This window comes from Chenopodium quinoa, unplaced genomic scaffold, assembly GCF_001683475.1.
Source record: "Chenopodium quinoa cultivar QQ74 unplaced genomic scaffold, ASM168347v1, whole genome shotgun sequence".
Lineage (NCBI taxonomy): Eukaryota > Viridiplantae > Streptophyta > Magnoliopsida > Caryophyllales > Amaranthaceae > Chenopodium > Chenopodium quinoa.
This window is the reverse complement of record NW_018744537.1, coordinates 166,905-238,053: the sequence shown is the minus strand read 5'-3', so window position 1 is coordinate 238,053 and position 71,149 is coordinate 166,905. Positions and strand designations below refer to the sequence as shown.

General features: G+C 36.1%; 5 protein-coding genes across 6 annotated transcripts; 4 read left to right on the top strand and 1 right to left on the bottom strand.

The window, feature by feature from the left end:
• Positions 1–12,990: 12,990 nt before the first annotated feature.
• LOC110698436 (phosphatidylinositol/phosphatidylcholine transfer protein SFH12-like) lies at positions 12,991–19,241 on the top strand. Of its 2 annotated transcripts, XM_021875859.1 has the most exons (15): positions 12,991–13,410; positions 14,232–14,315; positions 14,480–14,741; positions 14,873–14,972; positions 15,401–15,667; positions 15,828–15,905; positions 16,014–16,115; positions 16,216–16,265; positions 16,550–16,649; positions 16,766–16,861; positions 16,979–17,026; positions 17,458–17,587; positions 18,033–18,409; positions 18,769–18,843; positions 18,935–19,241. In XM_021875859.1, the coding sequence occupies exons 2-15, from the start codon at positions 14,249–14,251 to the stop codon at positions 18,944–18,946; spliced, it is 1,764 nt and encodes a 587-aa protein (XP_021731551.1). In that variant the 5' UTR covers positions 12,991–13,410; positions 14,232–14,248; the 3' UTR covers positions 18,947–19,241. The 2 variants fall into 2 exon arrangements, with proteins under 2 accessions (XP_021731551.1, XP_021731550.1); XM_021875858.1 differs by lacking the exon at positions 12,991–13,410 and having other exon boundaries at positions 13,531–14,315.
• A 973-nt stretch (positions 19,242–20,214) lies between these two features.
• Positions 20,215–26,800, bottom strand: LOC110698435 (phosphatidylinositol/phosphatidylcholine transfer protein SFH6-like). Its single transcript, XM_021875857.1, has 15 exons — positions 26,394–26,800; positions 26,183–26,269; positions 24,653–24,956; positions 24,468–24,567; positions 24,046–24,312; positions 23,874–23,951; positions 23,682–23,783; positions 23,537–23,586; positions 23,315–23,414; positions 23,060–23,158; positions 22,864–22,977; positions 22,588–22,720; positions 21,687–22,087; positions 20,630–20,704; positions 20,215–20,515 (listed from the first exon to the last, which is right to left on the bottom strand). Exons 2-15 carry the CDS (start codon positions 26,214–26,216, stop codon positions 20,495–20,497), a joined length of 1,878 nt encoding a protein of 625 aa, XP_021731549.1. The 5' UTR covers positions 26,217–26,269; positions 26,394–26,800; the 3' UTR covers positions 20,215–20,494.
• Positions 26,801–33,395: 6,595 nt separating this feature from the next.
• On the top strand, positions 33,396–41,135 carry LOC110698434 (chaperone protein dnaJ 10-like). Its single transcript, XM_021875856.1, has 10 exons — positions 33,396–33,765; positions 34,013–34,114; positions 36,311–36,370; positions 36,588–36,670; positions 36,881–37,049; positions 37,132–37,261; positions 38,913–39,071; positions 39,185–39,357; positions 39,922–40,002; positions 40,769–41,135. Exons 2-10 carry the CDS (start codon positions 34,028–34,030, stop codon positions 40,853–40,855), a joined length of 1,029 nt encoding a protein of 342 aa, XP_021731548.1. The 5' UTR covers positions 33,396–33,765; positions 34,013–34,027; the 3' UTR covers positions 40,856–41,135.
• Positions 41,136–45,526: 4,391 nt separating this feature from the next.
• Positions 45,527–47,247, top strand: LOC110698433 (protein CASPARIAN STRIP INTEGRITY FACTOR 1-like). Its single transcript, XM_021875855.1, has 3 exons — positions 45,527–45,800; positions 46,033–46,091; positions 46,801–47,247. Exons 1-3 carry the CDS (start codon positions 45,722–45,724, stop codon positions 46,942–46,944), a joined length of 282 nt encoding a protein of 93 aa, XP_021731547.1. The 5' UTR covers positions 45,527–45,721; the 3' UTR covers positions 46,945–47,247.
• Positions 47,248–55,060: 7,813 nt separating this feature from the next.
• Positions 55,061–59,720, top strand: LOC110698432. Its single transcript, XM_021875854.1, has 5 exons — positions 55,061–55,193; positions 56,419–56,859; positions 57,896–57,927; positions 58,033–59,024; positions 59,397–59,720. The coding sequence occupies exons 2-4, from the start codon at positions 56,535–56,537 to the stop codon at positions 58,993–58,995; spliced, it is 1,320 nt and encodes a 439-aa protein (XP_021731546.1). The 5' UTR covers positions 55,061–55,193; positions 56,419–56,534; the 3' UTR covers positions 58,996–59,024; positions 59,397–59,720.
• The last annotated feature ends 11,429 nt before the right edge of the window (positions 59,721–71,149 follow it).

Here is a 71,149-nt window from a genome sequence, read left to right as displayed (position 1 = left end):
TGAAGGCCACTGCTGGGATGGGCGAATCCAGTAGATCAGTTCCTGACCCAGCCAGGTCTAACCAACTGCTGATGATGCAGGTAATTTTCCTTGCCTTGATTTCTTTCTGAACTCAACCTTTCAGCTATTATTTTTTACTTTTTTAACTTGTGCCCCTGTTTTCAGTTCGTGCACAATCAGACTCTCACTGTAGAGCTGATAGATTCCCTACAAGATAGGGTGGACGCTGCTGTGCACGAAAGGAAGGTGGCTGAAGAGGAAGTTAAGCTTGCTAAGCTGAAGCAAGCAGCAGCTGAAGAGAAGCAGCAGGAGGTTGAGGAGTACGGTAAAAAAGCTGCCGAAGCTCTGAAAACCTTCTGCGATGCTATGGAGATGGAGGTTTTTCCCCCACTGATGGAAGGGGAAAAATTCCTCCAGGAGCATATGGGAGTGGACGTCTCCAAGTTCAAGGCTGCTATTGAGAGCCGAATTCAAGGAACTGCTGCACAAGCTGAAGTGCAGCAGCGTCTAGAGGCTCTTGAAGCCAGCCGAATGGCTGCTGAAGAGTTGCTCTTGGCCAAAGACGTCCAACTCTCAGAGGCTGCTGCTGCTGCTGAAGCTCAAAGAGCTAAGCTACAAGAGGCTGAGGATCAGCTCACTGCCAAGAAGGAAGAAATGGTCCAAGTTCAGGCCGTGGCTTCCCGGGTTCAGCAAGAGTTTACCGAGCTGAAAGGCTCCTCCTCCAAGCTCGTCGATGAGCTGAAGAGATCCGAGGAAGACTTGGAGGAGACGAAGAAGAAGTTGGCCGATGCTGAGGCTCTACTCAAAGTCCGTATCTATACCCAAGAAGAGTATGAAATGGGTTTTAGAAACGGGTTCAGAGTGTGCCGAAGGGTCTGCCTTCATGCTGAGCCGAAGCTGGACTGGTCCAAATGTGCTGAATGGGTCCAAGATCCCGAAGACCCTCACATGAAGTATGCCACTCCAATCGAAGCTGAAATCCTTAAGGCTGAGGAAGCCGAGGAAGAAGCTGAGAGGATGGAGTTGGAGGCTGAGCAGAGGGAAAGGGAGGCTCGGCAGAGTGCAAAGCCTGCTTCTTCTGCTGCTGGAGCTGAGACCACCATTGGGCCCAATGAAGCTGATCAGTCTGATCCTCAGGCTGAAGCATAGGAACTCGGGCAGTCGTCTTCAGAATCTTGCGGTTCATCATGTGCTCAACTTTAGACTCGCCGCTTTCTGAGTTTTTTGCCTTGTTTTTTGCTTCAGCTTGCCTTGTCGTACAGCAGTTTTACTTTTTGCTTATGTACGTATTTCGGCAGCTGTTATTTTCCGCTTGTGGGCGGCTGCCGACTATTTTTGTAATTCAACACTTTTATTTCAAAGAAGTTCACTTTCTCAGCTTTCTTGTGTATTTTTTTTCTTCGCTTTACCAGTCTTCGCACTTTATTGCTTTCTTTGAATGATCTTTCAAATATTTGCTAAGTGCAGAACTTCGGCTAGCGAGAATCATTTCTGCTGAGACTTCTTTTTGCCGTTTGTACTCGGATGTTTTCAACTTGTGAAAAAACTGACATAAGTATCAAACTTCGGCTGAGCTGAAGGGTATTAGATCAGTTGTGCCATTTCTCTATTTCCCTCTGCCCCCCCAGAAATCTGAAGATGAGGTCTTCTGAATTCTGGAATGGCTGATAATTTTTCTCGGCTAAGCCGAGGATCTTTGAACACCTTGCTTTATTTTCTACATCTGTTTTTAAAGTACTGATTTCCCACCTGAGAGTTTTCACTCTAGAGATGGTACTCTTGTGACACTTTCTTCAATTCATCCAAGGGAACAACTATCCGAAACACCATGCCGGGGCAGCAGTTTATCTGAAGTACGAGGCATCATCATGCAATACTTCAGAGTTGCAACTACCACCCGGAACTGATTCATCCGAAGTACAAGGCATCACTATGCAATACTTCGGGGCTTTATCAGTTCCTATTTTTTAGGCTATGTTTCGGATAAGTCTATGGCCTTTTTGCCCAAAGGAACAGATTCTCCGAAGTACAAGGCATCACTATGCAATACTTCGGGCTTGTATCCTTTTTTGGCAGGTTTTACGGCTTGCCGAGGTACAAGGCATCATTATGCAATACCCCGGACAGCGCCGAATGAAACCTTGAATTTTTGAAAAACCGTAGAAAGCATAAAGACTTAAAGAATACACGCAATCTGAATGAATACTGGCTCGATGGCCTTTTTGTAAACAAAATCAGTGTACTTACATAGATTGTACTATCCGAAGGATTTACACATAGTATTTTTTGAGCACATCGGCATTCCAATGGTTTTTCAGCTCGGTGCCATCCATTTGTTTGAGTCTGAAAGTACCGGGCTGAAGCTCTTGATAAATTTCATAAGGTCCCTCCCAAGATGCTGAGAGTTTGCCATGAATGCGACTTTTTTGAACAGCTGCAGCATTCCTCAGAACTAAATCCCCAACTCTGAGAGGTCGTTGATAGACTCTTCGGTTGTAGGACTTGCTCATTCTGAGCTTGTGTGCAGCCATCCTTTCTCGGGCTAGATCTCTAATCTCGTCAAGGAAGTCGAGGGACTCTTTCATGAGCTGCTCATTTTCCTCGGCTGAGAAGAGATTCACTCGTAGGCTTTCTGAGCCCACTTCCACTGGAAGCACTGCTTCGGATCCATACACCAGCTGAAAAGGTGAATGCCCCGTTGCCTCCTTCTCGGTTGTCCGGAGTGACCAGAGGGTTCCCGGAAGTTCCTCTACCCACTTGGACTTTTGATCCTCTACTCTTTTTCTGAGAGCGTTAAGGATCTGTTTATTTGCGGCTTCGGCTTGGCCATTACTCTGAGGGTGGCAAACCGCGGAGTAAGCCAATTTTATCCCGAATTGATCAGTGTATCGGCGCAAGGGCAGGTTGTCAAACTGTCTGCCGTGGTCGAACACAAAAACTTTTGGGATGCCGAACCGAGTTATTATGTTCTGCCAGATGAACTGTCTGACAGTTTGCTCAGATATGCTTGAAGCAGCTTCCGCTTCAATCCATTTGCTGAAATAGTCGATTCCGACTATCAGCCACTTTCTTTTGTATGGGGCCTCGGGAAAGGGTCCCAGAATATCCAACCCCCATTGTGCAAATGGAAGAGGATTAAGAATTGGCTGGAGATCTTGGCATGGCCGATGGATCACCGGTGCAAATTTTTGGCATTTCTCGCATTTTCTGACCATGTTCTTTGCATCCGAGATCATTGTAGGCCAAAAATACCCTGCCCTGAGAGCTTTGTGGGCTAAGGTTCTCCCTCCTATGTGGTTTCCGCAGATGCCGAGGTGAATCTCTCGGAGAATATAGTCGGCATCCGTTGGACCCACGCATTTCAACAATGGAGCGGAGAAGGATTTTCTGAGGAGTTGGCCGCCGAAGACGAGGAATCGTGAACTGATCCGCTTTATCTTGGAGGCCGAATTCCTATCCTCGGGGAGCTCGTCCCTGAGTTTATAAGCCAGGATGTCATCCATCCAGCTCGGCTCGAGTGCAGCGCAGCAGATTGATATTGCTTCGGCTACACTCTTTTCTCGGCGCACCTCCACATAGACAGAACGGCTTAACTCAGTCAGAGTTGAGCTTGCAAGTTTGGAGAGTGCGTCCGCTTGAGCATTTTGACCCCTTGGGATCAGCTCTACTTCGAAAGATCTCAGCTTCGCAATTGTCGATTTGATCCTTGTGAGGTAAGCTGCCATTGAAGGCTCTTTAGCCTCATACTCCCCCCGGATCTGATTGGCGACCAGCTGAGAATCTGTCTTGAGGTAGACATGCTCGGCTTCCAACGATATGCACAGGTCTAAGCCAGCAATGGCTGCTTCATATTCGGCCTCGTTGTTAGAGGCTTTGAATGAAAATTTTAGTGCATACTCGAAGGTTTTGCCTTCGGGAGAGGTAATGACGACCCCTGCCCCCGAACCGTTCACGGTGGAGGACCCATCCGTGAAGACGGTCCAGATTTTCCTCCTTGCATCCAGAGTTTCCTGATAGGAGCACTCGGCCAAGAAGTCTGCCAAGGCTTGCGCCTTGATGGCTGTTCTCGGCTGATAACCGATACTGAACTCGGTGAGCTCGAAAGCCCACTTTGCTAGTCTACCGGATTTTTCAACCTTGCCGAGGACTTTCTCTAACGGCTGATCAGTTAGAACCGCTATTTGATGAGAATCAAAATAGGGTCGCAACTTCCGAGCAGCCACCACCACTGCATAAGCCACTTTTTCTAACAATGGGTAGCGCGTCTCGGCATCCGTCAGGGTGTGGCTGACGAAATAGATCGGCTGTTGAACTTTTTCTTCTTCCCTTAGCAGCACCGCGCTTACCGTGGCTGGACTGACCGCCACGTATAAGTATAGGATGTCTCCTACGACTGGCCTTGCCAGTGTTGGGAGTTGAGCCAGGTGTTCACGGAGCTGCTGAAAGGCTGACTTTTGGTCGTCTCCCCATTCAATGCCTTTTGAATTTTGGAGCTTCAGCGCCTTGAAGAAAGGGAGCCCTTTGTCTGAGGCTCGTGAGATGAACCTGGACAAGGCAGCCATTCTCCCGGCTAGACGCTGAATATCCCTTTTTGTCTTCGGCTCGGGGAGGTCTAAAGCAGCTTGTACTTTGGCGGGGTTTGCATCAATCCCCCTCTTGCTGACCATGAAGCCGAGGAACTTGCCTGACTTCACGCCGAAGACACATTTCTTCGGATTCAGCTTCATTTTGTATTTTCTGAGGGTGGCGAAGGTTTCGGCTAGGTCCGTGACATGATCTTTTTCTTTTATGCTTTTGACGATTGAGTCGTCAACATAAACCTCCATGTTTCGGCCTTTTTGCTCGGCGAAAACCTGATCAACCAACCTCTGATATGTTGCCCCCGCATTTTTCAATCCGAAGGGCATCATTCTGTAATTGTACAACCCGGAACTTGTTATGAACGCTGTTTTAGCTCGGTCCTCGGGGTGCATGAAGATCTGATGGTATCCCGAGAATGCGTCCATGAAACTGAGCAGAGCATGCCCGCTTGTCGAGTCGACCAGTTGGTCGATCCTCGGCAGCGGATAGGAGTCCTTGGGACATGCCCTATTCAGGTCCGTGAAGTCAACGCACATCCTCCAGTTACCATTTGCCTTCTGAACCATTACAACATTGGCCAGCCACTCCGGATACTGACAGGGTTCAATGAACCCAGCATCTAGGAGCTTATCGACCTCAGCTGCGATGTTCTGGTTCTTTTCGGCGGAGTAGTTCCGCTTTTTCTGCTTAATGGGTCGACTGGAGGGGTCGACATTAAGCCTATGGGAGACGAAGTCCGGATCAATCCCGGGCATTTCTGCGGCTGAGAAGGCGAACACGTCTCCACTGGCCCGTAGGAGTTGGACGAGTGCCGCACGGGTGTTTGGCTCCAGTGACGACCCAATGCTAACACATCTGTTCGGATCTCCTACGGTCAGTTCTATTGACTCGGTCAGGTCATCCGTTTCCATGCTCTTAGAGTTGGATTCCTCGAATTCCGGCCTGCTATCAATATTAGCAGACTTTCCTGACCGCGGCTGGCCATCAGAGTCGTTCGGCTCTGAGGCGGAGTCAGCCTCTTGGCCCCCATCAGATTTCTCGTTGTCTGGGGCTTCATTAGCCGAAACGTCTGAGCCTCTCGGCTTTTTGGCGTTTCGGCCCCGGTGCTTTTCCTCCCCATCGCCACGGTCGCCTCGGCGAGACGTGGATGGCTTGAGGTGATTGCATCGGCGGGCTTCTTTTTGACTGCCCTTTATTTTCTCGGAGCGTCCCTCGTCTGAAACGTATATCATGATTTGATGATACGTGGAGACGACTCCTTGAATGCCGTGAATGAGGGGTCTCCCCATGATCACGTTGTATGCAGATGGAGCATCTACGACCAAAAATTCGGCCATGATATTCCTAGCTGCTCGGCCTTCGCCGATGGTGACAGGAAGTGTAATCTTCCCGTCAGGATACGATGAAGAGCCGTTGAATCCAGACACCGGGTAGGGTGCGGGGTCCAGGTGCTCGGCTCCCATCCTCAGCTGGTCGAACGCTCCTCGGAAGAGGATGTTCGCCCCGCTACCGCCGTCGACGAGGGTCCGCCAGACGTTGCGGTTGGCGATGCCCAGAATGATTACTAGTGGGTCATCGTGGGGGTATACCACCCCCTCACAGTCTTCGGCTGTGAACAGGATGTTCGGCGCCGGTGACTGGGACTGCCGAAGCTCAGCCTGATGAATCTGATGGGTTAGACCCCTCAGTTGGCGTTTGGCTGTGCCTCGCGAGATTCCCCCGGAAATAACTAGGATGTCGAGGGACTCCTTGCCCTGAGGTCCCTTATCCTTCTTCCGAGCGAAGTTGAGGTCCTGCCGAGAATCTTTTTCAGCTTTTTTCTCCTCGCGCCTGTCCGCGAGGTATTGGCTCAGGTACCCCTTGCGGACCAGATCCTCAATCTGGTCCTTCAGCTGGACGCAGTCCTCGGTGCGATGTCCGGGTGAGTCATGGAACTCGCACCACTGGTCCTTTCCCCTCGTCTGATGCCAGGGAGGCAACGGACGAGGTTTTTTGAATCTCCCCTCGTCCTTCGTCGTGCTGAAAATCTTAGCACGGGGAAGGGAGAGTGGAGTGTATGAATCGTACCTTCCCGTGTAGGGAAAGTGTCTTTCCTTCTTCGGCTCGGCAGCAGAGGACGGTTCTGAGGCCTTAGCCTTCCCTTTCCTCTGCGCCGAGACTTCGGGCTGCTGCCCTTTCGGCTTCTCAATTCTCGGACGAGACTGAGACCTGGATCTGTTCCACTCCTCGGCTCGGATGAACCTATCCGATGCTTCCAAGGCTTCCTCCAGGGTCTGCGGGGGATGCATGACCATGAAGTCCAGGAACTTTCCAGCTTGGAGGCCGTTCCGTAGCGCGAACACGGCCAGGCCTTGATCCAGGCTCGTGATTCCGGATGACTCGTTGCTGAAGCGAGTCAGATAGTCGCGGAGGCTCTCGTCCTCCGCCTGCTGCAGACTCATTAGCTCTGCAGTGGTCTTCTCTCGGCGGTTGGCCGTAGAGAATTTGCTCTTGAACTTGTTGGAGAGGTCGTTCCAACCGGTTATGGAGCCTTCCTTGAGCCCTTTGGTGATCCAGGATTGGGCAACACCTTTGAGGGTCGTAGGAAAGTATTTACACCAGGTAGCCTCAGACCTCGGGTTCAGATACATGTGCCCCTCGTAAGAGGCAACGTGATCCTTAGGATCTGAGGTACCATCGTAAGTAATATGTGCCGGGATTTTGACCGTTGGCACATGCTCTTCCAGAATCCACTTCTGGAAGGGCGAGTTCGATGGAACCATGACCGCCTTCCCCTTGTACCCAGCCTCAGGGACCTCGCTCCCTCCTCTCTCAGAGGTGGAAGTGGTTTTCGTCCCCGGCTGAGACAAGGTTGGGTGGGGTCCGGTATCCTCTGGGAAGGTGAGGCGGCTATGCACACTCACCTCCCTCGAACCCAAGCGTTCGTGAATGCTTCGGCGGGCGAATTCCGGGTCCTTGGAGGGCCCCATAGAATTCTGAGCTTCAGAGTGGTCAGAGGGTTGAGGGTTCCTCCTCCTCTCCTTACTGGAGTTTCGGGTGTCCCCTCGCCACCTCTGGCCGAGCTGTCTATGTGGTGGAACTTGTCCACCATCATCCTGACCGATCCTCCTTTTCAGGTTTCTCGGCTGGTGATCATCAGGCATCTGGATTGGAGCCCCTTGAGCTTTAAGGAACTCCATGCAGATGGCCACTGCTCTGGCCACTTCCTCGGTGGAGGGTCCGGAGGGAGGAGTCTCCTGCGGATGTGACCTGGATTGCACGCTATGGCGCGGCGGGGAGTTCCTCGCACCTGAGCCACTCGGTCTCGGGGATGGCCCCGGCTGCCGAGTGTGGTGCGAGGTGTTCTCCTCCTGGAGGCTAGGACCTCTTGAGGCTTCCCTTTCCGGAGAAATGGGGGCCTCCGATTCGGAAGAGGCTTGCTCCGGGGAGGGATAAACCGGCTGGCGTTCCCTCACCGTAATCCGGCCTCCTCCCTTCTTAGCCTTCTTGGAACTCTTTCCACTCTTAGTCATGGCGACTGCCGGAGTGTTTGATGACTGACGCGAAATTTAGTAGCGTTCCCCACAGACGGCGCCAAATTGTTTCGGATGAAAACAATCGAATCTCGGAAGATCCTTTTATCTTGAGGGAACTTGGTCTCGGTCCGAACGACGCCGGAGCCGAGGGTTTCCTGCACAACAAATACACGTAAACTAGCCTCGGGGGGGACGCCGAGGAAGGCCCCTCCGATGCTTAAGTCAGTATATTAGAGAGAGAAAGCTGTGCAAGAGTTTAGTTGCTTGAGGCTTATTGTCTTTGTCTTTGTCTTTTTCTTACTCTTCTTACCAAGAATTGACCAAATTGTTGGCTTTTATACCTTGGCTAATGAAGGAGGCGGATTGGGCCCGGAAATCAGTTGGGCTGGGCCAAGCTGATTGGGCCGTTGACTGACCTTGACATGGCTTTGAGGATGTTGATTTTTGACTTTAGCATATTTGGAGAGTTGAACCTTTGCCTTGGGCTTTTAATTGGATCATTCAGTGACCAGGCCCAATTGGACTAAATTGGACCCAAACACGGAGTATTAAATTTTGTTTTTTGGTTTTCTGTAAATAAATAATGACATATCTTACTATCTTAGTAATAGCTAGCTAGTAAGACTTTTAGTGCTAGGCCATGAGGTTGCATGATTGAATTAGTTATAAACCACATTTCTAATTAATTGAATGTAAGTTGATGACATAAAATAAGAAACATTGAACCATAGATAACACCACATGACATGTAAACTTTCATTTGACACTTTATAATGTGTGGTAATGTAATATCTAGGCCTATACAAAACTATCCAAAAATCCGATAATCCAATTCGCAACCGATCTGATTTTTTGGATATCCGATTCGAAAAAGCGGATATCGGATGCGGATTTGGATATTGATTTTCAAAATTTCGGATATCCGATATCCGAAATATAAAGGTTGAAATAGTGAAATATATATATTTAATTTTTAAATTGTTCATATAAAACTGACCTTGTATTATTAACTTATTATAATATTCTTAATATATTTGATGATAATATTTATTCCAAAAAGACTACTATTTTGTTAAAATATGTTGTACAATTTAGCGATAAAAAAGCGGTAAAATTAGTGAAATTTAGAAAATAATCATAACCAATTTTACTTAATATTGGATAATGGATATTCGAAGCATTCGATCCGAAAATTTTAGATATCCGAAATTTTCGGATCGAATTTGAATATCAATTTCTGATATCCGATCCGTGAACAGGCATGGTAATATCATCATACTCTTAGATTATATCATACTCACTTCACCAAAAAAAAAGAGATTATAACACTCTTACGTACTGAGCAGCATGCTGTCATGCAACAAATAACAGTGTGTATTAAGCATGTAATAGCAAAATAATGTACATGTATTCGACTTGCTCCATATTATGAATTGTGTTTTACGCTGTACATATTGGAATGTTAGTTACATGAACACTTACATGTACAAATGTATAATTAGGGTTTCCTAATGATTTTATTTTTCTTATTATTAAAAAAAAAATGTACAATTGGACTCACCAATATGCTAAAGTCAACTAAAACCTTATGAAAGGGTTATAAATTTATAATACATTCAATATTGTTCACCTCTTATGAAAGTTTTTTTGTTACAAGTTATTTTTCATTTTTGTGCATCAAATATTCTCTATTTTTTTTTAACTTTTCAACTGTTTATAATTCATGTTATAAGAAAATTAAATATATTAATAGTCAAACTTATGTATTGGCAAATGCGTCTGTCATTGCAAACGTTGACTTGTACAATTACATACACTTATTAAAAAAAAAAACAAAGGAAGTATATCCTATACGGCTATACCCCATCGATAGTTCTCAATTTAAACCTACTAGGGAAGAAATTCTTAAAATATATGTAGTATACATAATGAGTCGTGTTTATGTTTTATCAAATTCTTCTACGAACAGTTAGAGAAAGAGCACTTTCTTGTGCAACACAACAATAGTTGGCCTTCTAGCTATTTTGTAGACTTGGGCACTTGGTAAAAGGGGCCTTACTTATGTTATGTAACACATTAGGTTTAAGGAAAATTTGTTACAAAGATATTTTTAAGTAGGCTTTTTTGTTGTAAAGGTCCTTTTATAAAAAAAAGTTGGCACAAAAGGTCCTTTTATCGTATTTAAGTGGTGACGGGGGTCTTAGACTGGATTTCACCAGTTGTTTTTTTTTTGGCCAAAAAAATTCACGTGTCTTGCCCAAAAATCCATCTTTCCCCTTTTCCCTTATAAGACCCTAATTTCTTCATCATCAACCTCAACGCGAACCCTATTTTGTGAAAAAAAAATCATCAAACTCCAATTCTAGTCCCTCAAATTAAAATGGAAGGAAATTGATGACAAATCAAACTAAGTGAGAGGGAAAAGTGGGGAAAAGGGGAAAAAAGGATTTTAAGTAGTCATGTACTCATGTACAACACACGTGACTTTTTTTTTGGCTGGAAAAAAAGTCAATGGTCGGAACCCAGTCAAAGGACTTTCTCCACAACCTAAGTGTGATAAAACGACCTTTTATGCCACCTTTTTTATAAAAAGACCTTTATAATAAAAAAGACCTATTTAAAAAAACCTTTCTGACAAATTTTCCTATATTTAACTAGCAATGACTACATAAAGCACTTAAAATTCTTAACTAATATAGGTTCCAATCAATATTGCTGAATACCCCTTTTTTTTGTGTGTGCTAATATTACTCAGTAGTACCTGTATATTTAAGCTGTGATCATTGACTAAAAAGTTCAAAAAAAATTGATATAATGATATATGACGTGTAAGCTTGCTTCTTACTCTCAAAGTCACTCACCCACCATATACACCAATAATTGGTTTAAATTACAATCTTTAGCTAATATCTTTATGATTATATTAATATTAATTAATAACACTTTTTTTTTTTTTTGGCTGAAACATTTAGATTGTGCCAGTTATTTGCAGACAATTATGTAATTTTCTTTTTTTCCAAAAAATATTAAATGCAATTTTTCTTGCTTTACATTATGAGGACATATTTTGGGCTTTTGGCAATAAATTAATTACTTGAATATCTTACTCTATCGTAAACAAAAGGAGGGTAGGTGGGCAGGTTGGAGGCAATGAGTAGTTTTCTAAACTACTTAATTAAAAGCTTGATATATAAATATAGGTAATCCTTCACGGTAATTATAATTATATGAAACGGAGGAGTACTGGTATAGTTGTATATCATCATTATTACTTCCTCCATTTTCATATTAGTTGACACATTTCTTTAAGCATGTTTGTCATCGATTGATCGACACATGTTTGCAAACATTATTAATTCAATTAGTTACTAATAAGAAAAAAACATTTAAAAAGTGATGTGTAATAAGAAAAATATACATTATATTGAGAAAGTTTTAATATGATCCTACATGACTATAATTTCTTTTTTGTACCAATCACAAAATGTATTAACTAATATTAAACGGTGGAAGTATATATATAGAAAATTTGACCTTGCTTTTAAAATTATATATTAAAGCTATTAATGCTATATGATCAAATTTTCTATTAATGAGAAAATTTGTATATGCATTAATCATATGAAAGATTTTTTTTTTTTTTTAATATAGAATAAAATTATTACTCTATATTTATAAGAGATTGAGACAATATAACAACTGATTTCGAAATAGATTTAGGCCAAGCAATAGGCAGAAGTAGCTGAGTAGGCATCAACTATTTATGATTTAATGAATACTAGTAGTAGTAAAGATCTTACTTATAACATGCATTTCCTTTGTTTGACTTGGGCAGGCCATAATCAGTATAGTTTATGATTAGATGTAACGAGGCTGACCCAATACTTAGTGGAGGACCTCAAACATAATTGGAGAATTGGAACTATTCTTCTGAATTTCATCATCAAATTTAACTACCTTATAATAAATGACTAATTATATAATATGCTTGAATATTTTGTGTTACTATACAAACATTACATGTTGGCCTCAATTTGGCTCTTCCATGCTGTCGGTATCCTGGATTTCTTGTCGCGAATTAATTGCCCACTCTTCTAGTCAAATTGAGAAAGAATCAATTGGAGGTTTGGAAGTGAAATTTTGAAATTACCAACATTGATAATTTATGGATATATGTAGATTTGGTGGAATTTTTGTTTGGAATAAATGTACTTATCAAAGTTTTTGACTTTTCATCTGATAATAATGTCAATCAATTTCTATCTTTTGTCTAAGTTTTACCCACTTGTATTTTACATGGTTTCCAATAATCAATTTTGAGCATTAATATTGATAAATACAATATGATAATGCCTTTTCAAATACGAAATATGTTGGTATTTACCGATAGGGTGTAAACTAAATAGGGACACAAATGCGAAAACAAACATATTTTGGTGATCTTTTAAACTCGCATATTTATCATGCCAATGTTTATAAACGATGCTTTTACATAGACTGGTACTCCATATAATTTTGCATCCTTATCTTAATACCATGCGGTCCATGCCCATTACCTTATGCTTAAGATTATTAATGTTTGAAGGAATAATACTCCATGATTTTCGTATGGCAAAATCATAAGGGATAAAAGAGAATGGCTAGTACCTAGGTAGGTAGTTGGCCACGGTTGGTAAGATTGCGGGCACTTTAACGAGAAGAAGGCAAAGAAACTTCTTAAAAAGACAATTGACAAATATGATCATCATTCTCAACATCAAAAGTATTAACTAACTTTGATTTATTCAAAATCAAAAACTATTAAACCGTAGATATAAGGTCAGCTTGGAGAAACTTATTGCAACTCAAGTTCGGCCAAAGTACAAATATTTCGAGGGAAATGATACGTACAAAATACGTACATGCTCGAAATCAATACTAGCTTAGTTTTCCCATCTGTTAACATTGAAAATGATCATTAATATGGACGGAGTGCCTTGCATTTCTCACTTAGCCGTCTTAGTTCTCCCATCTTTTATTCTTTATTAATTTAATTACTTTTATGCCTTTCTCTTTTTCCTATCTCTTTAATGACTAAATTACAGAAAAGGAATTTACATAAATCTAAGACTATGTCAATGGTGTTATAAAAACATCTGTATCAAATACAATATCAAAAATTATTTTTATTAAAAAAAAAATATATGATTATGCTGTCTTACTATGAGAGTTGTCTCCTAGCCGTTGTGAAGAGCCTAGCAATTCTATAACTCCCTCCAAATTCTCTCTCTTCCCTTCATTTTTTTTTTTGCTGCTAAAAATATTTTGTTTCCAGGTAATAATTTCTTCTTCTTATCCTAATTACATAATTATCTATTTCAAAAAAAAAAAAAAAAAAAAAAAAAAGAAGAAGAAGCAACAATTTTTTGCATTTATTGTTGCTCAATTGAGATAATTCTGCATTAAGTTGGTATATTTCTTCTTGTTAGCTTATGAAATTGTAGATTTTTTTTTGGGGGTGTTATTGAGCTGATAATGATTTTTTCTACAATGTTAAAATCTCCTAAGGGCTTTTGGGTTTTTTTTTTTTTTTTTTTTTTTTTTTTTTTGGGTACGTGTATGGATATGGCGTTGATGTAGACGAGATTGAATGAATGTCATAGAGAGTCACGTAAAGTAGTGATGTAGACGAGATTTAATATTGAATGTCAAGTTGGTTATTTTGTTCAATGAATAACATTACTATTGTGTTGATTTGTTTGATAAATCCTTTTTATATTACTCCATGATTATGTAGTGTAAGTAATTGACCTCTATTATTGAATGTGTTTGATCCATTATAAAAAATTAACTAAGTTATATTTTGGGGTAACAAATTATGATACTGATATCTGAGAGCTGTTGATCTTGATGGTGATTTCACCTTGTGATTTTGTAAAGGTATACTTGAGGTCAGAGTAATCAAATGTGATGAACAAATATATCTTGAAGCTATTTCAAATGATTTGCGCTCTTATGTGTATCAATATCCTACATGATCTTTCACAAATATGTTATATAGATGGAACAAAATAACTGGAAAATCAATCTTATATGGTACTTGTATATATTGGCATCACAATGTGATATGAGTGTTTGATTGTCTATTCTTTGCAGAGTTTTTTCCGCGTTTTATGAGTGTAGAAGCAATGACCATGACCGAAACAATGTCTGGATCTGTTGCGCAGTCCCTTAAACCGGGTAAGTGTTTTTTTTTTTTTTTTTTTTTTTTTTTTTTTCTCTCTTGTTCTCAAGGTGCTTTATTCTGAGTTTCTGACAATTTATGCTTCTGATGAAAATGTAGGCCTTTTGATTGATATGCTATTAAGTTGATCTTATTCGGCTATTTTCGTTACCTTTCTCAGGACTTGAGAAACCTGACATTGATTTCTACGATGATGAGAAGAGAACGAAGCTTGGTTCCTTCAAGAAGGCGGCTTTTAATGTCTCAAGCATGTTTAGAAACTCGCTGACAAAGAAAGGTAGAAGGAACAGCAGGGTCATGTCTTTTGCTTTCGAAGATGAACATGATGCAGAGGAAATGAAGGCAGTAGATGCATTTCGTCAGGCCCTTAGTTTGGAAGAATTGCTGCCTTCAAAGCATGATGATTATCACATGCTGCTTAGGTAACATTTTCCATCTTTATTTTAACTTGATTTCAAAATTGTTCCTAGACATATTATTTCAATTTGTCTGAAATTAGTTTGAATTTTTCTTGGTTTTAATAGTTGATAACAAATAATGTATAATTTGACAGATTCTTGAAGGCCAGGAAGTTTGATATTGAGAAGTCAAAGCAAATGTGGTCTGACATGATCCAATGGAGAAAGGATTTTGGTGCTGACACAATCATGGAGGTATATACTGTATATTCTGAGGAATGATGTTCTTATAATATACAATATGTTTCTGTCAGTTGAATCAAACAGATCAGTTGGGTCATCCGGTTTAGAATCTTTAGATTGATCGATCTAATGTTTTGATTAGATTTTTTTTTTTTTTTTTTGTTTTTTAAATTTTAATAAGCCTTTGTGAATTTCATTCTTCAAATTTGATCGGATTTTGTTCAGGTCAGGTTCTCAGGTTAGATGCAATCTTATGCCTATTTTTAATGGGTTTGAAGAGAATTTTTTAACCTATCTTCAAGATTTTCTGTTTTAGACAAGTTTTCTTCGGTTGGGCTCAGATTGGGTCAGTTTTTGACATGTTTAGTACTCATCTAGTCTCAAGTGATGTAGTGATGTTTTCTAAGTGCCTTGCCATACCTTTCAATTTACCTGTATAGGATTTTGAGTTCAAGGAAGTTGAAGAAGTCAAGCAATACTATCCTCAAGGACACCATGGAGTTGACAAGGAAGGCCGGCCAGTTTACATTGAGAAGTTGGGTCAGGTTGATCCGAATAAGTTGATGCAAGTCACCTCCATGGACCGATATCTTAAATATCACGTCCAAGAGTTTGAGAGGACCTTTATTGATAAGTTTCCAGCTTGTTCGATTGCTGCAAAGAAACACATCGATCAGAGTACCACTATTCTGGATGTTCAAGGAGTGGTATGTATGAGATGAACAGTACCGTAACATAAATTTATAGTTGAAGTGTTATTTCTATTAAAACCCAAGTTAAAATTAAAAGAAATTATATTACTAGCCAGAGGGAGCAAAGCATTAAGACCAGGACCGAAAATTAATCTTTAGTATGTGTGATGTGCAGGGGCTTAAGAACTTCAACAAGGCAGCAAGGGAACTCATCCAGACCCTACAAAAGATAGATGGTGACAACTACCCTGAGGTACAAATTTTCTAGCTTCCATACACAAGTTTTACTAGTTTGCTTATGGTATGATTGGTTGCCAAACTGAGAAACAAGAAAATTTGACATATGTTTCGCTATGCTCAGACCTTGTGCAGGATGTACATCATCAATGCAGGATCTGGTTTCAGGCTGTTGTGGAGCACCGTTAAGTCATTTCTTGATCCTAAGACCACCCAGAAGATTCATGTAAGTACTCAATAAATATCTTAAATATTTCTTCCTGTTCTACTGTACTGTAATTTTTGATTGAGGATTTTAGGCCTAATATTAATTTATTTGTGCAAAGGTCCTGGGCAACAAGTACCAAAGCAAACTGCTTGAGATTATTGATGCCAGGTTACTATTCTTATCTGTTACTGTATTGATTTATACTCCCTCCGTTCCTACATAAAGCATAATAGGTCATATTTATTAGGAATTGTTATTAAGTATTTAACACTAAGTATTGCAAGTGTCAGACTCCAAAATTTTACTTCTCTAACATTAGTTAGAATGAAATAAGTTTACAAAATCCAGAAAGTGACTGTTTGATAGAACGAGAGATGGCTTAAACTACTCTGTATATAGTTGGAGTTGCATCATCTTTATACTAACGAAGCCTCATTTTCATATGATTACAGTGAACTGCCAGAATTTTTGGGCGGTACCTGCACCTGTGCAGAAAAAGGTGGCTGCTTGAAATCTGATAAAGGGCCATGGAATGATCCTGAGATAATGAAGGTTCGATTATAGCAGAAAATCTCTTTACATCATTTCTTCCAGTTGAACTTACATTATCTTTCTTTCACGTGTTAACTGGTTTTTTTTTTTTCTTCCTATTGTTCCGGCTTCTGCAGATGGTTCGTAATGGTGAGGCCAAATGCAACGTAAGGGGTCCCTTCCCAGTGATAGACGAGAAAACCATTGGTGAAGATGAGATGGCAAAACCAAAGGTAGTCTTCTGACTTCTGGGGAATGTACTTATCTCCAAACTGAAAATGTCTTGTAGGGGTATGTAGTCATGTACAGCATATTTACTAACTTCGCTTCTTTGTTTTCATAATGTGAAGGGATGCAACTCATGCGACTCAGATGCTTTCCAGTATTATGCATCCAAAGTAAGTGTCACTATGTCATTCATTGTAATACAGACTTCATAGTATTGTACTCCGTAAGTAGCTAACAGCAGCAAACAGATACTATGCAGAAATTTCTGCAGTGCAGTGATGACTGATAATGAATTATAACTATTTCTTGATGTTAATTCTTCTATATAGTCCGTACCATTCTTTAGACGATAATGAACAGGATCATACTTTCAAACTTACTCCCTCCTTGTATTAGTTGTCACATCCACATTGTCTCAACCTCTAATGATTAAGAGTATATAACACACAGAATGACCTTTACAGTAGTTGTAATTCCCCGTCATTTAATTCAAATGAGGGAATAATAGAAAATAAAAAAAGTATATACTATCACAACATTTAGAAAGGTGACAACTTTGTTTATAGAATCCTAATTTAGTTTTTGTGTCTATTATTTGCAGGAACCTATGTGCAAAGATGCACCTAGTCCCTTCCCATATGACAACTTCATCCCAATAGTAGACAAGGACATGGAAAAATCGTGGAGCAAACCTGTTGATATCAACATGAACAAGCTGGCCATGACCAAAGGTATCGGCATCTCTGCCCTCTTTTGACATGAAATTTTGCAAATGTGTCTCTACTTTAATTAATGGACTTGCACCCAAAGGGAAAGGATTTAAGCCAGGAGCGAAAAGAATTAATGCCTGGCCTTTTCTGAAATATAAACTAGTTGAACTAAAATGTGTACATGACTACTATGTCACGAGACCTACAAATGGTGTAATCTATATGCTTATCTAAGTAGTAAAATAAGTATATAAGTCTACTCACATTATAGAATTTATGTAGTTTCTATTTTGCAACTATGGATTTACTTCACTAGGTGTAGTGGATTTTTTTTGTTGTTGCTTTATTCTGCCTAACAGATGCTTTCTGTAATAGTTGTAGTAAATTAGTAACTGAAGCATGTTTATTTATAGGAGAGTTAAAAGGTTTGCATTCTGTTACTGATCTTTACTTCCTGAAACTGCAGGTTGTTTACCATCAAAGAACAGTTTTGATGGTTCTAATCAGAAATTCAGCAACCATTTAGTCACTGGTCTCATGTCCGTGATGATGGGCATTGTAACGATGATCAGATTGACTCGAAACATGCCCAAGAAGCTCACTGATGCAACCTTATATACTTACTGTGATGAGTCTGCTGTGAAGGACTCACATAAATTGCCTGGACATGCAATCTCTGAGGTTGAGTATTTTGCAATGATGAAGCGCATGGGTGAATTGGAAGGGAAGGTGATTTCCCTTAGTGCAAAACCAGCAATCATGCCTCCCGAAAAAGAGGAAATGCTCAACAATGCAATGAACCGTGTAGAAGTCCTCGAGCAGGAACTTTCCGCAACAAAGAAGGTATTTTATACATCTTAATCATTAAGTTTAAATCCTAGATAGTTTTCTGAGCTTAAGACTGAAATATTGACAAAAATTCACCTGCAGTTGTTTCTGAAAAATATCCTAGGCTAAGAACAAGAATTCATTCCTGTATAAATTGTCTAGCAACCTTAAGGCATCTAACAAGAGCAACATATCAAAAGTGTCCTTAATTCAAGCCAAGCTGGAGTTAATCATATATCTAGAATTAGTCACCTAATTAATCAGGCAAATAAACTGTTTCTGACAAGTATCATAAGTTTGATAAACTAATACATAGAATTTGGAGAGGTTTTTTATATGAAAAATCAAATTGTGACAAAAATGACCTGTTGCAGCTTCTTGAGGAATCAATGCAAAGACAGGGAGAGCTGTTAGCATTCCTCGAAAAGAAGAAAAAGAAGAAGAAGATGGTATGCATTTGTATTCATTTCATTTTTGTTATAACTTCCTTGCAGCACAATTTGGAGTTACTGATTTCTTCTCCTTATGTTGCACCTGCAGTTCCTTTTTTGAGCACATCAGTTCTTCTGGTCAGAGATAGTAGAAGTGAGTTGTCTGTAAACTGTCCGCTGCCTTGCTGTAATATTAAGAGTCGAAGAGTCTCTAACCTGGAGGCGATTGCGAGTTATATCCCCCGCTATCCCCCTCGATGTTTGCCTGTTGCTTTGTATATGACTAATATACTATCACCAAAGTTATCTATCTTATATTTTTTCTTTGATATTACTTCTGAAAAGTTTGTACATCGTAAAAATGACTTCAGCGGACACTTGTACTCAATGAGACTATGACCCCTTGTGTTTTGTGACTTTTGGTGGATAAGAAACTGGACTATGCAGTTCAGTTTCTCATCATGTTGGCTGTGCCACAATTTACAGGGAAACGATTACTTAATTAAGACAATACCTACTAAAATAGAAAGGGCTTGTCATTACGGACCAATTAGCGCAGAACCCTCAACCCTATAATCCCTCATCGGCCACTTATTGTACTCCCTAAATCAATCGGCCGCTAACTGTACTCCCTAAACTCAATTGGCCACAGCTGATAGCTCAAAGAGGATCATTGCCTCATATGTCCTTTCTCCAGTCATCTTGGATTTGTGTTTTTTTATTTTTTATTTCTCTATGCCAATGTATTGTTTTTCTTTTTGATGTGTTTTATTGTGAACGTCGTCGAAATTAAATAAAGGCCTGATGTTTTGGAACTTCTAACAGATACATGTAAGCAAATAATACTAATTTCTTGCAGCCTGAAACATATTACAAGATTAGCTACAACGCCTTATTTTCCAAAATTATTCAGTGATTCAGTCCGTCAAACAACTTGCATTATGTTACTAACAAAATTGTTCATTGGTTCTGTGGTGCATTACTGCATACACTTCTCCCCTCAGGTTTTCTGCACAACTGCCTGATAAAGTCAGTAACATTTGCTAATGAGCGTTTTCGAACATCTTTAATAGGGTAGCAATATGCAAACGCAACGCAAGTTTGGCTATCATGGCTGAAATTTTATCAAATTTTAAATTTCCATTCAACACTGTTGAAGCCTATTGTTCCAATCATTGAACTAAAAAAGCAAATATTTAGCTTCATATCAAGAATGTTCCCTATTAATTTATTTTTTTGGTGGCATCATTTGATTATTATAAAGGATAACCCAACTTTTATTTTAGCAGGGAGAATGCGTAAACCCAGATCAAACAATAAAAATCTTGAGGGTTTATGGATAATAACATGAAAACTAAAAAGTCATCTAACCGGAGAGACATAGCAACGATATTGGAGATTCGATGGATTGTATTTAAAACGAAATAAACACACGCAAGTTTTCAGAAAACATTATGTAATTCTTTTTCAACCCTCCGCTTAGTTGGAACTGGGGCTGTGAAGTCTACATACACATTTTCTGCATCTCTTTACATCGTTGCGGGCAGTAGCTCGTTTTGTCAAATATGAAGTAGATATAGTTTTACATATAGAAAAGGTAAGGTTAAGAAAATGTCTCAGCTCTTGTTATCATCAACGTTCCCGTTTCATCTTCTTTCAATGCTTCCGCTCACCAGCAAAACTTTTTCTTCTGCACCCAATGTAAAATAGAGGCGATAACAGTAAGAACACAGGCCTCGATTAATAGATACAGCAGTTTCAGTAAACTAGTCAAATGAATAATTATATATAGTCGGTGCTTTACCTGGTACTTGGCTGCTTCTTGACGATCAATATAAGCAAGCAGCTCCTCTTGCCTCATTAGAGCTTCATGTAGAGCCTGTAAATAAGGAGACTTAGAACCCTATATGTAAACCATGGAACTGCAGAACATTTTAAAGTTTGTAAAAGCACATGTGAATTTTCAAGTTACTCGAAGAGTCGCAGCGCATAAAAAATCAAGAAACCATATAGGCATATTCACTGTATTTCCTACTTTTTCACAACTACAGTATATGGACACCCTTTTCTTAATTGCAGGAAATTGCAGCTACTACAAGACTTGGGATAATTTTCAATTTCCAGCGAAATCCCATTTCAGTTAACAATATTGTCCGCACCTAGAAAATCAAATATTGTATCATTGATCCATTGCAGTGACAAACAGTTTGCAGGATAAGAGACGTCCATGGAAGAAATATCAAATACTACGTAAACTGGAAAATCTAGCCTAGATGGACTCCACTTATCACACGGTCCACACATTACAAATTGTACCATGTATGTCAGCTATAGTATCCAAGATTATTGACCGAGCAAGGAAAATTAGGTATGACTTTGCATTCACCAATATCATAATCCTTAATCAATAACAAAACTGGCACCAACACAAGGATCAAACAAATACAGTTTTATTTAAACAATTATGCATTTCACCTAATGTTAGGTATGACAACATAAGCTATAGCATTAAGAATGGCCATAACAGTGACTTGGCAAATAAAAAAAAACATCATGAGGCAGGTCAAATCTACAACTTGTACTCCATTGTGCTGCATGATTTTAAAGCAACTTGGCATTGATGAAAAAATTGACAAAAGGATATTGACAAACAATGTAAAATAGACACATTACACTGGGGAAAATTACGATGAAAGAACCATAATTTTTTTGCTCAAAAGGACAACACGGTCCAATCTTTAAGAAAACAGCATACATCATTCTCAATGCAATCATCAACAAGCAATGGATTTCATGTGCTATGCAAATCATATGTAACCCTTTACTGTCAGACGGCAGAATATCAAATTAAGCAGCCTTACCTTTTTAGTAGCAATTAACTCTGCCTCCAATGCATCCACGCGACATACAGCAGCATTCAACAATTCTTCCTTCTCATATGGCATTTCAGAAGGCTTTGATTGAAGTGTACCAACTTTTTCCTCAAGCTCACCCAGCCTCTTCAGTACATTGGACATCAGATCAGTTTCAGTGAATGCTGGAGGCGGAGAAGGGGGACGAGATTCCTGTGGAACTGTATCTAAGGTGACGTCTTTGATACTAAGCTCATCAATAGGAGATGCATCAGGTAACTTTTTAGTCACACGACCAGCCAATGAGCGGAAAATTGTGAGCAAAGTCATGAAGAAAGCCACAATAACCATCATCACACGATCTCGGATTCCTTTTGGAGTCTTCTTTGCATCCGCCAATGGAAGTGTCGCTGCATTGAACACAAGAATTGTTCTGTCAGGACTTAACTTTTACAAGAATATATTACAAGATAAACCAAATGCCAACATTTAATATCACATTATATTAGCTGATAACTTTTCCATGACCACGGCTTTTTCCACATACTTATACTAAAGAGTTTTTTAAAGATGTACTCTATTAGCAAACAATGCAAAACTCTGAAGCAGCAGGATGATCAAAAAACAGGATTTTATTATCATACCAAGCCTGAAGAGTCAAAAGTTTAACAGGTAATAAGTTACCGGCAGCTGTGGCAGGGGAAATTATGTGGATATCATGATGGTAATGCTTCAAAAGAGGAAGCTGATTGAAAACAACGAATTTAGTATGGGGCACCAACATAGTATGGCCAAAATGAACCTCAAAGCAGCAAATCAATCTACACATCAGAGTTACTGGGAAATTTACGCGCAGTGATAAACGTTACATAGATGAAATACAACTGCTATCTTGAGCAAATGTGCTGACCTTTAGAAGAAAAAGATCTCTGAATGGATGATTGCTTCTTCCAGCCAGCATCAACAGGCTTGTCCACCATGGGTACATATTCATCATAGCCCGAATAACTACCAGCATAGGCTGTCTTTCCAGTTACCTTGACCTATATGGTCACAACAGCAAAAGAAATGGATATTTTATCAAGTAAATTTAACAAGTCCATAACAAAGTATAAAAAGTGACTTCATCTGATACTAAAAGTGCAATTTAGACTATTACAAAGATTAGAATTTGTATAAAGTTTACCTCTTCACGAACAGGAGTCAACCTCAGATGTGAATAATTCACTGCTGCCTTAGGTGAAGCAATATCTTCAGCTTCAGATCCCGACTCAGCAGTAGATGTATCACTTCCTTTTAACTGTTTAAAAGTAAGTCATATATTGAAACCAAAAGCTCAAAAATTGGAAATTTCATTCATTTTAAGACATAAACAGCCATACCATTGGAAACTGAGGCTTAGCATAAGCAAGAACCTTTCCATCACTGCTCGACACTTTAAAAATTTGCCTTGCACGCCGTGGCTCCCCATTAAGAACCATCTGCAAAAGAGTGAAATTGCATGCCATAATTATTTCTAAAGAAAATAAATGAATGCAACCTCTCAAGGGATTCAATTGCAATCTAAGCCAGTTGAAACTGTTGTCATCTCAGCAAAAACAGATACAGAAAAGGAATTTATAAGAGAAAAAACACACCTTTAATATCTCAGGAGTTCTCCAAGGTCCCTTGTCAGAGAGCATACATCCCCCTTGCTCAGCACAAGTGCAAGTGCCTCCAAGAAAATCTGGTAACTCACTGCATATGGTAGTAACAAAGTTGAGAGAAAATTACAGCCAAATAACATATCATGTGCACCGCAGCGACAGAAGGTCTATATTATTCAATTAAAAATATGCTTCAAGATAAGACCACATTACCTGGCGTCAATTACTTCAAGTAATTTGCTCTGGAATTTGGTGCCAAGAACCTATGAAAACAAAATGTCATCAAACCAACCAATAAGGCCTCCTACCCAAAGAACGTATCGATATAAGTAGCTAAAAAGAATCTGTTTATTCATACATGAATCTTTGAGGTGGTTTTTGGATCTATGAAAGACTTCACAGTACTCCACAGAAGCCTAAATCCTGGACCAGCATTAACAATGAACATCTGGTAAAGGGTCTGCAAAAGTAAACCACTACAGTTATGGTCACTTCTAAATTTTTAATCTAGTAAATACATTATTCCCCTCGAAAAAACAATGGAACAAACCTCAGGATAATTGTCACCATCAATCTTCTGCAGACGTGTTACAAGTTCCCTAGCAGACTTTGTGAAATTTTTTAAACCCTGAATTCATTTAAACAAAAAAAACGTATAGCTTAGACACGTATATACAAATTGTAACATTTAAAGAAAAAGCATGTAAATACAGACAACATACCACGCCCTGAACATCTAAGATAGTAGTGCTTGAATCTATGTGTCGTTTTGCAGCAATGGTGCACGCCGGGAACTTAATTGAGAAGGCTTTCTCAAATTCACGGACATGATATTTTATGTAACGATCCATCGTAGTTACTTGCATAAGTTTGTTTGGATCAACTTTTCCTAATCTTTCAATGTAAATAGGTCTACCTTCTTTGTCCACGCCATGATAGCCATGGGGATAATACTTCAAGACTTCATCTATCTCTTTAAACTCAAATTCCTGGAAACATCAGATAAAATTGTCAAACATAACTGAAATAATCAGAAATTTATAATAGGGTGAGCAAATATGGCATGCTTACAGACAATATACCATCAGAAAGAATAATGGGTTAATATAAAAAATAATCATCAACGATAGCCAAGAGCTATTACCTGCACAATATTATCAACACCAAACTCTTTCCTCCACTGAATCATATCAGCCCACATACTTCTTGCTTTTTCAATGTCAAATTTCCTTGCTTTAAGGAACCTGCACAGAAAGATAAACATATTTTTACCTCTGCAAAGTTGATAAGCAAAATGACGATCAAGAAAACATAAGACAGATAGCTCACCTCAACATCATATGATAATCATCATGTTTATCAGGTAAAAGTTCTTCCAATACCAACGCTTGTCGAAATGCATCAACAGCCCGCAACTCTTCTACATCACGGATATCTTCTATAGAAACCGAACTGACACGTCCATCACTTTTTCTTCTGCTGCTCTTTTTCTTAAGAGAATGTTTTAATTTGGTTGATGCGTTTATTGCTTTCTTCTTCAAGGACCAATTTCTTGACCTCCTCTCATCCTCTGAATTCTCAAAATCAGATTTTCTTTCCCTTCTCTCATCACTTCCAGAGATTCCCTCAAAACCTGCAATAAATTAAATAATGTCAAGGGGAGGTATAAGAGTAATGCAAATAATCAACAAAGCAAACGAATGCATTTGGCCATATTTATTATAACTCCCATTCCTCTTTTTTTTTATTATTCCATATTTATTATTTTCGAGAGGATGCACCCCCCAATCCCCAATCATATTTGTACTCGAGTTCCGTTAGACAAACTTGTATTTGATGGATGATTGAATCTAGCTTTTTGTCGACAACTTAAGTATTTACTATTTAGCATTGAGCTAAATTAAAAGCAAATCATATGATTCATATCTCCTCTTCCCTTCCCTTATCATCTTTGTAATCCAGATGAGAGTTCCACGTCTCTCCCCCCCCCCCCCCCTCTCTTTTTTCTCCATCCTCCCCTTCCCTTCCTTACCCTTTCCTCCCCTTCCACTCTAAATCACTATCCAAACAAGCTAAAGAAGAAAAGTATTTAACAGTCATCAAGAAACGCTTTGATCACTGCCCTTGTAAAAGCTAAAAAGCTCCATAAGACCAAGGGATAAGGTAAGGAGTACGATAACAAAGACGTGGGGAGAAATCCTTAGCAAATCCTTAAAGTTTCACCCTATCACTCATCAGGTTTCCCATAACTAATTCGAGAACTCCCGGATTCTGCCTTCTTCACCTCAATATTATACCACAACTTCAAAATTACTGCCCAGCTACAGTAAAAAACAAATGCTATCAAATCCCAAGCCACCTGTTAAACTCAACAACATAACTTCCTAGACCCAAGTCATTTACATCAAACTTCACAGCTTCGGTTTATTTTAATCAACTGCTAACCTAAAATCTAACTCTGCAATTCAACATACATTTCTCCTCGTAGTTCATAGTGTTGTCATTGACATTGTTACAACAATGTGACGCGTCTTTACCAGCTACCCTTTCTTCCCCAACCACTACCACCAAAAATTTACAGAAAATTAATAAATTAATTAATAATTCCAAAAAATCCACAAATTATCTACAAATTATTAAATAAATTAAAAAGAAATCCTAGGATTCTGATTTTGAGAAAACCCCTAAACTGACTAAATAATAAATTAGCTAGAAATTCAAATTGAGAGAAATTACGGAACAAAAAGAAAACCCTAAAATTTAAGCTAAAGATAATTAAACCCAAATAGAAATTTTACAAAAAAAATTTAAATAAATCCAAATAAATTATACAAGGAATTGAAAATTAGAAAAACTCACAAGGGCGAGCAAATCGATCAAGAGGTCCCGACATTTCTCAGAAATTTCCGATCAATTATTTTACGAGCAAATTTGCATCACCGGAGCCTGCATTTCGAAGAAAAAAACCCTAAAATCATCAATCCCCCAAACCCTAACTAATTCAAACAAAAATGATTTTAAAAAAAAAAAATCAAAGCCGAAAAAGCAAAAGAATTCAAAAACCTTATACCTCAAAAACCCAGATCACAGAAAAAGGGTGAGAAATTTCGAGTAACCTGAATTGTCGGTGCTAAATTGCTAATTTAAGGAGGAGAGAGAAAGCTGAGAAGAAATTGAAAGATTCCAAAATTTAAGGGAGCTGAAATTTTCAGAATTCGAAACGATAATTTTTCCAAAATTATACCAAAAACTATGACAAATTGACAATGATGATGATGATCTTAGGTTAAAAGGATATGGTCAATGAAATTTGAATTAATTTTTTTTGTAAGAAAATTATGATTATGATAATTTTTTGGAATTAAATTCTTCCGATTTTGGTACTCTGGTAAAATTCTGATTCTCCCGAATTTGACGGCGATTTTGGAGAGAGAAAAAGAGGAGAGAGAAAAAGGGAAGAGAAAGAGTAATTTGAAGAGAGAGAAAATTAGAAAAAAGAAGGGTAGATGAACTGTGATTGGAAGGTAGTGTTGAGGTGGGACCCACTTGGTGTGGGGCCAATTTGTTTTAAGTTGACACGTGGCGGTATGGTTGGAAGGTGGAGCGGAGACGAAAGGGAGGGATGGTATTATGCTGTTTGCCTAAGCTCGGCTTTTAGCAGAATGCTTTGGCTTCGTCTTTTGGTCTCGTTGGTTAGAACAAAATAAATATCGCAGCGAGATAAATATTGGAAATTTGGAATTTCGATTATATACTCGGGTTTAATAAGTTTATGGATATTTTTTGGTCTTTGTATAATTGTGTTATTATCTAACTAAATGTGAGGGGATACCTTAAATTTGTAGGGGAGACTATTGTGAGAATTAATAAATCAATACAGTACAATTTAATTTAAAATTGAGTAGCTATGAGCCTATGAGGAGAGATGTTGTTTTAATTTGACTAATTGTAATTAAGAAATGGGTTTTGCTTGGTGGGGAGAAATTATTATTAGTCAAAGAGAAATACAATAATGATGAAAAAGTGAAAAGAATGTTCAATTTGATGTTGAAACAATATATATATATTATTTGAATTGTTGGCAATAATTTGTTAGAATGAAATACTAAATACATATTAGTTGTAAGAATTGATCAAATGTCAATCAATTATTATTTTAAATTGATTTGTTATGAGAAGAAAGATATATAAGTGACTTTTTTGTGATTGTGAAATGGATGGTACCTATTTTTGTACGGTGTGGAGAGAAAGTGAGAAACACTTGGTAAAAACAAAAAAAAAATAAAATAAAAAAAAAAAAAAAAAAAAAAAAAAAAAAATACTTGATGCCTTGTAGTTTAGATCCATATGATCAGTTGATCAAATATACATGATACCGTGCCTCAAAAAAAAAATATACATGATACCATTTTACAAAGTGAAGTTTCAGATAATAGTTTGCATACCTTTTTTTTTTTTTTTTTTTTTTTTGTTTTTCCATTTATTTGTCTCATAAATCATAATACTACTTATATTGATCATCAATGCCTTTTTAAGTGCATGGTCCTATGGACTCCTATAAATTGTCTCATTTTTTAACCTTTTCTTTGTTTGGATCACTACTATTCTTTGTGCATGTATAAGATTTCCAAACTAATATAGGGGTTGATGAATTGAATTAATTTCTAAACAAAATAGGAATTTAGATTTTTGAGGGAAAAAAATGCGAATAAATATCAATTTGTGATTGGTATGGTTATCAAATTGGTTATCGAGTGTGATTTTGGATCAATAACCTTATTTTTTTTTACGAGATAACCTAATCTGAAGCATATCAATTATGGGGTAGTATTCTATTTTCTCTATTGGCTTTTTATATAGTTAAGACATACAACTCTTATAGTATGTTAACAAGCATTGTGTACTCATAGTGTTTTACACATATACTCCGTATTATATCATTCGTTTTAAAATAATCACACCATTTTGACTTTGTATTTGTCAACACATCTTTGACCATTGATATATATTATCAATCTACTATTTGTTAAACTTATATAAAAAAAAAAGAGGACCGATTTATTAAAAATGTATAGAGTGATTAAACTTATAAGAAAACAATTTATTAGCAATTTACATAATGATATTGGGTTTCCTATGTTAGTTAAGTTCATAGAAAAAATACGGTAAAAATTTACAAGGGGAAAAAAAAAAAAAAAAAAGGGGATACTGCCCGAAATCAATAGGATACAGTTATTTTAAAGCACAAATACTTGTAGTATTCACTTCATTTACTTGTATATAGTTGTACTTCGTATTAATTAGCACATGATGTGTTATGTGTCTCCAACCCTTCATATAAGGTGGGACACTGAGAAACATCATGTTGTAATAACTCTGTTTAAGTCTATGAAACTTGAATATTATTGAAGTATTTTTTTTTTTTGGGGGGAAAACGTTATATATAGCCCTTAGGAAGTTAGAAATGGAAAAAACATATGAAAATATAATATTATTTACACTGATTTGCGCGTAATTTTGTCATAAATTTCTAAATTAATACGGAGTACCAAATATGGAAAGTTATTAAATGCTTATCCATAGCCGTAAGGGCTAAATATAGCAATTAATCCCAAAATCTTGTGATTGTGACAAATACTTGGTAATTCACTAATTCTTACCATAATGTATTACAATGCTTCATTCTTGCACTGTAGTAGCTAACAAGAGGCTATTTTTGCCAACAAGGCACAAGGAGGGTCCGTAAAAGATATTGTTTAAGCAAACATATAATTCTACTCAATAATTTGAATGTAAAACAATATATACCGTAATACAAAAATTGGGTGTTAAAAACTTAAAATGTAGTTGTCGATCCATGTATTTCCTTGCGCGTACAGCATGGTCAACTAGGAGATAAGCTGTAGAAGACCTTTTTAAAAAAGAAAACCTTACTACAAACTCCATGTTCATTGTTCCCCGTCTTTTACAAACTTTTTTTACTCTTGGATAAAGTTTCGGTGCTCATCTATCGACATATTTCGGTGTCGGCATTGTCCCTTAAATCTGTAATTGTTGCAGGAAGTAAATTAGGCCCTGTTTATTCCGCTAAACTGAAATTAATTTTATTGAATTTAAATTATTTTTGCTAAACTTTAAATTATTTTTATTAAACTGAAATTAATTTTGTTGAACTGAAATAATTTTTTACCGATTCTCTATTATATTTCTTCTTTAAAGTTACTGATTTTTACTAAACTGAAATTATTTTTACTGAATTGAAATTAATTTACTGAACTGAACCTATTATTGCTGGACTGAACTTTTTTTACTAAATTGAAATTATTTTTACTAAATATTTTTTTTAAAGGTGAACTGAACAGGGTCTTACTCATAAGAACTTTAACTTCAACTTATTTTAAAAAATCTTATTACGTTTTTATCTTTTTAACTTCTACAGAATATTCGTATAGAAGTATATAACATATATAAGGTCATAAATTTAAACTTTTGACTACTTATTATTAAATATTTTAAGTGCACTAACAAAAAAAATATGAAAATTATTTGGCAAGGAGTACGTAAAGGACCATAAAATCTCATTTTATGATGTTTTTACCTAGTGTCAATCTCTTGCTGCTAAATAAGAGATGATATAAGTTGTTAGTCTAATCAATGAAAATCAAATAAGATTAATTAGGCTAGACCATAGCATAGATTATATTACACTCACACGCTATGAAGCTAGTCTAGTTGATAAAGTAATCAGTAATTTTTCTATATTATGGGTGACTAATTTTAATTAAGGAATATCGTCTTGAAGCTCAAAATATCATTTTTCATAGTGTACAAAAATCCACAAATATTGTAGATTGAACAAGATTTGGATAATGAGTATTGGATACTAATGTAACCCTTCATCTCTAAAAGATTGACATGTATTCTAAAAAGAGCGTCTTTAAAAGATTGTCCCATACCTTTTTCAGTTATTGGCAAATCTTCTCACGTACAATCCAATAACCACGTACTTGCTCTCTTTATCTATTTTCTCATTAATACTTGCGCTCACCTATGTATGCAAATTTACTTTAATTTTTTTCTTACATTTGGGGCAATGTTGTAGGGATAGATGGTGGGAATATCACTTTAGATAATTTATTTTACCACAAATAGAGATTAGTGATAGTGAAATTCAAACCAACTTCACATTTTAAAATTTTCACTTTATTTAATGGTCTGTGAGTAAAACCATCAATTCGAGTCAACGGGTCAGTTTAGGCCGTTTGGGTCAAGTTTTTAGGATCATTACAAAATAAATGGGTCAAATTGGGTCGAGTTCAAATCATTTTAAATTGCGTCGGGTTTTCTCTCAGTAACTCGGGTTTGGAATCAGGTTGGGTTGAGCCAAGTTATTAAGTCGGGTTAGGAATTAACAGTTCTATGTGAGTAATGAATTGTCTATTCATTAGAAAGGATAAATATAGTAATGTCCAAAATACTTCCGAGTTTAATAAAATACTCGTATTAGTAACCGAATCCAATAAAATACTCGTAATGGGGAATGTAACAGCCCGGCAGTTGCGCAAATCAACAAAATAAATCTCGAGTTTCATGTATTGTCAACCAAAAACAGGCTTTAAATAATAAAGTTAAGTGAAAAATAATTTAAGCATGGCATTGCATGTTTTCATAATAGTAGAAGTAAGCACGCAACACTAAGGAAACAACTCGAAACCATAATGATCAGTTAGACAATAAGAGTACTTTACGTGCATGCAAAGATTTTTTTTAATCTTTCTTCTTTTTTTTCCTTTTCCACTTTGTGTTATCTTTAAACCTCGATTATTGTTAGGTGACAACTCATGAAGTTGGTCGCCAACTTCAAGAACTTGACTAGACCAAGCCCCAACTTTGGAGGCATCTGTCTTAAACGAATTGCCGTTACAAGGAAACATGTAAATTACACTATTACAAACACAATATTATTGAGGTGTTGTTTGGTTCACATGAGAATTAGAACTTCTCATAGATCACAAATTTATGGGAATTAAATTCCTATTATCAAATTCATGGGAATTTTCTAAAATTGTTTAGTTATTAACGAGAGAAATAACTTCCTATGGGAATTTCTACTTACCTATGGGGGGCTAGGTAAGTAAGTTCCTACATTTTGTGAGAACTCAAAATTCCTAGGAAATTCTACTTTCCCTATTTTACTAAATATTTGTCAACCAAACAACACATAAAACTTGCAAAACGTAGGAAGTTTCACTTCCCATGTTTTTTTATGTCAAACATACAAGCTCGAGTTTTCGGTTAGATTATACTGTAAAGCCCTATTCTTTTGAGCTTCTCTACTCTGTTTTGCTAGGTCCAACTCTACTCTACTGAAATCTACTCTGCTTAATATTAATGATTAATATATATTAACTAATAGATAAATAGTAATTAATAAAATTAATAATATTGATAATTAATAAATAATAAATTAAAATTAATAAATAATTAGTAACGTTAATAATTAATTTTAATTATTAAAACAATATTTAAAAGCGAAAAATAAAATACAATAATAATTACTTTGCTTTGCTCTGCAGAAATCTGCTTTACTCTGCTGACACGTACTCTGCTCTACTCAGAAGCTCAAAAGAACATGGCCTAACTTTCTGATCTCTTTCTCTCTCCCCCCCCCTTTTTTTTTTTAACTGCCTCCGTTAATTTATATGTGCAAATTTTGGGTATTATTTATGAGATATAATAATCCAAAACTGCACATAATAATTAACGAAGGTAAATTTTTATTTTTATTTTTTCACTTATGCACAATTCATTTTTTCTTGTACTCTCAACATGTATATTAATAACACTTTGGTCGTGTATGGTGAAAAAAAAGACATTGACATATTTTCATTGTGGTAGCCTAGTAGGATATTAGGTTATTAAATGAAAAATAATCGTCATTTCACCTTAATATACTTGAAAAAACTCCAGCAAGCAACTTATTTAAAATGAGCTTATTTGGTGAAATAATCTCACTAGTCACCACCAAACACCCTCTTTAACTTTTGTAATACGATTAATTGTTGGTAATTTTCTATATTTTTAGGAAACTAATATATATACCTTCATGCGTAGCAATTAGTCAAATATCTAATCAATAAGTCTTGTGTAAGGCGGGTGTACATTAATTTTATTGTAAAACGGTCCGTTTTGAGGGTAACTTTAACTATTTTTATGGTAACTTTAACCCCTTAAAGGATAACTTTTAATTTGTCGTTGGTTTGAATTTTATTTTATGTATAATTTCTTATAGATTCATGATTATATATAATAAAGGCTAATAGGACTAATATAATACATTATAAGTTTTTGTAAGATAAAATTTATTATTAAAAAAATAATAACTTTTATAGTATATATAAAGGACAACTTTAACTACTTTTAAGATAATTTTAACCCGTTTTACAATAAATTAATATACATCCTCCTTTTTAGAGAATTTGTGTTATCTAATTTATTGAACACTCATAATTTAACTATATCTATCTACATATCAAAGTTAACAAATTTGTTGACAGACATCTAAAAAGTTCTAATACAATTTACAATTACAACCCCAACTAAAGACTATCTTCACACTACATTTCGCAAAACAAAGCTTAAAAGAGTACTTTAACACAAGCTATAAAGTGATATGGTGATATGGGAAAGGACTTAAAAAATGGGCATGCAGCTCCCCATAACTAATTTCAGCCACAGTGCCACACCCAATACCAAGTTGACACACTTGTTGATTAAATTAACCCAACCAGCCTTAGCTTGAGGCTTATTTTTTTACCACCCTCTTTCAAGAAAATTCATTGATCACGATCCGTAAGCTTTACTTATGTCAAGGTTAACCGCTATACACCCGTTTCTTCCACATCCACATCAGATGGAAAGTCTCTTATAATGTGTTAGCGCTAATACGTCTTTTAATAATAAAGATACTTTAATTAAGTGAGATAATACGATGGAGAATTTATTCATTCTATTGACAAGTGTGACCATCTACAAATAAACTCACTAGTTATGCTAATTTTGTAACTTTTGTTCGTCAAAAAATGGGACGTCACCACATTAGTTGGACAAAGATATTATTGATTGAATATCATCTGGCCTTATCGACACCCTCATACCACCAAAATTATTCGTCCAGCATGGCACTATCTGATGTATCCCCTCAAAAAAAAAAAAAAAAAAATCTGTATCTGATTACACCAAAACATCGTCGTTTCCTCGTACATTCCAAATTAATAAAAAAAAAAAAAGAACAATTAAGATTGGATTTTACTTTGCAATTCTCAGAATTATAATCAGATCTATCATACGTGCAGGGAAGCTCAAGAACAGATCGCATTAATTTCACATTTATTCATCCTTAATTTTCACTCTATACAATATTTGGTGCATTTGAATTTCTGGTAAGTCATAATATCTTTTAATTTTGTTAATTTAGGTAACATTTTTTGCTCATTTCATGATTTTTACTCGAATTTATTGCTTAATTTGTAGTGAATTTCTGTATTTATATGTGAATTTTATTGAGTTAGGGTTTTTTCATCTTTATATTGTTTGTTGTACTAATGTTATGTTGTTTTTCTGGTGATTTTATTTTGCTAAAGTTAGTGTATTATAAAATAACAATTATGATGAAATTTATATATGCAGAGAATTCAGTAGAAAATGGTGAAGGAAACTGGGTATTATGATTTACTAGGAGTTGGGATTGAGGCTACGCCAACAGAGATTAAGAAGGCTTACTATGTTCAGGCAAGCGTTTTACATTGCCAATTTCAACTTATTTTCTTTAATTTATGAGTTTACGTGTGCTGGTGTTTGTTGATTGTTTTGTTTTCATTTGATTCAACTAGTAAATGATGTTTGTGAGCTATGATGTTTTAGAATTCAATTTTGAATCCGGGTTTTTTGTGAATTATGGTGTAGTTTGAAGTTGTCCCAACTCTATAGCGTCTTCTTATTGTATAGAGGATTTGAGAGTTAACATGGATTTTCGAGGTTTGGAGTATGTGTATGATTTAGACCGTGCGCGGCAAGAAAACATTGATTACGCTGATGAAAATGATCTTCGTGATCTTGTCCTTAAATTTTGGGGTGCGCGGCAAGAAAGCATTAACTAAACATTGATTACGCTGATGAAAATGATTTAGTGATCTTGTCCTTAATTTTTACACTACAATGCTGGTTTAGGAGATATATTTGATACTTATAGTTAATATTTAGGGCAGCGTATATCAAAGATGGATATGGAGTGAATTTAAGGAGTTACCATTATGCAGTGGTTGAGGACTAAGATTCAAGTGGATATGAGGTGGGTCTATGAGAAATGGGGTGCCTTTGTCAGTCTTATTATACGAAGAATTTACTTATGTTATCTCATAATTTGCGTTGGATTAGAATGAGTTGATGGAGTTAACATAGTAAGGTAGGTCAGGAGGTGTGGGAATCAATTAGAGGTAAAGCCTGGGGGTAGAGGAGATTGTGACTTCATTCTGCAGCCTTTGGGAATATTGCATTTGGAGATCAATGCTTATTTGGCTGATGTTAAGATTACTCACTTGGCCATGATTTAATTTTAAATTATGCATCATCTTCCATATCAACATCCCTTATTATAGGGGAGTGAGTTGGCTTCTTTGGATCCTGCCTTTTTTTTTTTTAGATTTCATCTGAGATGCTATTACGCACAGAACAAAGTTATTGAAAATTTATTGTTCAATTTTGATTTTAGCATTGAGCCACTAAATTGATTGTGTCAAGGTTATTTGATGCTTCCACCTCCCTTCCCCTCTCCAAAGAACAAAGCAATAGTGTTGTCTTGATGTTCTTTAGCTGCATAGTTTGTATGAACCTTGTTATTACTTGTTAGGACTTTGGGAAATTTACTCGTCAGTCAATATGGAAATCTAAGTATTATTATTCCCTAAGGTGCCAGATATGTGGTGACATAGTGATATGGATAAGGGGAAATTGGGAGTCTGAACCTGATGTGTATGACAAATGCCAGAAAAGTAATTTGAAGTAAAAAATGCAGAACAGAAGAAGGGGGAAATAAAAAGAGAATACGATGCTAGACTTTTGCCAACTGCATATTCCGTTAGCTAGCCATAAAAGTCAATGGGCTATCATTTTAGTTAAAGTTGCATGTTGAAGATATTTTTGGATAAGATGTCGAGAGATAATGAGAATGCCGATAAATGTACATTTATTGCTCCCTTCCCGGGTAAATTAATATAAACTAATTTTAGAAGAAGGAAGTCCTTCACAGAAGCAATCTTAGCGATTTATCTACTGTTTATGGTAACTGCAGAAGGATAATATCCTACAATGGTCCTTTAGTTGCATTATTCTGATGCACTCATAGGATACTGCTACTTCTTTAGTCAAGTTTTGCCATGCTAATGTCTTTTCTTAACTTACACAAAAAGAACCCCACAAAGGATGACCTTGCTGATTTCTTAAGGGCCTGTTCATTTTCATTTTTTTGCAAACAAAAAACAAGGGTTTGCACTTTTTGGTTGTTGGTTTTCAAAATCTTGATGATTCCAATTAATTTGATTAATTATTAATTCTTTTTATGAAATATATCATATAGTTTTCAAAAACAAAAAACCAAGACATTGAAAACTACAGTGATACCGAACAAGCCCTTAAGTGATAGTAATCAAGTTTTGAACTTTGCTGTGCTTACAGAGTTATGTATACCTTTGAATGTTTCTTTATTTAGTTGATTATGAGTCACACTTATTAACTGCCCGTATTTGGTGAAATGACACCATAGCTTTAGAAGTAGGACTAACTAATATTGTTAGCAAGTTGTTTTAGTTTGGTTTAACAACTACACGATTAAATTTCTAAGTTCAAACGCCAAAGAGGTCTCTCTAAGTGGACCTTTTATGTTCCAAAATTGTATGTGTTTGCTATTAATCATGTTTTTGCTTCCCTCAGGCAAGACTTGTCCACCCTGATAAAAATCCCGGAGATCCACAAGCTGCCCGGAAGTTTCAGGTATGATATTTGATGGTGCCGAATATCCTCTCTGGCGTGCTGATAAGTCACTGGTTATACAGGAAATTACCAAATAAGTAAAATGGCAGATTGAAATATTGAATTATTTATCACGTTTTACTTTTTTTAAAAACTCTTGCTCCAAGTTCGAGGTTCTTCATCTTTACTTGATGTACTAGATTTTGTCTTTTACAAATGTTCTTTTGTGGAATTGTAGGAACTTGGTGAGGCTTATCAAGTACTAAGTGATCCTGAGAAACGTGAGGCATATGATAAGTATGGAAAGTCAGGTGTACCACAGTAAGTGTTGACAGTTCTAAGGAAGATGTCGAGCTGCTTTAAATTATGCTTTAGAAAACCGCTTACGACTGATTTATTTGCTTCTTAGTCTATCCAGTATGATAGATATCAAATCTTCAGCATTCTGATCCTCCTGGTCCTGATTATTGTTGTGTATTCAGTATCCTTAAGCTGATGTTATCCTCATTGGTATTTCACTATCATTGGCAGGGATGCCATGGTAGATCCAGCGGCAGTATTTGGGATGCTTTTTGGAAGTGACTTTTTCGAAGATTATATTGGCCAACTTGCGTTGGCATCTGTAGCATCTGTTGAGTTAGAAGAGGATCCCCAGATTCCTGCTGAACTCAGGCGGCAGAAAGTTCAGGAAAAGCTGAAGGTATTCCATTCTATTATTGTAACATGTCATTAATTGTTCTTGCGTTAAAGCATAGCTGATTTGGTCTGTGATTACTTCGCAGACAATGCAACAAGAAAGGCAAGAAAAACTCATAGTGACCCTAAAAGACCGTCTTCAACCATATGTAGATGGTCGCATTGATGAGTTTGTGGATTGGGCTAAATCAGAAGCATCTAATCTCTCAAAAGCTGGTAAACCTAATTTTACTTTCTACTATAATTATGTTATTCATGGTACTTGGTGAGTGGTGACTGTTGCATGTTCTTGAGTTCTGAGTACAACATCAGTTTATACAATGAAGAGTAGAAGACGTAGGAGAAATTTCAGATGTTTCTTTGAGTCATAAAAGATTCAAGCAACCAATTTGTTAACTTTTATACAAGTATGAAAAAAAATTACGGAGTATATATAAGGGTTTTTAATCATGTGCTTGAATAAATCAACAGGCTCTGGTGAGGCAGACTAGAGTTGAAATTTTTCATCTGATTTGTGTCGCTTTGAATATTACTAAGGCCCTGTCAAAAAAAAATAAAATAAAAAATATTACCAAGGCTGGGTCTGGTGAATATTGCAATAATGGAAGATATGGTCCTTAACACATAGTAGATGCGTTGTACGATTTGTGACTTTATGTTACTTCTTTTTCTCTCTTGTTTTCGGTTTTCATTATTTTGTTAATGCTGTCTACCCAGACTAGGGCTGCATCAAGGATCGGATATCTGAAATTTGCATTATCTGATATGTGTAATTTCAGATATCTTATATCTGAAGCACTATGTTATTCTCTTTACAGTAATAATTTGTCAACAACAATATGTATCATAAACAAAAAAATCATAACGTCTTAATATAGGGTTTTATGAAGATTCTAAACTTCTATAAAAAATGTTTAAATCCCAAAGTTTTTGACATTTCGATTGGATATCGATTATATGAGATCTGAGATTATCAGATCAGATTTTTGGATAGTTTTGCTCAACTCTTTGTTCTGCATTTGTGCATTGTCAGGATTTATACTAGGTGGTTGTTGATTGAGATATTGTATTATTTATATATATAGACAACAGCTTTCATTGTCCTCTTGGGGGTGGGGGGGTGTAGACTGTAGGAGATTTCCTTATTACCCTGGTAGCTATGTAAGCCTTTTAAGGCTGTGTGGCACTATGACAGTGAAACAAGCTAATGTGAAAGGATTATCGAATGGTAAAAAAACACAAGGATATCAGGAATTTGTTGGGTGAATGCAATAGAATATATTGAAAAGGGAATTGTTGCTGATGAGTGCTGCCAGTATGGTAAGAAGACTCGGGCCACATTCTGGTACTGAGAACAGATATGAACTCCATTTTCCCATGTATGGGTATATTTTCACTCACAAATATTGTACTCTCTCTGTTCCCTAAAGTTCTTTGCAGTAGCAACGCTTACTAGATATAAGAAGAGAGAGTGTGTAAAAGCGAGTTCCTTTTTGTTTTTCTTGGTAGAAAGGGAACTGACAATTACTGCATAAAGAATATAGCAAGAGTGAGAAAAACGTTGAGGAACAATTTGAACCGGAAAATAGAAAGAACTTTAAGGAACAAAGGGAGTACTGTGTTATATTTCCCTCCTTTCCCTATTTAAAGTTCCTGTTTCTCATAGGCATGCATATATAGGGTTTGAGTTGGGTCTAAACAATTAAAGGTTTTATTTCACTTTTTTTTTAACTACTTTTTTATTGCTAAAATTATCTCAATAATATGGATTGATAACTTAAAGTAGAGTCTGTTCTTGCTTGCTTAAAACTAATTGTGCTAATCTATTTATATATGTAGTTTTGTAATTCTCGATCTCTGTTTACAGTGTTTGGTGAGGCCATGCTACACACAATTGGTTATATATATACAAGACAAGCTGCCAAAGAAATCGGAAAGGATAAAAAGTTCTTCAAAGTACCCTATATAGCAGAATGGGTTCGGGACAAAGGACACCAGATAAAGTCACAGGTGATGGCAGCTTCAGGTAAGAGTGGTCTTAGATCTTGTAGGCAAGATCTATAGGGAGTTTGTGATCTTCTGAGTTCGAAGACTTTAACTCCCAAATTCCAATTATAACTTCACACTTTTGGTACGTAGGAGCTGTGTCATTAATTCAAATACAAGAAGATTTGAAGCGGCTGAGTCAAGGAGAAAACAAGGAAGAGAACATGATGAAAGCCATGGAAGAGAAGAACGATGCTATGCTTAATTCCCTTTGGCAGCTCAATGTTATTGATATAGAGACAACCTTGTCACGTGTCTGCCAAGCAGTGAGTATAATTATATTACTAATACCAAGGTTACGGGGTAGTTTTTGGTACATTCTGAGATGATAAATTCCATCTGTGAAAAGTATCCAGAGTGAAGCTTTCTATTTTTTAAAAAGGGGATAACCAAACATATGGCCTCATATGTTCATTTTGGTGCATATGTGATTTTTTGTGAAATTAAAACCAGTATTATGGGTCCTGTGAAAGCTTCATCATATATTCTTACCAGTTAAAATTTTTGGTTTAAAGTTCTGAAGCGAAGTTGTGTCTAATTTATATGGGTGTATTTATCTTTCTTTGATGCGTGGTAATTACACCAGTATGATATGCTCTTTCCGACATAAAAAAAAAGTTGCTTTTCCATTTTAGGCTGTCATAAGAGGTTGCCATTTTTCTTGCAATACTGTTAAAAATATATGCTTTCCCATAGCATTTAAATTTTTGCTGGTTGACATTACTTGAAATTTTGGTTTGAATTGGTACATGAAAGAAATTCAGACCAAAATTGGTGAAGTTGCTGCTTCGATGAAAACTGATTTGTATTAAAAATTTTGTTCATTGTAGGTTCTAAGGGATACTACTGTTTCAAAGGATGTTCTCAAGTCGCGTGCTAAGGCATTGAAGAAACTGGGAACAATTTTTCAAGTAAGTTTAGTGTGATCAATCTTGTCAACAATCTGGATCTATTTTCTGGTTATTTGTATTGTATATATGTGTTGTGTATGTTTTTGCGTGTTTACTGGTTAGGGGTTACCGGCTTAGGTTTCTTTCATCTAGATCTTCCCAACTTTTCTCCTGTGGGATCCATATTAGGCAGTGGTAGTTATTCTATCATGTTTTAGTTGTAATAATTATGCTAGTGTTAATCATTCATGGAGGGGTTACCTTGTTACTAAAGCATAAAAGCAAGATTGTCAAGATTACAAATTCCACTGAACAACCAGCCTTAAGTATCCAAGGTATATCCAAGCATTGGGAATCAAGATGTTGATAAAATCCTCATATAATTATTAGGAACAAGGTTTTCAAAATGGATTATGTAAGGTGAAAGCTATGTATGAGCTGTTTTCAGCATGTTTAAAAAGTTAGGTTGTAATTGTGGATGTTGACCATCACCATTATTCACCAATTGAAATCTGGCTCCGTTGTAGAGTAAAAATATGTAGGTTCCTATTTGAGTGACTGAGATTGCCTGAATAATCCAACCTTCATCTTCTCATTTGTCGTATGCTTGATCCAGGTATTTTGAAGAAATTCATACTATACAGAAATTAGGCAAACATTTTGAGATTAGAATGTGTAGTTTACTATTCCGTGTAGATACAAACACGAGCTCTTATGAGTTGGTGGTTATTGTGGGTTTCCAGAATTAGGTTCATGAACAAATTCCCAAAATCTTGCTTTGTTTCAGGGCGCTAAGGCTCCTTACAAGAGAGAGAACAGTCTCCGGAGTGAAGTGCCCCCCCAAGCGGACACATCAGGGTCAATTCAATCTTGAATTTTGAATCTCAATCGACACTTCCTCTTTGTTGTGTATGTATTTAGCATATTGATTATGTGCTTTTCATTTATTTGGCTCAACCTAGTCGCTGTACACAAACCACTAGACTTGATTCTTTGCTACTGTTGTATTGTAAATTATTTGCCTTCAATCTGGTGTTCATTATCACCTTAGAACTCTTGCATTAGTGGATGAAATGCTATGATGAGATGGTTTTGCTTAATAATGTGATTTGCTTGTTGCTAATTCCCGTGGTCGGAGTTGGTTTGGTTATCTTTATCGATGAACCGGTTTGTTCTCTTCTAAATTATTCTTACCCCCCTCCTCAAAACTTTTGCATATCAAATTAATTTTATTACTTTGAGACTTAATGCACCAAAGACCTTAGTTTAATTTACTAAATTATAATAATGATCATATTGGTGTCTTTTGAAACTATTTGCATATGGTTTTTCTTGTCATTCTTCAACCTTTTTACTCGACAAAATAAAGAAGCCTGAAGTCAACGTTGTAGTTGGTTAGAGTTAGCACTTGGCAGGGATCAGCTAAATCTGTTGCCTGAAGTCAAACTAGGCTTTTTGTCCACGATTTATTGTAATTATTATTATATTAGAGCCAAAACATTGGGATTAAAAAAAAAATAAATAAATAAAAATAAAATTGTGAATTGACACTTGTGCTAAATAAATGTGGAACGTTTCCTTTCCCTCAAATAAAAAAAAAAAGAAATGTTGAACGTTTTACATTTTGCTTGTTTTAAAATTTTTACCAATCAAATTAGTTTACGTCTACATTATTGATTAAATCACAGAGTCTTCATGTATTATAATTTATAAATATGATGATAAACTGTGACGATTTTATTTTTGATATCCCCAAAGATTGATAGTAATTATTTTTCTTTGCAGTGGAGAAAGAATGACTGGTGCTTTTAAACTCATTTTTAATACGAACGAATTTAGCCGTTGGGGTTCACTAACATCTGGTTTTACACATTATGTAACCTGTTTTTTGTTTTGCACCTTTTTGTGTAAATTCAAAAGTATATATTTTTTTTATTAATAATTGATTGATCTAATTAAGTACGTAGCCAACCTTGTTTAAGAAATGTCACATTATTTCAGTTACTCTAGAATTTACTACAGTAACATGCTAGATAAGACCCTGTTCTTTTGAGATTCTGGGCAGAGCAGGAGTCAGCAGAGCAGATTTTAGCACAGTAGATTGTAGCAGAGCAGAGTAGAACAGAGCAGATTTCAGCACAACAGAGCAGAGCAAATTACTACTACTATTATTATTATCACTATTATTATTATTGCATTAAAACTAATAATTATTATCTTTAAATATTAGTTATTATCTTTAAAATATTAATTTTTATTATAAAAAATCAATTATATTATTATTATTATTATTATTATTATTATTGTCATTATTATTATTATTACTATTTTTATTATTATTATTAAATATTAATTATTTATTATTATTAAATATTAATTATTATTATAATAATTCAATATTAATTATTATTTTTAAGCGGGACAGAGCAGAGCAGATTGAAGCAGAGCAGAGCAGGACTAGCATAGCAGAGCAGCTCTAAAGAACAGGGCCTAAGAATTGCAAGGAAAAAGAAATAGAATAACTTTACAACATATAATTAAGTTGACAAAATGTTTGAGACAAAATATTTTCTAACTTATGTAACTCATACGAAGGATATATCAATGGACATTTTCTAGCATTAGTTTCCTTTCTCTTCTATTCATAATAATTGACCAAAATAACAAAATTGTAAGTCATTTTTCAATTTGTTAGCAATACGCGTTCCATTTTTTGACATCCAACAGGTATCGAAGGGGTTTTCTTGGCCTTGCCCACGTACAACGGTATAAGACTGATAACTATTGGTCTTGCAGAAACTCGTCCCCAACATTTTTTTTTTTTTTTTTTTTTTTGTAACACCCCCTTATAATTCACTATAGCTCGTTAGTGATTTATATCAATCTTTTTCTGATGGTCAGTAATCAATTAAATTTCCATGCTATGATCAATTAAATTTCCATACTATGTTGCGAAAATGCAGGCATGCAGCCGCTACTTCGTGGTACGGCCATTGAAGGTGATTATAGACGTAAGCCATGATTACAAAAAGCACAATCAAAGTGTCAAATTCTAAGGATTAAAACAAGCAATTAAAAGTACTTTTGTGCTCCTTAATAAGATAATGCCTCTTTAGCCAACTTAAAAAAATAGTTAGGAAAATTATCTTCAATTTGATTGCTCAAGAAAGAGAACCCTAAATAATCAATAAAACTAGATTAAGATAGCTTTTAGTGGCTCACTCTTTATTCTCCACCAATGTCTTATCAAATGTGTGGTATTTGGTGGGTTCTTTTGTCGTTAAGTATTATTGGAAACACTAGTCATCTATTATTAATTACCTATTTATCTTAATCAAAGACAAAATCAAATATCTTAGTCTAGTAATTTGTTAGGTAGTAATCCTTTAGAAAAGGGCTCTCTCTATATAGAAAATGATAGTGATGGAAATTTACTGATATTTGTATCAATCCCCTTATAGCTATGCTTCTAAGGCGTAAATTTGTTTACTCTGTGGGCATGCTTTGATTGAAGGAGATGTATTACTAGGGTAATAAAAGTCAAACTAAGCAAAATGAAAGTGAAAATAGGGAAGGAGGAGATAGTGATGGTGTGATTGTAAGGAAAATTATGTAGTGATGGTGTGGTATGAGGTGAAGAAAGAGGAACTAATACCCTCATTTTGGGGGTAATAGTTACACTAGGGGGAGAGTGGGTAACTATTACCTTCATTATGAGGGTAATAATTCCTCCATCTCTCTCTTTTCCTCATTGCACAATTACTTTATTTCATTTGTAAACACTATGCCTCCTACAACACCACCTCTAATTACTTATATTTTTTCAAGTTTGACTTTTATTACCCCCTTAATATGTTACCCCCAATCCAAGCAAGGCCTGTATGTTATATTCTCTCGTCTAATGTTGGTTATCGAGTGTCACTAGTCACCTGTTATATTTAAATACTTTATTCTTTACTAATTTAGAACATAATTACATTCAATTTTGTACGCAATAATTTTATCGCTATAATCAAATGAGTTTATCGAATTAATTTTTTCTTGATATTTCAATATAGTATGTATATGACTAACTAGCTATTCAATAATAAAAAAAAAAAAAAAAAAAAATCTTTTTTATACACGGAGTATTTGCCAAAAGAGAGAGAGAGAGAGCGCTTTCTCCCTCACATTCCCACCAAAAATAACTAAAAATTAAAAAGATATACAAATTAAATCAAACTTCTTCTAATTGGTGTTTAATTTAGTATTTAAGAATTGAAAGTGTCTATTTCATGTAGGTTAGTTAAAGACTATCCAAGCCATCAAAATTAGGAAAGCATTCTAACACGAGTCAGCTCAAAGTCAAACCTCCAACTAGGATCTCCATTGCTAGTGGACCAGGAAGCCAAATAGGTAAAGATGCAAGTCTTGCAACTATGATTGGTTACAATTACAAATCCCACTATTAGTAACACTGACACATTATATTTAAGGAAAACTAACACAGCTAGCAAGCAATGTTACATTATCCTACATAATCCAATAATTATTGCATTCATCACATAATAATATCTTTGGAAGCTTTTTTGGTGCAATTAATGTTTTCATTATAGAAGAAAACTAATTACCAAAAGATAAATTTGAGACAAAGAAAATACATAATACTCTATGTAGTATAAGCAAATTATATACTAGTATGCATGTAGGTAACAATGTGATATTTACAATAAGACTAAAATAATGATTATTAATGAAATATCGATATCTTAATTCGCGTAAACATATTCGAAGTATTGAACTTCAAGTAGGGGTTTATGCATCTTTATATTTCATAGTAAAAAGGATGAGTTTTTAACTAGTTACAATTTTGCTTTTCCTTATATGGTTTAGGAAAAAGTGACAAAAACATGTTTGGGATTATGTACATATAGTTCTACAAAGTACATGCCACTATACAAAATCAACTATGTAATGAAAAATAATCCCACATTATTTCTACATGCATGCAATGCATTTAATTTATATTACTTGATAAAATAATTGATGATCACTTTGAGTGTGTTGGATCGCTTTAATTTATACAATATTAACTATCAAGTATTCCCTCGTCTCATATGTTAAGTATTACCTCGTCCCAGTTAACCACTGTTTATGAGAACTTTTTAATCAAATAAGATCAATTAGTAAAATAGAATGGATTAAAAAGTATATGTAATAAAATTTTCCAAAGTTGGTCACACAACATACCTACACATTTCCCTATTCATGATAAGAACTTGGAAGATGATAATCTTAGAACAGTATTATATAAAAAGTCAAAATGCAAAAGTAATGAATGACTAGTAAATCATTTGAACGAATTATATTAGGTACATAAAAAGTGGTACACAAATATTCTTCTCCTTGGCATAACAATATTGACAATCTTGAAAACCCTATTTAATCCACTAACTTCATAGACTTCTTGCCCCAACAAAAGGAAAGTGGTCTGCTATTCCCTTTAGGCTTTATTATTTTCAAAATTTTTAAACTAAAAGGCTAACAGATTATATTAAAATTAATTCTTTGCGTAATTATTAATATTAATTAATCATTCTGTTATCTTACTTTATCTAGCTAGAAATACCACTTCAAAGTAAAGTTTATGTCTTTTGCATCATACTAACAAGAAGCCACCATTTCTTGTACTTCCCTTGAATAAAAGAAAGACCAAATATTAGAGAATTATAGAGAGAGAGAGAGAAAGAGTTGCTTGAACATGGGTTTCTTGCCACTAAGAAAACTCAGCTTTCTTTTCCTCATCATTTCTGCTCTACTTATATCAACTTCATATGCAGGTAATTAATGTACCATGGCACGATTTCTTCGGGTTTGGGCCGAGTTTTTCAGCCTGGAATTGAGACCAGCCTAGCTGAAATGAGCAAGTTTTCTTTTTTTGGCACACGGCCGTGCACGTTGGCACGGCCGGCCATGATGATCATCAGTTATATGTTTATGTTGAAAACAAGCTAAGTGAACGGTTCATGTTCATGAATAATAGTTTAATTTAAGTTGCTTTTTAATTTGTAGGTCGTCAATCCAAGTTCTTGACTGAAAGCTCAGCTGAGGAATTTGTTGGAGCCTATGAGGTAAACTAGTCATTAGATTATTAAAAAATAACCTCTTTAATTAATTTACATTAATGTTGTGTCATGTCTAAAATGAAAATATTAGGAATAAATGACAAAATATATACTTGAAGAGAAGTGATCTTAGGTTGCATGCTCTCCCATGCATACAAAATACAGGCTAAGTTGACAAGTGTAATTCATTCTCATATATATATATATATATTTTTTTTTTTTACATGATTCATATATATATATGAGTCGAGGCAAATTTAATATAAGTTTTAGAGAAACAAAATTGTTTTTGTTACAATATCCTAATACATTCGTAATTAATTAAAGACCACAATTTGTTTGGGATTATCTTGAGTCAAATTAGTTAAAAATAATAAGCTCACTTTTTCTTTTGATTCATAACTATATATCACTCACTATTTAAACTTTTACGCTCCATCATCATACAGTCCATACTAATGTAGACTTTCTTTGGTATTCTTAGCTACAAACTATACAAGTTATAAAGCATCCCGAGAAAAGATTCAAAGTTTAACTTGCAAAATCTATAAAACGGCGTATTATATATGAGATGACTTAAAAATAGAAATATGACTTACGTACTAAACTAGAATACAATTAAATTGAATTAAGTCTGCCTTGGTTGAAGGCTAAGATTAGTTAAGTAAATACATCCATAATTGATGCTAAATTATTTGCTTGAATAAATATGCAGGAAATGCTATTAAAGGGAGATGATAATGAAGAGATCACCGTTATCCATGAAAGGATGTTAAGGCATATGAACACGCATGATTATGGAAGATACGATCCATCGCCATCATTTCGAAGGCCTCGTCACAAACTCATTCCTAATTAATTAATTAATTAATTAATTAATTAATAAGGGTTTTAATTAATTAATTAAGCAGGTCATCTAAGATATTCAGCATGCATGCTAATTATCTAAGTGGCTTAGAAGGATGTTTAATTTTGCTTTAATTAAATAAAACTATAAGCTAAGTTAGCCAGCTAGCTAAGGGACACTATATATGATCTCTACCTACAAATCTAAAACTATATGTTTGTGTATATACTATATAAGCTTTTTATTTCCCTATAGTATTATATCATATACTCCTATATGTTTTTGTGACATATATATAGTGAATTTTTTGTGTTACGCTAGTTTTTTTTTTTCTTCCTTAAAACATCTTATATTGGTTGTTCGAATCGTTGTTTAGAGTGCAGTCCAAACTGCGTATACAAACTGCACGGATAGTTTTCTAGCAATTCAGTGTGTTTTAAAATTTATGATGCAACCGATTTGTGATTTAGAAAAGTTATAAACAAAATTGAACCAGAAATGCATTTTAATGTGGTTCATGGCTCAAATTGCAAACCATATTACACCATTAATCGTTTCTGTTATTTATTATTTTGAAATTAAAACGCTTAAACTATAAATTTAGGGTTATCACATTATAAATTTATAATTGTCAGTTTGTCACCAAAGAAAAAGAAATGCAAAGGTTGATAACCAATAATTCACATGAATCCATGACATGCAATTAAATTGCATACTAATATTCTTCTACGTACTTGGTATAATATAATACTGTAGTTTGATTTCCCTATTAAAATTCTATCCATTAACTTCATTGACCCCTAAATGTTGATTAGAAGCATGGACACTCACTATAATTACGCTTTACGCTCAAGAAAAATATAATGGCACTTTTTAAATTTTAGTACAATAAATATAATTACATTCTATGAATATAATGTGACAAATTAACAAATGAATAGATATCCTTCATTTATCCTATTTATTCTCACCTTCTCTAATATCATGAACAACCTAAATTAATCTCTTATATATACATTTTTGTAATATCATACCATACCATTTCTTGTGCATCCCTTAAACAAAAAGGAGAAAACTTATAAAAAAGAGACCTCCACATGGATTTCTTGCCAACCAGAAAATTGAGCCTTCTTTTCCTCATCATTTCCGCATTACTTATATCAACTTCATATGCAGGTAATGTACCATTCTGATTTAATTTGTTCGGGTTTGGACAATTGGACCGGCTTTTTTCGTCACGAAAATGTGACCATCTGGGCCGAAATGGGCAGGAATTTTTTGGCCATGGCCATACATAACCGTACAGGCGCGACCATGATGAATTATTAGTTCTAAAATAACCTCATTTTGAGTAAACCTTGCACGTTCTTGACTAACAACGAACTTATAGTTGCCTTTTGATTTGTATGTAGGTCGTTATGCTGAGGATTTTGTTGGAGGCCTTGGAGCCTTTGAGGTAAACTAGTCAACATGAAACAATTGACGCATACAATTGTACCATTAAATCTAAGATATCAAAACAAATATCAACTTATATATCCAAATAATGATTTCCATTTTCTTCATCAGAAACAAAACATCTTTCATACATACGTCATATTACTTAATTAATTATAGACGTAGAGAGTATAAAAATTGTTTAAAACAAATTCAAGATTGTCTTATATTATCTTTAAACAATTATACAGTGATAAGTCATAGATTATTTTTCCTAAGTCGTATATCTGTTGTATGTTATTAATTATGTTTGTTTGGACGTGTAGGAAATACCATTGGCGGAAGACGAAAATGTAGAAGTAACCATAGTTCAAGAAAGGATGCTAAGTACCCAGGACTATGGAAAATTCGACGATCCATCAACGCCACCTATTCAAAAGCCTGGTCACAAACTCATTCCTAGAGCATCTAATGGGGATTCTAACCCATAACTATGTAGGCCATGCAACATACTAATAACCTTAGTGGCTTATAACTTTATAAGCAGGATGTTTTGCTTCCGTAAAATAAACTATTATTATATAAATGTTCTCTACCTACACATTTAAATACATGTATGTTACTATGATTATTTTTGAAATTTTCCTAATATACTTATATTTTTAACATACACTCATACTACTCCTGTCATCCTATGTGTTGTGACATGCAATGAAATTGTGTGTAACGCAACTTGCTTTTCTTCAATCAATCAAAACCTTAATCCCATAATTGGGGATATCTTATTATTGGATGGTCTAATAATTTGAAGGGTAATGTTATATACAATCTTTAAGGATGCAATTTGGCAATATTCATATATATACTTGACTTGAAGCCACGGTCATTTATATTTAAGAAAAAATAGTCATATGTAGTCTAATTAAAATTGTCTCGATCTATAGTTTTCAGGTATCACTTTTGTATAATTTATGCTCAGTGAAGTTTAAAAATGATATAATTAAGTTAAATTTTTAAAGTTATATACGTACCTAGCCAAAATGAAACACTTAAAAAAAAAATAAAAATAAAAACAATAACTCCATTCAATTACCAAAAGCTTAGCAAAAATAATTAGATGGACTGATGGACAGCTAGGAAATTGGGGAAATTGCCAAAAGGCCATTAGATCGAGGATAGTTGCCTAGTTGGGCTAGTTCGTAACCTTAGCCCAAAAATTGCTTCAGATATCCCTTGTGAATAGAGCTAGTGTTCTGATTTTCGTTTTTTTTTTTTAACCTTGATAAAAAAATAAAAATAGTGTTAGCTATGTTTATCTCTTTATCTGATCTTAATAATTATCTTTACTACGTATAGAGTACAAAGTAGTATTTAAACCATTAAAATGCATGATGTGAGGAATGAGGAGATGGAGGGATGGTTAGTCCCTCCATCTCCCCCCATATGATGGGGGTTCAATTCTTCATAGCCCCCCTTTTCTATGATAAGAGGGGGGGCCACCCCCGTAATTTACCATTAAAAAAAAGGGATGATGTGTCAACTAAAACCCCAATAAGGAAAAATGCTTATTATATACTCACTACCTTTGCCAGTGATTCATTCAGGCTCATAGAGGTCTGATCTAACTCGTCGTAATTCTTTATTCAGTGCTATTACAATATTACATGCATGCTTTGTATTATTATAAATAATGTGTTGCTTTTACGGAGTATCAATATTTTTAACTAGATGTTAAAAGTTCAAATCTTTATCTTCTTTACTTTTGGTCCAATATCTACCAAGAACCCATTTGGCCTGATTTGCCTCTGTTGAGTCTTTGACGAGCCACTTTATGGTAATCAAAATTCAACAAGAAAAGAAAGTCCACTAATATTATGGCAAATTTTCGAACAACTTTAATCCTTGTCAAACTAAAGTTCTAGAAATTGATCGAACTCTTCGAGTCCTATTTCATAAATTTAACATATAGTTTTTTTACAAAACTGCGTTGTCTATATGTATTACGTAGTTATGTATATAGTTGGATATGGTGATTAGTAGTTAATCTGAAATTGATTGGTGTGACAAAATCCAAAAAAGAACAAATATATAAGTGGATAAAATTCGTGTGATCACTTGATACGCTACATTAGATTAATGACCTAAAGCAAACGCACCCCATTATAAGAGGTCCACGTGTACAAATTTCCTATATTACCCTTTAATTTGCTATAAAACCATTAAATAAGTTAAAGGGTAAAATCGTCATTAAATATAGTTTAAGGCAACTACTTGTCAACTTCCTTTGACTTCAAATGTTAACAAAGCATACATAAATGATAAATGAAGTTGAACTAACGGTAGCATCAACCAAATTGTATTTTTATCATTTTATGTAGAAATTTTGATTACATGGTCACTTCAATACTTGTCATTTGTCTTTTTAATCAAATTACGTGCACAAATTGTCCTTTTTATTGTTTGATGCCACTACATAAGAGTGAACCTCAATCCACGTAATAGAAAACTTGGTTGTATACTACTATAACTTTATTATAAATCATGTATGTGAAGTTGAAAACTTATAAAAACTTATATATGGTTCATGAAAGTTCGGGGATAAAGATGAATATTATTGTGATTGTAGATCAATCAAGTGTAAACATTTAGATAATTTAGTTTTTTCTGTTAAATTTCGATCTTTGAGTTATAAGTTGTTTAAGTAAATTTTGGTATCATATTTTTGCTTTTAGCTAGAATTAGTTTGGCTTTTGATTAATATGCACCTAAATCTAATGCAAAAACGCCATGAACGATATCCCATTGTTTCTAAGCCCATCTTTAATAGCAAATTAGACAGTGCAAGCAGGTGTAGTGCATGGTGGTGTAACAATTGACCTTTAATAATTAATATCTATAAACACTTGATTACTTGATCCTATATACTAGTGTATAGTCAATCAAATATTCTAATGATTTAGACACCTTTCATAACTTAACCAATGTTTGCCAAAAAAATAAAAATAGTGTCCATTACGAATTTACAATGTCAACCACAAAGGCACAAAGCTCAATTATTGAGAAATGATATATACATGTATGTAATTAATAGTTTCGAAACAGAAATGAAAGTTCTAATTCTTCAGATTTCATGAAAAAATAATCATAGCTATTTCTACTATTAAATATTAACGGATCCTTAATTTGCCGTAAGTTGGCATATGTGTCTCAACAATTAAGGTATTACCCTCTACAAACTAGTTTAATCACATTGATTAGTAATATTTCCTTTTCATCAATCTAGTATATTCTAAATTTTTATTTTTAATTTTATTTATTTATTTATTTATTTTTATATTAAGCTGATCGGTGAGCTGTACTAGCGTTAACATCACATTTAATATAAGTTATATTTTTTTTTTTTTGAAAGAATATAAGTTATAATTTGAATTAAGTTTGATTTCTCTATTATAACAAATAAATTAAATTCACTAAATTAATTATCAAACAACACATATTACTTTCTTGAAAGGTGATTAAAAGCATGGAATGCGTTCCATGCACTCCGCGTACCATGCAAGAAAGAAGTTAAGTTGCTTTTTCACTAGCCTTTCAAAAATTCCACAACCCATCCTCAACAGTACAATTCAAGATTTACAGATTTTTATTTATTTATTTATTAAATTTTTTTTAGATAAGATACTCATATAACAACATACTCATTTCGTTTGGGATCAATCGCAATCAGCTTGACACATATATTAAGGAAAATTGTAGAGTGAGAGCCAACAAGGATATTTAATAATATAAAACAAGTATAACTAGTGATGATATATTTAATTAGTAGTTTGAGAGATATAAAGTATAAACACTAAAAAAATAAAATAATGCAAGTTAGTGAGAGAGATAAATGACGATTTAATAAAAAGATGTAAGGTAATGGGATTAGAAAGAGAGATGTATAATATGAGTACTACATTATTTACCAAATTAATTAAGAAGTGTTACAATTAATTAAAAACTGATAAAAAAAAATAAAAAATGCAAGTGTTCCAATTAATGACCTAAGACGGAGGAAGTATGAGTTAAACTCTGCCTTTGTTGATTCGCTCGAATAAGTTTCTAATTCAAGTCACATTCTCACCTAAACATATGGTGAAGATTGTAGAATATATGAATATTTGATTTTTCAAAAGTTAAGTCAACTCATGCATACACATTGAAATTAAACCGTGGTATTGGACCAAGTATTTATTGAATATTGAATTCCCATTTGGGTTTGAAATTATAGAAAAAAAAAAAAGGCTACATTCCACCGGCAAAAAACTAAATACAAAATAATTTAAATCACCCAGCTACTATATACTTCGTATTTTGATTATTTGTTTTTCTTTATGACAATAGATGGCAACAAAATTAAAAAAAAAAAAAAAAAAAAAAAAAAAAAAAAATCTAAAGTAAAGATGACGGACAAATTATATAGTAGTATATGATTATTTTTTTCCCCCCAAAAATGTAAATTATGATAAGCAAATTATTCGATATAATCACATTTAAGAAAAAGAAATTACACTTTCCCAATAATGTTACATACTGGAGCAACTTCAATAGTATAGATATAACTTGACTTGCCTCATTGGATTTTCAACGTACACTATATTCATGCTATAAACTCCATCAAATGACAATTGACGAATTACTAAACAATTGTAGTTTGCACTGCACCTACGTTAAGCTTATAGTTATTTTTTTTTTTTTTTTTGACGAAATAGTTTTGTTAAGCTATAGATGCATGAAGCATGACAATTACTTTGCTCTTCAATTGTTGAGTTACTAGCCTATTAGTCTATTACTTAGTTCAAACTATTGATGATCACGCCGCGTGGTATGAGTTTAAACTATTGATGATCAATTTTGCTAAGTTTAAAACCTACAAAATTATCTAGTACCATACGTAATTCAAATTGAAAGGTAAGTTAGTAAAAGGACATATTATTATGTAATTGTAGGTAGTCAATATGTTTCAAAATTTTTTAAAAATGTTTTAGCTATATATTTTTAAGGTAAGAACTTTTAAACAAGTGTATAAGTGTATTTTACGAAAACATATGTGTTTATAAAATAGTGTATTGTAGATGATAGGCTACCAAGCAATACTTGGTTACGTTCATCAAGTAATACTATTGTGGGATCAATCTTCACTAGGGACAACTTGAGGATTAAGATTCATTTATTTACATACTCTTTTTGTCTACTCCCAAAGACTCTTATTTGCTAAACCATGTCAAGTAAACATGTGATATTACTCCCTCTGTTCCAGAATAATTTACACAATCAAAATTTGCACACATGATAATGCACTAATTTAACCTTATTTTAATATCAGTAAAATCTTAATGAAATTAAAAAAAAAAAAAAGTTATATTATGATACTTAATATTAATACTTAAAACAACATATTTTATGATAAAGATAAAAATCGATCATCAATTAATAACTATCTAACAACATGCTTTATATTAATACCTATCTAACAACATTGACTTGTTATTTTTCATTTTATATGAACAATAAGTGGAAAGATAAAAAAGAATAGAGATAGTATTTATTTATTTGTTATTGTTACATATGGAGTAGCTTTTAGATTATGTGGTAAAATGGGTATAAATTATAATTTTAAAAATGACTTTTTGTGAGAAACTACCTTATAAAACATAAATTTTGTGAGAAACTACCTAATAAAAGATAAAATGTTGTAAGATGCTACCTTTGACCGAATTTCCATCGTTGATTTAATTTTATGACGTTGATCCACCTTAAAACACCCCCAAAACCATTGTGAGGGTTGGTTTTCAAGGTGGTAAGGTTATTTTCGGGGTGGTTAGAGGATATTTCGAGTTGTTGATGAGGGTAGATTAGTGCTTCGGGATGGTGGTTTTCGGGGTTAGAGGTGGTGGTTTTGGGTTGAAAAGTGGTTTAGGTGTGGTGGAGGCGATTTTAAGCAAGTTGTGTTAATTTTGGGAATGAAAGCGGTGGTTTTGAGAGTGTTTTGAGGTCGGTCGACAGGAGAAATCCGATATTGGTAGTATTTTACAACATTTTACCTTTATTACGTAGTTTATTACAACATATTTGTTATTAAGTAGTTTCTCACAAAATCTGGGTTTTATTAGATAGTTTTTGACAAAAAAAATCTTTTAAAAATTTACGTGAATAATAACAAAAGTGAACCACAAATCTTTATATGTGGATGGCCACATCGTGTGATCGGGGTTACTTATTCAGGGGTTACTCGGTCGGTCAGGGTTACTCAGTCGGTCAGAGGTTACTCGATCAGAGGGTTAGTCTTCCATAATTTTCTTGATAGAAAGAAAATGGTTCCGTGTGCTCAGATGGTACTCGGTCATGGTCAACCTGTTAAGTGTTTTGGTGTGTGTCAGCCGACCATGCCGACAACGCGCTAAAAGTCAATACATTACTCCGTATTTTTTTTGTTGTATAAAAATATACTCCGTAGAAGAAATATACGTAATCCGTATATATAAATACAAAAAAAAAAGACTTTTAAAAAAGCAACTTCCACATCCGCCAAACTCACCAAAAAGAAAGGCGAAAGGGTGGTCGACATATTCTTAACGACGTTACACACACCCCTCACTGTACCAACTACAAATCAATCACTGAGAGTGTAAAACAAGTTAATAATGAAAAGCATCATTTTAACTCCGTTTATTTTCAACCGTTAAAAACGACCTCTCTTTCTCTTATACCCAAAAACCATTAACTAGAATCAGAATCTCTCTCCTCTCTCTTCTGTGGCGCCTTCTCAGGTGCTGTTTCTTAAGGTAATTTCTCCATTTTTTTTTCTTAATTTTGATACATTTTTTTGATTTTATTCTATTTTTTTTTTAACAATTTATTGTAAGAAAATAGATTATTAATAATGATTTTGTTTGATTTGATGAGCGTGATTTTTGGTAACTAAATCTTGCGATTATTTAGTTGTTTTATATTGCTGGATTTTTAATTTTAATTTTCGGGTATTTGATCATCTGAATCGTGGAATTTTGAATAGATTTTTTCTTCTTCTGACTGTTCAATTTTTTTGCTTTTATGGTTAATCGCCATTATTTTCGGATCTTCTGACCTCTGTATATTTTTTTTCCTGAATTTTCATGATTTTTCCCACTACTTTTTCAGGGGTTTAATAAATATTTAATTTAATTAATAAAACTAATTAATTTTTGATACTATTTTTCTGCCTGTACTCTTCATATTCATAACTTCATTTGCTCTACTTGCTGCTTCACTCTTCAAGGTTTTTTTTTTTAATTTTTATTTATTATTTATTTTTAGTTTAATTTTCTTTTATTTTAGTATTAATTTTGAGATTGTTGTATTGAGTTTAATTAAATTTAAATTTTGCAATTTTTTCGAGCTTCAATTGGGCATGTTTAATGTTTACTTAGTTGGTGTTTTGAATGAGAGGAAACATTTGTTGAGTATATGATTTGATAAAACCTTTTGGTAATGGGTAGCCAGGAAACGCATTTAGACGGGATTTGATCCGAGGTCTTAGAAATTAACGCGCTAGACTTAAACCAACTAAACAAATTAGCATTGACTTACATTTTGGATTTTGATTGTGGGGTTCCTCCTTTTTCGTATTCTTCTCTGAATCTGAGACTCGTGATTATGATGTTGAGATTTGGTGGTTGTTTCTGATGGCTATTTTTTGTGTTTTTTTTATTTCATAATGTATACTCGTATGAAATGTCACTTTGTTATTCAGAACTTGCATATGTTGCTACTACGGAATATCATTCATTCTTATTAGCTTTGTTTATGATGTTCGTGATCTCGGGATTGTTGTGTTTGGGTACAAACCATTTTGGAACTCTCATAGTTGTTTGAACTTTGGGTATGAGCCAATTCTGGATCAATTGCATTGCAGCAATTGGGTGTGAAAATTTTGGTAGATTGAGAAATATCTTAGTTGAGTAAATGTATTTTTCAATATGTTACAGATGGTTGTCTTTGTTTATTCATTAGTGTGCCCCTCTTTTTCAGAATTTTTTTTGTCTTTTGGAATATATGTGATTGGTTCTGTTGGCGCTATATGTGGTCAAGGGGCAAACATCTTTGATTGCTAGCAGCTGAAAATTGGAACTGGTATATGAGCAAATATGGGAGCTGCTTGTTGCGTTGCCTCTAGAGACAAAGCCATACCACCAGGATCTAGTGGTGAATTTCTGCATAGAAATTTTAGGCATTCTCCAACATGGAGTTTTCGATGGGATAGTCGAGTTGGGGTAGCTGGTGAAGATACTTCCGTAGGCTGGTTGTCTGATGGTGCTAGTAGGAATGATGCCTTGGATGTAAAATCTGCAACTGATGTATCAGCACAGGTGTCAGATGGAGGTAGTTCATTGGAGAGTTATCGAACAGGAGCATGGCGCAAGTCTCCAGTGAACCAGGATACGACTAAGAGCCTAAAAACATCTGCCTCAGGTAAAGCCTTCTTGGTTTGCCTTGCATTATAATATTTCTTATTTGATTTGACTGTTCAAAATTTATCTAGACTTGGTTAGATATTGGAATATCATGGTTAGTCTTTTCATTTTCTACTTTTGATGTACCTATGCTAAGAACTGGTTTCTGTTGCCAATTATCAGAATGATGCTCATCAATTTGGCCCCATCCCCTTTTTCCGTTATATAGAGATGTGAAGGGTTTGAGATTATTGCTAAAGCTTTTGCTCAAAAAAATAGGAGGGAAGGAAAAGGGGTATAGAAAATAAAAGAACAGCTTGACGGATAAACAAGTTAGGTTATCCTTTTCAATCTTGATTGCATTTGGATTGTATGTACTTGTCCTTTTTAGAGTTTTAGCTCTGGTCGTGGTCAGTTTATTGTTATTGCTGAAAAGAGTTTTAGCTCATTGCATTTCCTGTTCAAGTTAAGAGAGATGCAAATACTTGTTTTTAAAGGCAAATAGTGATTGCCAAGTCATGTTTTTTGAATGTGGGGTAGTTTATTGCGTCTTCACTCACTATGTTCACTACTCTCTATAGTTGTGCTTCTGGATCTCACTATAGTTATGCAGTTGACCTCCATAGTGAAAGCTGCTGCTGGCCTTTCTATATGTTGATCTTGATTGCGTACCTTGAATCTCTGTAAAGCAATTCAGTTTTTGTAGTCGAGTTTGAGAAACGTATCATTTGGTTGTTTTGATTTCCTTTGATTTAATTATTGTCATGATACTGGTAGATTGCTTAGAGGATCAGAAGGCTACTATTAAAAAATGTAAGATTCACCCTGGGAAGTTATTGAGGTTTATTCTTGTTGCTTAAATGACTGTTTATGCTCTACCAATTTAAATGTGGATTGGTAGCTGTTTTCAGTGTATCCTGTTAAGATCTTTAATTATTATTGCACTACATTTTTCAACATATCTGTTATCTTCAACTCCATAGATGTCAGTTATATTGGTTACTTAAAAATTGAAATTGTAAATCTAAGTGGAGTTTTGCTTTCATATATGGCAGGTGAATCTGCTGGGAGGAATGCCTGTACTGAGGTATATAGGGAAAGTTTTGTGGTTTCTAGCTATGTACTTTTGTTTCTCACTATGCAATGCTCTAATAATTTGTCTTTCCAATATTTCGTAATTTGATGTATTTAGGTGAAACAATCTACAGAATCTCCACCATTATCAGACCCTGCTTCTGTCAAACTATCACCCTCAGTTCATACATCTTCTGTATGCATGTCACCAGTCTCATCCCAAAGCCATCCACCTCCACCATCACCAACCCCATCCAGATGGGCCCGAGGTTCGCCAGCTCACGAGCTTGCCCATCAGGCATCCGATAACCACAGTTCTGGGAGAAACTCACCGAGTAATAACTCTGTTTCTGAAGAAGGGCAGGTGCCATTTGGGAACTCTGCTGTAAGCAATGTGTCAACTCGGGGATCCTATGGAAGGTCCTCTGATGGTTGGTCAGCTCATGCCTTCTCAGAACTTATGTCGGCCTCACAGAGAGAACGTTGGTCTTTTGATAGTGATTCCTGCAGCTTTCCTCTTGATAAATTGTGTAAAACAAGTGGTCGTAATTCCCGGTCAATCTCTATTGATTTTCAAACATGTGGTATTTGCTCCAAACTCTTGTCTGAGAAGTCACCTTGGAGCACCCAAAAATTTATAGCGGGTAATGAATTATCTGTTGTCGCTGTTTTAATTTGTGGGCATGTATACCATGCTGAGTGCTTGGAGACCATAACGCCTGAAGTCAATAAATATGATCCTGCCTGTCCGGTTTGTACATTTGGGGAGAAGCAGACTTTGAAATTGGCTGGGAAAATGCTGAAGGCAGAAAAGGATTTGAAAGCTAGGAGTAGCAAGAAGTCAAGGAACCGGGTTGTAGATACCAATGCCTCTTTTGATTTTGATTCTTGGAAGAGAAGTGCTGGTGCACATGAAGGGAAGAGTCCCAAGCTTGGCAACAGCTCTAGCTTGAAGATTTCTGCCGCAAAGCCTTTTCTAAAGCGGCATTTCTCCTTTGGATCAAGGGGCAACAAGTCTGCTTCAGAAAGTCCATCAATAAGGAAAAAGGGATTGTTTTGGGCTAAGTCTAGCAGGGAATAAGCCCTATAGCTTAGTATGAAAGATTGGAGGTTAGTGCTCCTATCCATAACAAGTTATGTTTGCTTAAAGATATGCAACTATGTCGGAAGTAATGATACCTTCATCTCAGAGATTGATTAAAATTATAATCTAAAGGCAGGAAATTTCAAAACACTTCTATGCATGCCAGAAATATGTAAAAATACCTGAGATTTGAGCCAATTTTACCCATTTTTTGAGGTCACCAATATAAAGTTGGTACAATCGGGTGAATGCAAAAAATTGTAATGATGGGGGTATCACTCATATAGTGTTACTTGAGCTCCTTTTTAATGTTTCATGTTTTGTGGTTTAGTCTCGAAGGTAGATTTAAAGCTTACGTTTAATTTTCACTCCCAACATTGATTAAGCTTCTTTTGCAGGTTGTCTGTGAGTTTGTTACTTGCGTAACATGATGACAAATTGGCGACACAAATTACACAGCAGAAGCTGAATATGGCTCTCGTTTTAGGTCTCGATTGATTTGATATATCTTCTCTGATATAAAGGGTTTAGTTTGGTGATATGACATTGTAAAGAAGGAAATATAGGATATAAAGTATGATAGGAAGTTATAGGTAGGGAAATCAAGTTGGCAAGTGATTTATGAGGGTTTTGATCTTTATTCATGTTATGTACATTTATATTTGTTTGAAACAAGAATTCAATTATGTTTCGAAAGAAACGTTCTCTTTTTACTCAAGTCATCTGATAGACTTAATTGTCATAAATTCCTACTATGTGAACAAGCAAAGGGTGCATATTTTTCTATCAATGGTTCGTCTCTTCAAGGAAATAGTTAATCTCAGGATACAACAAAATGAACGTTTCTATATTTTTGAAGGTATATTGTATCTATCTGGTAGTATTATATAGACCTATAAAATCTCGAATGGTACTTTAGGGGGGTGTTGAGTTAGCATACTTTGGAATGGGATATGGGTTAGAATGATCAAAAGTCTTCCCTAGTGTTTGTTTAAGAAAATTTCAATCATTGAACCCATATTTTAAGTATTCAATCCACTAGGTATGGGGTTTATAAATCCAATAAGGGGAAGTGGTACTTTAGGTATCAACTTTAAAAAATGTTCATTCCCAAACAATTAAACAAAGCCGAACAAATGGTATTAAGGATAAAGTTTTTCCATTGCATCACTCTTTTTTCATTCCTGAATTCAAATTCATACCACACTTCTACAAATGCATAAATGATACTTTGGGCGTATAATATGTTAATTGGTCGTTTATGGTGGTTGTGATTATATTAACAATATTTTTTTTCGAAGATCAACAACATAGTACAATAGTATAAAGGAATAACCAAAAGTTGAACCACAAAGTGTAAAAAAGTGCTTAAGTTTGTTAAAAAAAAAAAAAAAAAAAAAAGTGCTCAAGTAATTAATTTGGGTGTTACTTGTCTTGTTATCGATGTACCCTTAACAGTTGTTATTTAGTTGGGAGATTCTACATCGCTATACAAATGTACAGAAATGCATAACCGTGATGTTTGTGTGGTCAAAGGATGTATACCAACTTCAGAATCCTAAAGTTGATTGTTCATCGCTTGCATTTAAATTAATTTCTACTTTTGTCGACTTTTCGTCCGCCCACTGATTACCTATCTCTCTTAAAAAAAAATAGCATGTGTGTTTTGGTGGTGTAGTTGCATGAATCAAGCAAAAGCAACAATTGTATAAATCTCCATTGTTGCAATTTTTCTTTTTAGAAAAATTGCTAACTAAAGTATACAATTTCTTACTTAATTAGCTATACGAAGAGTAGTTGTTAAGAAAATGTCTAAAATTATAGTATAACTGAAAATATTTGATCAACAACATAAGAACCTACGTAGTAATAATATACTCATAACTGAAATTATTATTTCAATTAATAAATTTTATTGTATTTTTTATTTTTTATTTTTATTTTTGTTTTGACAAAGGTTTATATATATATATATATATATATATATATGAAAGTATTACAAACTACGAGCCTTACTACCTCCTTTGTTACAACGAGAATAAATTAAACTAAAGTCCATCTTCCGAGCTAGATCTTGCCGGTTTGAGAAATCTACTATCTGCCTTCGAACATGCGGCGAGGAATACAACATTCCATTTTTTGATCCCACGTCTTTCCATTGAACTTGGAGAGTGTATAAGAGGACAACGAACACACAAAAATTGGCATACATATAAACAAGCTGAAAAGGAAACTAACATCTTATAATATTAAGTAAATGGGGAAGGAAAACAAAGTGGTCAAGACTTAACAACACAAATTGAATCACATTTAAGTGATTCGGTACCTTACTGTAGGTACCATTGATCTATTCTCTAAGGATGAGATCATTGACATACTATGAACCTTCAAAATTGTATTTTGAAGGCCCTCAAACATTTCATTTTGAGGAGTAGTGTTAAGATTGGTATTTTTCAAAGTAATAGATTGAAAATCCATTACTATGTTAAAGCAAAGGAAACCAAGGGGTAATCTTCTGAAACTCCATCGAGGAAAAATCGAAAGAGGAAACAACAAACAAACTAGATTAAATAAATGAAATATAATCTTTCAAGCAATGCAAGGTACACCTGTTTAAAAAAAGTGGAAAGTGCATCATGTTTACACATAAAGAACATGGTGTTTGAAATCTTTGAGATGGAATGTAAAGAACATATAATTAGAACGAAAAGAACACATTGTTAAAATGTAAAGAACGCGATAATTTTGAGCGTAGATTTTAAATAAGTAAAAGATAACTGCTACTATATCTTTTTATCGCGCATCTAATGGTAAATCTTTTTACTAATTGTCTCTAAAAAAATTTTGTTCGTATAAATAAATCAAGTTTCAATTTTCAAAATTCAAAATTTCATTTTCAAAATTTTGTCATGCTGGTTACAATCTAAATAATGTTCATTACATAGTATTATCGTGTATATATATATATATATATATATATATATATATATATATATATATATATATATATATATATATATATATATATATATATATATATATATATATATATATATACACACTTATAATATGGTCTAATGGCGATGCGTATTAGTTGTAATGTTCTTTGTATGATTTAACAATGTTCTTTATCAGAAAAGAAGATGTACTTTATATTTGTTTGCAATATATATTACCGCTATATTATTTCCATATATTCATTATTATCATATAGAGATATTTTTTGTGGATCTTTTAATAAATTATATTAAATGTCCATGTTCTTTGATGTTAAGCTTAATGTACTTCTATAGTCACATAATATTCATTGTTTATTGTGAAATGTTCTTTGAATTTTGCCCTCGGATCATGGTAGGTCAATATAAATAATGTGCATTATATAATATTATCATGTTCTTTATTAATAACACAAATGCCTTTTAGGTCTAAAAATCAATCATCAATAGAGGAGGTCCCAAAATAATATACTCATCAACCTTCAAGATCTTGATTTCAAAAAAAAAATATATATATATATACATATTAATAATTAATATTGAAAAAAATATAGAATTATCAAATAATATTCAAAATTAATTATAAAAATTAAAAAATGATGCTAAAAATAATTTTAAAATAACATCCGTTAAAATAGAAATTTTGTGTCCCTTAATTCAATACATCAAAGAACATAATAGATTAATTAAAAGAACATCTGCGTAAAACATATACAAGATTAACAAAAACAATAAAATCATACAACAACTACATATATTGATAAAACAAAAGAACATAAAGGACATAACAAAAGAAGATAAGGAATATATGAAAGAACATAAGTAAGCACTCCCTCGAAAGAAAGGGCTAAACTCTCTCGAAAGAAAGACCATCTTCTCCGTCTCGAACAACCGCGCTACGCTCCGTGCCTTGCTGAGCGTGGTTTCTCCGGTGATGGCCGACGAATTGGCAACCAAAATACTCGTCTCTGAGAATTGAGGATGAGGAAGGCGATCTAATTGATGCTGGTGAAATTGATTGTTCGGAGTCCGATGATAAAATTGATTTACTACTTGTAGGGTGGCTGTGCACTGAATAGCCGTATAATGTTGAAGCATTTAAAAGAAGTATGTTAAAGGTTTGGTCCCTTGCTCATGACTTGATAATTAGGGTAATTAGTCCTAATCTTTATGCTTTTCAATTTTTCCATTGGAAGGATAAGGAGAAAGTATTGAAGGGGAGACCATGGTGTTAGGAAAATAATTTGTTGATTTTGAAAGAAATTGATGGGAACGAACAATCTGAACAGGTGAAATTCCACATTCACCTTTTTGGATGAGGATCATGAATTTGCCTTTTAATTGTCGAACCGATGCATATGCAAAAGCCCTAATCTCGAATTTGGAGGAATTTATGGAGCTGGAAGAGGATACCTTGGACTGAATAGATATCGCAGAGTTCGTGTTATGATGAACATTGAAAAACCTTTGCGGCGATACCAATGGGTGAAATATAGGAAGGGGGAGATGGTTAAGATTGAATTTAAGTATGAACGACTTCCGTTCTTTTGCTTTGCGTGTGGTACAATCAGACATTCAGAAAGAGATTGTGTGGCTATTTTTTAGGAGGAAAAATCGAAGAAACTGGGTTAGGGGACATTTCTTAAAGCGTCTCCGGGAAGAGGTTTCAGTAAGATGAATAAGGAGGTTATTAATATCACTCAGAGTAGGCGCCAACTTTTTATCACGTAATAGAATGATTCTAGAAGGGAGGAGGAGGTCCAGGTGGGAAAAAGGGAAAGAGATGGCTGGGAATAGTGCACAGCGTTTAATTGAAGGGACGAGCTCAGTTACTGTATTGAATAATGGGGAGGACTCTTCTATGCTGAAGCAGAGTGCGATTGATGACAAAAGAAGTGATGCTGACATAGTGCCTATTTGTACCCTAAAACAAATACCTGTGCTATTGAAGAGTGCCTATAAGATTGATTTGAATAGTGTAGAGATGATGACAAATGATACCTTTCCTCAGAATTTGTCTCTGAATGTGATGCCCGTTCAAAATTTGTCGCTCTCAATTGGAACTTTTGCCCCACAGTCACAGACTAAAAAGCAAAAGAAAGTACTCCGTTTTTCGGGGAGGTTCAAGGAAGGGAAGGAAATTGATGTGGGAAAGCTGATTGTTGGGGATGGATTAATTGCTGATGTGATGGAGGAGGATGGGGATGGAGAGGTAGAAGGTGTGTGTGTAGGAAAAAGAAAGGCTGTGAAGAAGGGGGAGGAAAGTGGTACGGGGTTAGGAGGGGTGGACTCTAAAAAATTGAAGAGTAGTCATGATACCTCGGGTTGGGTCGAAACAACTCAAGTAGCGGCGATTGGTGGCAACTAATCCCGCGAAGGGTAATGAAAATCTTGGCTTGGAACTGCAATGGGCTTGGCAACCCATTGACAATGCGAGCCCTCCAGGATTGGTGTTGGAGGGATAGGCCAAAGTTGGTTTTTGTTTCGGAGACTAAGATTGATAATCATCGATTGGAGTTAATTCGAAATAGATGTGGGTTCATAAATGGCTTGTGTCTTAGTAGTGATGGGCGATCGGGAGGGTTGGGGATGCGGTGGAGGGACATGAATGTGACAGTGTGCTCTTTTTCAGCGCACCATATCAAGGTGGATGTTTGTAGTAATGATAATGTTCTTGTGTGGAAGGTTGTGGGGGTGTATGGTTGGTCAGAGACAGCGTTAAGACTTGGGATCTTTTGAGGAGGTTGAAGAAGGGAGCTAGTGTACCTATGCTTTGTTTTGGTGATTTTAATGAAATTCTGGGATGAATGAGAAGAGTGGAGGGGTGGTGCGAGAGGAGAGGTTGATGGATGCATTTAGGGGGGCCTTAGATGATTGTGGCTGTAGAGATCTTGGGTATAAAGGAAATATTTATGCTTGGCAGCGTGGGAATTCTATGGAGGCTCTTGTTCGAGAGAGGCTTGATAGGTATGTGGCGGATGCGTGGTGGTGTGCGTTATTTCAGTGCTCAGAGGTGATCCATCTTCCAATGTGCCATTCTGATCATGCTCCCATTCTTCTCAAATATGGGGATCGAAATGACCTTGATAGAAGAGATAAGGTGTTTAGGTTCGAGGCTATATGGCTTTCGAATGATGAGTGTGGGAAGGTGGTGGGGGACGCTTGGTGTGAGGGGTTGGCTGCTCCTATCACTGACTGGATTGCTATTATGGAGGAGAGACTCAAGGCGTGGGCTGGGAAAACTTTTGGTGGCTTGAAGAAAAAAAAATCCAAAAAGCTGAAAATAAATTGCGTGAGCTACAAGGTGGGCGTATGGATACAACTATGCTTCAGCAATGTCAGACAGTTAGTGGCAAGTTGAATGAGTTGAGGTGAATGGAAGAATCATATTGGTATGCTCGATCGAGGGCAAATGAGCTTTGAGACGGGGACAAAAATACGAAATACTTTCACCATAAAGCAAGCCAACGACGGAAGAAAAATGCTATTATGGGATTGTTTAATGAGAATGGTGATTGGCAGACCTCGTCTTCATCTATTGACTGGGTATTTTCTCGCTATTTTGATGAACTTTTCAAGTCTTATCAGCCGGTTGAGTTTGATGATGCTTTAGAAGGGATTGAGGCACTTGTTACCGAGGATATGAATATGGCTCTTGACAAAGAACCGACGGGGGATGAGATTAGAGAGGCACTCTTTCAAATGCACCCCAACAAGGCTCCGGGTCCGGATGGGTTACATGCTCTATTTTTTCAGAAGTTCTTGGGAATTGTGGGGAGTGATGTGATACACTTTGTCAAAGCATGGTGGCGCGGTGAGGTGGATTTAAATAAGGTCAACCGCACTTGCATTGTCCTTATTCCAAAATGTAACGAGCCAAAGAGGATGACGGAGTTTAGGCCCATAAGCTTATGCAATGTTTTGTACAAAATTATCTCAAAAACCCTTGCTAATAAATTGAAGCCTATGCTTGGATCGGTAAACTCAGTGAATCAGAGTGCTTTTGTTCCTAACAGGTTGATTTATGATAATGCACTCATAGCTTTCGAAATTTTTCACGTACTCCATGAAGAGAAAAGGAGAGGGTAAGAATGGCTCGATCGCCCTCAAACTTGATATGAGCAACGCTTATGATAGAGTGGAGTAGAGTTTTCTTAAAAAAGTTATGATTCGGATGGGATTCAAGATAGCTTGGATTAGTCGTGTGATGAAATGCTTGGAGAGTGTGTTTTTTTCCTTCAAGTATAATGGCTCGATTTCAGGTTCATTGGTTCTTTCTCGAGGGCTTCGGCAAGGGGATCCTATTTCCCCGTACTTGTTCTTGATTTGTGCGGATGCCTTTTCTACTCTAATTTCGAAAGTGGCTAAAGAGAATAAGATTTATGAGGCAAGGGTGTGCCGAGGGGCTCCTAGAGTGTCCCACTTGTTCTTTGCGAACGGTAGTATTCTCTTTGCGAAAGAAACTTTGCAAGAATGCTCTAAAATTGTTGAAATTATCAGTACATATGAAAGAGCATCGGGTTAGAAAGTTAATCTAAGCAAAACTGAAGTCGCTTTTAGTAAATGTGTGAGTGTGGAAAAGAGAAATGCCATTGTAGGGACTCTTGGGGTGAGGGAAATGGACAAGCATGAGAAGTATTTGGGGTTGCCGACAATTATTGGGAAATCAAAGAAGACCATTTTTGCTTGCTTGAAGGAGCGTATCTGGAAGAAGTTGCAAGGATGGAAAGAAAAACTCCTCTCTAGACCGAGTAAGGAGATACTCATTAAGGCGGTGGCACAAGCGATCCCTACTTATATGATGTGTATCTTTAAAATTCCCGATGGCTTGATTGACGACATTCATTCCTTGTTGGCAAGATTTTGGTGGGAAACCGTTGGTTCGGAAAGAAAGATGCACTGGCAAATGGGAGGACCTTTGCCTTCCAAAGTCAAAAGGGGTTATGGGGTTTCGTGATTTACGTGTCTTTAATCAAGCGTTGTTGGCAAAACAAGGTTGGAGATTATTGCATGATAGTTCTTCTCTGCTACATTGTGTGTTGAAAGCGCGATATTTTAAGCATAATGATTTCCTTGAGGCTCGAAGAGGGTATGACCCGAGTTACAGGTGGCGTAGTATGTGGGGAGCAAAGGGCTAGCTGCTTGATGGTTTGAAATGGAGGGTGGGGGATGGTAGGAGCATTAGAGTGTGGGAGGAATCATGGTTGCCTGGTGACAGTGCTTATATCGTGCCTACTCCTATTGGCAGCAGCAATCCAGACCTAATGGTATGTGATTTGATTGATGATAATTTGCATTGCTGGAATGATAATATGATTGAGTTGAACTTTAGTGCTGCTAATAGAAATGCAATTCTTGATATACCTCTGCTTTGCACTGGTCAAAAGGACACTCGTTATTGGTGGCCTACGAAGGATGGAATATTTACTGTAAAAAGCGGGTACTGGCTTCGGCGTATGGGAAACAGCTGCGAGCATGGGATCTGTTTCGGATGAAAACAATCGAATCTCGGAAGATCCTTTTATCTTGAGGGAACTTGGTCTCGGTCCGAACGACGCAGGTGCCGAGGGTTTCCTGCACGACAAATACACGTAAACTAGCCTCGGGGGGACGCCGAGGAAGGCCCCTCCGATGCTTAAGTCAGTATATTAGAGAGAGAAAGCTGTGCAAGAGTTTAGTTGCTTGAGGCTTTATTGTCTTTGTCTTTTTTGTCTTACTCTTCTTACCAAGAATTGACCAAATTGTTGGCTTTTATACCTTGGCTAATGAAGGAGGCGGATTGGGCCCGGAAATCAGTTGGGCTGGGCCAAGCTGATTGGGCCGTTGACTGACCTTGACATGGCTTTGAGGATGTTGATTTTTGACTTTAGCATATTTGGAGAGTTGAACCTTTGCCTTGGGCTTTTAATTGGATCATTCAGTGACCAGGCCCAATTGGACTAAATTGGACCCAAACAACTTGCCCCCCAGACCCGATTTGGAAGGATGACGGGTCGGGTTTGATTTAACCAGAAAAGGAGGGAAGTGAATGATTTGCTGATCCAAAAATGTGAATTTAAACCGTAATTAACCCATGATTAATGAGATAACAACAGTTAATGTGGATGATTGCGGAAGTTGGACGGGTAGTGGGCGATTTAACTGCAAGGTTGTGTGTTTAACGGTTACTTAGTGGGGTGCTTGAGAGAAATTGAAACGCAGACTCCTTGAATTCCCATTTCTGGAGATATAAATAGAGGCGCGTCTTCTCTCCCCACTCACTCATCAACACAAACCCAGAATTCTCAAGAACGCTCAAGAGCCCGCATCAAAACTTCGCAAATTCCCCGAGCATTAAGCTTAGAAGCTGAGACTTGTCACTACCAATTCGTAAATCGGCGGCTTTTGCTTCAGATCAAGGTAAATTCCTTTGATTTTATTTCATTTTTCCTCGACTTTGCACTCTTTCCCCTTTTTCGACTTTTTCCTTCGAAATTCGTCGATGGTGAGGGGAGTTAGAGGTGGAGCCCGTGCTCCAAGAAGAGCAAGGCTAATTCCCGATCCCAGGGTCAGGATTGGGACCTGGAATGGACGAAGGACAGAGTCTGACCCTGCTGAAGGGGTTAGGGCGACTCCCATTTCTTCGGCTCCTCCTCAGAGGGCTGAGGGGGTGAGAGCTTCAGGACGGGATGATGAAGTTCCCGCTGTCCTTTGGGATATCCTCCCAGGGTTTTCAGAGTGGGAGGATGCCGAAGTAGCTTCGGCCATGATAAAGAACCGTCCCTACTCATGGTGGGTAGAGAACGCCGATCAATATCGATTTGCTGAGCAAATTGAGTTGCACTACGGCATTTTTGAAGCTGATGGATATTGGTGCCGAATGCCCTCAGCATCCGATAGAATCCATCGTCCACCCCCGGGGTATGTGGGGGTGTACACGAGACAGCTTCAGTATGGGCTGAGGTTCCCTTTGGACGTATTCGTCCGAGACTTGCTGATCCATTACAACATTTCCCTGTGCCAGCTGACCCCCACCAGCATCCGAAGGGTAATGACGTACTTATGGGTCTGCAAATTCTTCAGATACGTGCCGAACCTGCACTGCTTCAGAAAGCTCCATCGGCTAGTGCCAAATATTCAGAGTGGGCACGGAAGCCATGGTTCTGGGTGGTATCGGATTGAGTCTCGGCCCCCGTTCCTAACCATGTGGCCGAACGACTCTTCAGACAAGGACTGGAGAGGTCAATGGATTTGGGTTAGGGCGCCCACGGAGCCGAGCCATCCTTATGTTTTCAGCGCTCCCCGGTATCTTGCCGAGCCGGATCCTGATATGGGAAGTTTAGGTCCTCCCGAAGATAGCGGGCCAGACCCGAACCTTAATCAGCAGAACATCTTCGGCAAGCTGCCGAACCGGGGAGGCAGCGGCCGAATGCAGCATATCCCGGAGACTTGGCTCCCCGATACGCACTATGTTTTCCAAGAGAATATGCTGGCAGCTGTCGGCCTCAGCCGAAAGTTTAGGGATGGTAATCTTCTTCGGCTGGGGCCGAGGCCTTTTAATTATCTCTTTTCTTCTTTCATTTTGCTTTCTTGTGATGTGCCGAACTAACTGAATGGACTTCTCCCCTTTTCTTTTTCAGAACGGGACGAGACCAACATCGGCATTGATTACGCTCGCCTTGGCGTCAACCGAGAACGAGTCGTAACTGATCGGGCTCCCCCTATCACTGAACCAAGGCGCCGAGAGGTTCACCTAGACTCTTCCCACTTCCAAATTGAGGCTGTTGCTCTGTATCAGAGGCAGAAGCCTTGGTGGAAGAAGAGGGATCCCTTGTTTCAGCTGCTGGAAGAAGAAGCTGAAGCTGCCCGTACAGCCGAAGAGGTTGCACGGGTTATTGAAGCTTGTGAAGGAGGAGAAGGGTCCTCCAGAGCTGCTGAAGCCGAAGCTGCAGCTAGAGCAGCTGAAGAAGACGAGGCTTTGCTGAAGACCTCGGTGAGTTTTTAGACAACTTTTTTCTTTCTTTTTTTCTTTTTTTTTTTTTTTACTCACACTCTTCTTCCCCCCTGTCTGTTACAGTCTGAAGAGAGTAACAGACACAGAGAAGGCAAAGCTCCTGTTCGTCCCGAAGATCAAATACAAGAGTCTTCAGATTCAGATATGGACGAGCAGCCCCTTCTGAAAAGGCGCCGAAGGATGGCCATCATCGGCCCTCATGATTTTCAGCAGAGGCCGATGACCATCGGCGTCGCAATAAGGGAACCTGAGGAAGGCAATGGATCGCCGAGGGTTCCCCAGCCAACACCCCAATCTCCTCAAAAGACCCCTCCACCACCTCCTGAGATGGAGGTGGATCAGAGAACTCCCGGACCTAAGGGAGGGGTCCAAGAAGAAATCAAGGAGAGTGCTGCTGAGCACGAAAATAAAGATGCCGTGATGTCAAGTGCTGAAGGCTTCACGGCAGATATCGCAAGAGAGGTTGAGGCTTTCGTCCTCACCCCTGAAGAAGAGGAGGTCATAGTACTTGACTCCTCTGAGAAGGACGATGCTGAGACAACCAAAGCTAATCAAGCTCCATCGTCGTCCTTCCCTTCTTTCCAGACTCTGCATTCTGGAGAAATGGGTTTCTCGGCCCCCCGAATTCCAATCCCAGATCACATCTGGGACCTCATATGGGGTCAAAACCGAGAAGGAGCTGAAGCCTACTTCGGCAGTTTTGCTGGCATGTCCGAAGTAGACAGGGCAAGGATCTGGTCGCTGAAGGCCACTGCTGGGATGGGCGAATCCAGTAGATCAGTTCCTGACCCAGCCAGGTCTAACCAACTGCTGATGATGCAGGTAATTTTCCTTGCCTTGATTTCTTTCTGAACTCAACCTTTCAGCTATTATTTTTTACTTTTTTAACTTGTGCCCCTGTTTTCAGTTCGTGCACAATCAGACTCTCACTGTAGAGCTGATAGATTCCCTACAAGATAGGGTGGACGCTGCTGTGCACGAAAGGAAGGTGGCTGAAGAGGAAGTTAAGCTTGCTAAGCTGAAGCAAGCAGCAGCTGAAGAGAAGCAGCAGGAGGTTGAGGAGTACGGTAAAAAAGCTGCCGAAGCTCTGAAAACCTTCTGCGATGCTATGGAGATGGAGGTTTTTCCCCCACTGATGGAAGGGGAAAAATTCCTCCAGGAG

What these genes read in the sequence shown, in the direction of transcription:
- LOC110698432 (XM_021875854.1), top strand. Translation starts at nt 56,535, where the DNA reads ATGGGAGCTGCTTGTTGCGTTGCCTCTAGAGACAAAGCCATACCACCA. An exon ending in CCTAAAAACATCTGCCTCAG is followed by an intron (nt 56,860 to 57,895) that starts GTAAAGCCTTCT and finishes CATATATGGCAG; the next exon opens with GTGAATCTGCTGGGAGGAAT. An exon ending in GGAGGAATGCCTGTACTGAG is followed by an intron (nt 57,928 to 58,032) that starts GTATATAGGGAA and finishes TGATGTATTTAG; the next exon opens with GTGAAACAATCTACAGAATC.
- LOC110698435 (XM_021875857.1), bottom strand. Translation starts at nt 26,216, where the DNA reads ATGTCGGGACCTCTTGATCGATTTGCTCGCCCTT. An exon ending in CTTGAAGTAATTGACGCCAG is followed by an intron (nt 23,415 to 23,536) that starts GTAATGTGGTCT and finishes TACCATATGCAG; the next exon opens with TGAGTTACCAGATTTTCTTG. An exon ending in TGACTCCTGTTCGTGAAGAG is followed by an intron (nt 22,721 to 22,863) that starts GTAAACTTTATA and finishes GTGACCATATAG; the next exon opens with GTCAAGGTAACTGGAAAGAC.
- LOC110698433 (XM_021875855.1), top strand. Translation starts at nt 45,722, where the DNA reads ATGGGTTTCTTGCCACTAAGAAAACTCAGCTTTCTTTTCCTCATCATT. An exon ending in TATATCAACTTCATATGCAG is followed by an intron (nt 45,801 to 46,032) that starts GTAATTAATGTA and finishes TTTAATTTGTAG; the next exon opens with GTCGTCAATCCAAGTTCTTG. An exon ending in AATTTGTTGGAGCCTATGAG is followed by an intron (nt 46,092 to 46,800) that starts GTAAACTAGTCA and finishes ATAAATATGCAG; the next exon opens with GAAATGCTATTAAAGGGAGA.
- LOC110698436 (XM_021875859.1), top strand. Translation starts at nt 14,249, where the DNA reads ATGAGTGTAGAAGCAATGACCATGACCGAAACAATGTCTGGATCTGTT. An exon ending in TCCAGTATTATGCATCCAAA is followed by an intron (nt 17,027 to 17,457) that starts GTAAGTGTCACT and finishes TATTATTTGCAG; the next exon opens with GAACCTATGTGCAAAGATGC. An exon ending in CAAGCTGGCCATGACCAAAG is followed by an intron (nt 17,588 to 18,032) that starts GTATCGGCATCT and finishes CTGAAACTGCAG; the next exon opens with GTTGTTTACCATCAAAGAAC.
- LOC110698434 (XM_021875856.1), top strand. Translation starts at nt 34,028, where the DNA reads ATGGTGAAGGAAACTGGGTATTATGATTTACTAGGAGTTGGGATTGAG. An exon ending in ACAGGTGATGGCAGCTTCAG is followed by an intron (nt 39,072 to 39,184) that starts GTAAGAGTGGTC and finishes TTTGGTACGTAG; the next exon opens with GAGCTGTGTCATTAATTCAA. An exon ending in AACTGGGAACAATTTTTCAA is followed by an intron (nt 40,003 to 40,768) that starts GTAAGTTTAGTG and finishes GCTTTGTTTCAG; the next exon opens with GGCGCTAAGGCTCCTTACAA.